This window comes from Lissotriton vulgaris, chromosome 2_1 (assembly GCF_964263255.1).
Source record: "Lissotriton vulgaris chromosome 2_1, aLisVul1.2, whole genome shotgun sequence".
Lineage (NCBI taxonomy): Eukaryota > Metazoa > Chordata > Amphibia > Caudata > Salamandridae > Lissotriton > Lissotriton vulgaris.
Genome location: NC_141687.1, coordinates 475,121,822 through 475,193,910, shown reverse-complemented (window position 1 = coordinate 475,193,910; position 72,089 = coordinate 475,121,822). Strand labels below are relative to the sequence as shown.

At 45.2% G+C, this 72,089-nt stretch overlaps 1 protein-coding gene across 1 annotated transcript; it reads left to right on the top strand.

The window, feature by feature from the left end:
* Positions 1-20,414: 20,414 nt before the first annotated feature.
* LOC147730628 (uncharacterized) lies at positions 20,415-70,396 on the top strand. The gene is made up of 3 exons (XM_086954093.1): positions 20,415-20,721; positions 52,987-55,067; positions 70,393-70,396. The coding sequence occupies exons 2-3, from the start codon at positions 53,953-53,955 to the stop codon at positions 70,394-70,396; spliced, it is 1,119 nt and encodes a 372-aa protein (XP_086810219.1). The 5' UTR covers positions 20,415-20,721; positions 52,987-53,952.
* The last annotated feature ends 1,693 nt before the right edge of the window (positions 70,397-72,089 follow it).

Below are 72,089 nucleotides of genomic sequence, written 5' to 3'. Positions count from 1 at the left end.
ATATATTTTGGTGAAGTTTGTTTTTAAATTGAGTGTTTGAAAATGTCACTTTTAGAAAGTGGTCATTGTATTGCTTAAATATTCTGAGCCTCTGCCTGTCTTTGGAATACACGTTGGTATGGCTGACAGTTGGGCTCTTGTACATTAACTCCGGACAGTCACACAAAGGGAGCTGAGGTGTATCCTGCATATCCTGATAGCCCATCACCAGGGTCTTCCTGAGCTAGAGTGGTGAGAGGAGTTGTCACTGGCACCTGAATAGGGCTGTGCCTGTCCTCACACAAAGCTGCCTCCACCCGCCTGTAGTGTGTCTGGAACCAAGTCATTGATAGGCAGGGTCTTGTGCACTACAAAAACTTTCCTTTGAAGTCTGCCTACTTCAAATGAAGGAAGGGGTTTAAGTATTGGACCTCTGACACCCCAAAATCAGAACACTTCTGAACTGAGGTCATTCTGCCAGGAAGAAGAGCTCTAGAAGCTGTCAGGGTGGACTGCCACTTTGCTGTTTGCTTTGCTGTGTTGGTCTGCTGATTTGCCACTTCTGTCCTGGGAGTGAAAGGACTAGACTGTGATTTCCTTTTCCTGCTGTTAAGGTTCTCCAAGGGCTTGGGTTGAGCTAGCCTCCTGTAAGAAGTCTCAGGACCATCAAATATTATATCTGTCAGTTCCTCTGATCTTCTGCTGAGAGTCCTAACTTGCAAAGTGGGGCCAAATCCAGTTCTTGGGCCTAGAAGGTGTAACCTGCTGATCTAAAGGAGAAAATCAACACATTGACTCCCAGCACCTGTTTTATTGATGCACCACTGTAAAAGCTCAACTCATTGCCACTGTCTGCCCCGAAGCCACTTTCACTGCAGCATGTCTGAAAAATCAAAGCACTGTGAGTTTCGAGTCCCGTTTCCTCGATGTAGGTGGCACCCACCCTGACTCCGAAGCAGCCTCAGCTTTGCAGCTGTGAAATCGAAGCTGTGCCTGCTTCAAGGCTGTTGGTCGATGCAGCGCCTGCTTCACCCTGTCACCTCATGCAGTGCATCTGGAATTTTGATACATCATCCCTGGGCACTGAATCTTCATAAACACAGCAGTAAGGAAACAAGGCTGTGTCCAGAAACCAATGCATCACCTCCCTGCAGGAAAGAACTGATGAATCACCTCCCCTGCCAATAAAGAACCAACGCATCACCAGCTGTAAGGAGTTGACTCCTCACCTCCCCTGCCAGTAAAAAACCAATGCATCACATCCCCTGTGTAGTAAGGAACCAACCAGCTTGTTTGGTATCCGCCTTCACAGTTCAAACTGACCACAGACCTCTCAAATGGCTAATGCAAATGAAAGGTGAAAATCCTAAACTTTTGAAGTCGTCCATCTCCCTACAGGGAATTGACTTTACAGTGGAACATAGACCTGGGACCATCCATACCAATGTAGTTGGACTTTCCAGTTTCTTTAACTAAGACAATGAAGACTGTCTAAGGAAAGGATAGTCTCATCCTCTTTCAATTGAGGGGTCGGGGTTTGTGGAGGAAAGTGCCCCTTTTTGCATGCTTGCCCCCACTTTTTGCCTATTGTTGATGTACTTTGACCAAGTTTTTTCCTGGGTCCCTGCCAACCAGGGGCCTTATTTATGAAGGCCTTGCGCCACCGGTGCGTCACTTTTTCCCATGTTTAAAGTGACGCACTGGTGGCGCAAGGCCTTCATAAATAAGGCCCCAGGTACCTAGAGCTTATGTTCTTTCCGTAAATTGTACTGTTGTAAAACCGAATTGCCAACTCTCTTGCCACATGTGAGTCCATTGTTAAGGATGCTCTAGGTACCAAGGGCACTGTTACCAGAGAAGACATCTAAGGGATGTAGCACTTATTGTGCCATCCTTAGAGGCCCTGTACCTTCACACACACACTGCCATTGCAGGATACGTGTTGTGGTGCAGAACAAAGTGAAGAGTCGGCATGGCACAAAACCCTGTGTGCCAGGCCTACAACCCACTGCCCTGGCATAGGTAAGACTCCCCTCTTGCTGCATGCACTATACCACTGGTGAGGTTTAGGTGCATGAGCCCTGTACCCTAACAGTGTCTAGGTCAATTCTTGGACATTGTAAGTGCAGACAGCCATAAAAAAGTATATAGTATGGGAGGTTGTCATTACGAACTCCACAGCACCATAATGGTCTTACTGAAAACTGTGAAGTTTGGTGACAAACTTCTCAGCACATTAAACCCACACTGATGCCAGTGGGGGATTTAATGCAAAATGCACTTAGAGGTTATCTTAGAGATGCCCGCTGAAAAGAGATGTAACTTTAGTGTCCTGGCTGTGTGGCTGCTCGCCAGCTGCCACCATCAGACATGTTTCTGGACCCCTGGGTTGAAAGTCTGCTGCTCTCAGAGTTCTGAAACATAGCACATCCTGGGATGAGGTGCCAAGCCTCCTCCCCCAGGATGGACAGGGTCCATGAAGGGGAAGCTTCAAAGGCTTGCCGCCTTTGTGAGCTACCCTAGACATTTGCTGCTCCCAGAAACTGGCTCCCACCGGTTCTTACCCACACTTGGGAGGGAGAATTAGCGGGAAAATCAAGTTTTGAGGAGAGGTGTGCCCACCGTTGACCAATCCCACCCCACAAGTGGGAGAGGCGAGGTGAAGCACAACTCTCAGTCCCCGCCATCTTGCAGATGGGGGACCCAGCCAACCGAAGTGAGACATATGCCACCTTCCCATTCGAGAGTGGCTTAGTAAGGGGTGTGCACACCCCAAGAAAGGGTTCCATTGGTCCTGACTTGTACCTACCTGTAACGCCTCCAAATTTAGTATTTATGGGCAACCCTAAACCTTGCCTCCTCAGATCAACGCTGACAAGAAGAAACCAGAGGAAGAAGGACAGAACAGGGGCACAAAGAAAGGAAGATCAGGACACCCATTGACTTGGCCCCGGCCCTATTGGACTGTGCTGACCTCAGACTCTTCCTGGAGAACCTTAGTGTGTTCTGCAGCCCTCAAAAACTGGGAGGACCTGCACTGGCGCCACAACCAAACAAACTCTGTCTCCGGCGAGTAACAGACTTGTTCAAAACAGACCGACTCTGACGCGACCAATTCCATGAGTTTCCAACACTCAGCTCTAGAAGCTGTCAGGGTGGACTGCCACTTTGCTGTTTGCTTTGCTGTGTTGGTCTGCTGATTTGCCACTTCTGTCCTGGGAGTGAAAGGACTAGACTGTGATTTCCTTTTCCTGCTGTTAAGGTTCTCCAAGGGCTTGGGTTGAGCTAGCCTCCTGTAAGAAGTCTCAGGACCATCAAATATTATATCTGTCAGTTCCTCTGATCTTCTGCTGAGAGTCCTAACTTGCAAAGTGGGGCCAAATCCAGTTCTTGGGCCTAGAAGGTGTAACCTGCTGATCTAAAGGAGAAAATCAACACATTGACTCCCAGCACCTGTTTTATTGATGCACCACTGTAAAAGCTCAACTCATTGCCACTGTCTGCCCCGAAGCCACTTTCACTGCAGCATGTCTGAAAAATCAAAGCACTGTGAGTTTCGAGTCCCGTTTCCTCGATGTAGGTGGCACCCACCCTGACTCCGAAGCAGCCTCAGCTTTGCAGCTGTGAAATCGAAGCTGTGCCTGCTTCAAGGCTGTTGGTCGATGCAGCGCCTGCTTCACCCTGTCACCTCATGCAGTGCATCTGGAATTTTGATACATCATCCCTGGGCACTGAATCTTCATAAACACAGCAGTAAGGAAACAAGGCTGTTTCCAGAAACCAATGCATCACCTCCCTGCAGGAAAGAACTGATGAATCACCTCCCCTGCCAATAAAGAACCAACGCATCACCAGCTGTAAGGAGTTGACTCCTCACCTCCCCTGCCAGTAAAAAACCAATGCATCACATCCCCTGTGTAGTAAGGAACCAACCAGCTTGTTTGGTATCCGCCTTCACAGTTCAAACTGACCACAGACCTCTCAAATGGCTAATGCAAATGAAAGGTGAAAATCCTAAACTTTTGAAGTCGTCCATCTCCCTACAGGGAATTGACTTTACAGTGGAACACAGACCTGGGACCATCCATACCAATGTAGTTGGACTTTCCAGTTTCTTTAACTAAGACAATGAAGACTGTCTAAGGAAAGGATAGTCTCATCCTCTTTCAATTGAGGGGTCGGGGTTTGTGGAGGAAAGTGCCCCTTTTTGCATGCTTGCCCCCACTTTTTGCCTATTGTTGATGTACTTTGACCAAGTTTTTTCCTGGGTCCCTGCCAACCAGGTACCTAGAGCTTATGTTCTTTCCCTAAATTGTACTGTTGTAAAACCGAATTGCCAACTCTCTTGCCACATGTGAGTCCATTGTTAAGGATGCTCTAGGTACCAAGGGCACTGTTACCAGAGAAGACATCTAAGGGATGTAGCACTTAATGTGCCATCCTTAGAGGCCCTGTACCTTCACACACACACTGCCATTGCAGGATACGTGTTGTGGTGCAGAACAAAGTGAAGAGTCGGCATGGCACAACACCCTGTGTGCCATGCCTACAACCCACTGCCCTGGCATAGGTAAGACTCCCCTCTTGCTGCATGCACTATACCACTGGTGAGGTTTAGGTGCATGAGCCCTGTACCCTAACAGTGTCTAGGTCAATTCTTGGACATTGTAAGTGCAGACAGCCATAAAAAAGTATATAGTATGGGAGGTTGTCATTACGAACTCCACAGCACCATAATGGTCTTACTGAAAACTGTGAAGTTTGGTGACAAACTTCTCAGCACATTAAACCCACACTGATGCCAGTGGGGGAATTAATGCAAAATGCACTTAGAGGTTATCTTAGAGATGCCCCCTGAAAAGAGACGTAACTTTAGTGTCCTGGCTGTGTGGCTGCTCGCCAGCTGCCACCATCAGACATGTTTCTGGACCCCTGGGTTGAAAGTCTGCTGCTCTCAGAGTTCTGAAACATAGCACATCCTGGGATGAGGTGCCAAGCCTCCTCCCCCAGGATGGACAGGGTCCATGAAGGGGAAGCTTCAAAGGCTTGCCGCCTTTGTGAGCTACCCTAGACATTTGCTGCTCCCAGAAACTGGCTCCCACCGGTTCTTACCCACACTTGGGAGGGAGAATTAGCGGGAAAATCAAGTTTTGAGGAGAGGTGTGCCCACCGTTGACCAATCCCACCCCACAAGTGGGAGAGGCGAGGTGAAGCACAACTCTCAGTCCCCGCCATCTTGCAGATGGGGGACCCAGCCAACCGAAGTGAGACATATGCCACCTTCCCATTCGAGAGTGGCTTAGTAAGGGGTGTGCACACCCCAAGAAAGGGTTCCATTGGTCCTGACTTGTACCTACCTGTAACGCCTCCAAATTTAGTATTTATGGGCAACCCTAAACCTTGCCTCCTCAGATCAACGCTGACAAGAAGAAACCAGAGGAAGAAGGACAGAACAGGGGCACAAAGAAAGGAAGATCAGGACACCCATTGACTTGGCCCCGGCCCTATTGGACTGTGCTGACCTCAGACTCTTCCTGGAGAACCTTAGTGTGTTCTGCAGCCCTCAAAAACTGGGAGGACCTGCACTGGCGCCACAACCAAACAAACTCTGTCTCCGGCGAGTAACAGACTTGTTCAAAACAGACCGACTCTGACGCGGCCAATTCCATGAGTTTCCAACACTCCGCTCCCGGTGCCCGAGCCTGAGTAACCCAATATCCTTAGGAAGTCCCCCTGGTGATCCTAGCCTGGATCCCGGTGTCCCCTGAACATCTACAGGCTCCTACACCAAATCTGCAGCCAACAGCTGAAAAGTCCCCTCAACCACGACCTTCGCGTCACCCTGACCGACTCCGTAACCAAGTGGTACAGAAAAGCTGACGGTGATCATCCAACTGACTCCATATCAGAATATTTGCAGTCACAAGACGATGAATGCCAAAGACTCTGTTCACCTCATCAGCTGCTGACTGACCCTGAGGGTTCCTTGACCGAATCTACAGCTTCAGCCAAGACCACATCCTACACACGGCCGCCTCTGCGCCGTTAGCATTGTAGTTCTTGTATTGGCCATTGGGCCCTACCGTGCTAACCTTGACCCCAGGAGCTCTTGTTTTCTCAAACTGGTGGCCTCCTCACTGCAGGCCCCCAGGCCCACGACTGTGCTTAGCCCGTTGGCTAACCTGTGGTCCCTCGACCCGACCACCCCTGTGCCCCTGGTGGTGCACCTCGAGTGCCCATCTGAACGAATCCTACCCATGGACCTGTAAAACCAGTTCTGTTCTACCAGGACAAAGTGTGTATCATGAGTAATATTGTAAACATGTACTGATATTGAAAAATTCATTATCTCCCTTTTGCCTCTTCGAGGAAATGCACCAGCTTAGTATCTAGAGATACCTGGCTGTGTAAAAAAAATAATCATTCTGTAGCCAATTCATTGCATTCTACTGTAGTCAAACTGTATTTAAACTGTATACTCCTGCAAATTATTTTTATACTTCCCTGTATCAAGCCTTGCTTGGTTCTAGAAAATAAATATAACTAAATAATATTTTTGTACAAAACAAATTGGTCAGAGATCGGTCCTTGAGTGTGTGAAATAATTTCTTGCCTCAGTGTGTAAATAAATGCTTAGCACTACCCTGATAAGGCCTTATTGTTTGCACATACTACCACAAATAGAGAATATGGAACTATGTACTTTAACCTCTGCCTACCTTTGGGGATCCACTGGATTCTGTGCACACTATACCTGACTTTGGTACAGTATATACAGAGCCAGCCTCCTACAGTAGTCTCTGAACCCCGGTGTTTGATTCACTTTTTTTTTTTACGATGAGTCAGGACTCCATATCACAGCCGGGCAACTTCTTCGGATCCATCAGTGTGCGACACATCTTCAACACAGGACATCGTTTCGCAAGCCTTTCATTGACTGCATCCTCTACCACGATGCAGAACCTCATATTGCAGCATCTTAGTTCCTCGGAACTGCAGCTGAGTGATTCACCCTCGACGAGGGATCTCACAAAGCTTCCCAAATAGGATTTAAGGTACTTTTGGTCAGCGAGCCAAACGGCCCTGTGCTCCATCATAGTCTGGCAGAACTTGTGACTTTGTCCCGGTCTGGCGCAACTAGATAACCACAGTTGGTGCTCTCTGCCAATAGGCACTATTTTACCTCCAATTTGAAATCCTTGCATCTACTGATTGCATTTTTATTGTTTTGGTCTCAAATATTGTATTTGATTCAAATCTATTTTTCTAAATGGGTGTGGGATTTTTTTGTTTTGTATTTCACTTTACTACTGTTTGAAGTGCTGCATAATATTCTTTACACATTGCTCCTAAGTTGAGTCTGACTACTTTTGTCTTAAGTTACCAGAGGGTTAAGCACAGTAGTCCGAGTCTTAAGAGTTTCTCTCTAACTCGGTCTTAAAGTGAGAAATGTTGCTGCACTGAAGCGCACTCTTACAAGCAAGTTCTCCCTGGGCCGACTGGCTGAAATCAGTCTTAACTGTACCTGCAGGATCAGCACCACTTGAGTTCCTCAGTGCGCCCCCTCTGTGTGCGCTGAATTGGCAGCAGCTTGTTCAGGTGAACTCATTACATGCTGCCCTGGCGGGCTGCACTTATCGGTCCTTGATTTCCTCACATGCAGTTGTGCTCTACAGTAACCTGAGGTTGGTTGTGGCTCCTCTTAGCTGGATTAGTTCTTTGGTCTGTCCCACTTTGCATGGGGGTGGGTAGCGAAGGTCCTGACACTGATCCTCCAACAGGGCACAGGTCAACAGGCGTCTCCACTGTGACAGTTCTAATCCGGTGAAGATCCCAACCAGGTCACCTTTCTTGCTTGGTCCAGGTGATCTCCTCTGGCATATGTCTCAGCACTGGACATGGCATCGGAACCGATCAGCGCAGCAAATTCCTTCATGGTCCCTCCTGGCATATGGAGTTGCTGGCCCATTATGGTATATCGGCCACAACCCACTCAGCATGGAAATCTTCCACGGCAGAACTTCCTAGCATAAGGGGTCACTGATCCCTCACAGCAGATGGACGATAATCAGTTCAGCACTGCAATGTTAACAACTCACTTCACTGTGGCCTTTCCAGGCATAAAGGGTCGCAAATTTCTCACTGTTCATGGACTGTGACCCATTTGGCACAGCGAATATCATGGCTCTCCTCATGGCAGTCCTCTTCTGACATACATCGGTCTCTGATTTTTACTTTCACACAGGCAATGACCCAATTGGAGCAATAGCCATCTTCTCACACCTCTCTAAAAAAGTCCACTTTAAAAGGCTTCCCCACTGGCCCTCACACCCTCCAAATCTCTCCTCTTTCTCACAGGGCAACCGATCTTGGCAAGCAGTCCGGCGGTGGTGCTCTAAGCTCGTGGGCAGGTGGTCTTAGATTCCCTGGGTGATGTTGCCTCACCCAGTAGGGAGACTAGCGAGCCTTGGCCTCCAGTCCTGGTCACAGTGTTGTATCGGGTTCCCAAGGCCTACATGTTCCGAAGATAACCCACATACATTGGAAGAACTGTTGGCACGGAAACTGTAAAAGTCAAAGAACAAGTTTATTAAGACCCCATGGGGTGGTGGTACACTCATACAGCACCCTTCGGTAATGCAAGAGGTATCACACCAAACACCGATGTGACCCCCTCTTTTATACAATTCTACAGGTAATAAAACGAACACACGGCACAAAGTTACAGAACATTATATACATATAAGGGCATGTTTTGGAATACTGCCAGCTCATTGGAGGGTTTCAAACCCACTGGTCAGTTTGTGGCACATTCCTAAGGAGTGACTGGTCAGTGTAAACTGCGCATGTGTGAGCTTGACCAATACTAAAAATAGCCTGTTGCTGGGCAGACTCGAGTGGTCAGTGGAACGGACAAAGGACCAAAGGGCACGCTGGCCACGAGGCCGCTCATGATCTAAGATGGCCGCCACTACATACAAAATGGCGTTTCTACGTATAGCTAATTTAAGCGGGAAACGTGTAGCAAAGCTAAGCGCTAACCCAGCCATCGTCAAAATACGACAGACGACCCTTTTAGCGTTTAGCTGAAGCTACCTCATAGTGGACATAGTCAGGGTGTTCATCTTCTATATCAATTAGCATTATTTGTGTTACTTCTTTATGAAGCATCATTTTGTCATGAGCAAGAGCTCGTCTCGATGGTACACAAACTGATAAGCACATAGAACATAAAGCTGGGCCACATTGGATACATAAGCATACAAAGAACAGAATCCCCACAATGATACATAGAATCGTTAACAGTTTCCATCCCCAGGTGGTGAGTATTGACCAGAACCATCCTGACAGAGTCCAAGTACCATTATCCGGATGTATTTCAGCGGCTATCTTATGTAGCTTAGTGATAGCATCATATACGGATGGTGAATTGTCAGGTATATAGACACAACAGCTACTTCCGATAATTCTACATGCCCCCCCCACGGTCAGCTAACACTACATCTAGAACCATCCGGTTCTGAAGCGCAACAATTCTAGAAATCTGTACTTCTTCAGTGATATTTCCAAGTGCTATTGCAGTATCATTAGCCACAGCCTCAACAACACGGGTTAGTCGTCGAATCTTTCGACTGTTCAAAGCTGCCCCAACGAAGGAGAACAGACCCAAATTAAAGTCCACATACTGCTGCAAAGTAGTGTCCGTTTGATCTATCTCATCCAAAACAACAGAGCGTTTGTCACGGTTTAAAACAAAGTCATGATATAAAATGTAGTTATTGTGATACATTGGTGGGGCAATGAATACAGGAGGTAATACAAAAGACACGTAGCAAGTGCCTGACCATCCTAACGGAAGCTGATGATAACCCTTCGTTCCACAGATGAAGTAGGTATTGCGGGATGTCACAAACGATATACCATTAGGACTGTCAAATGTGAGTGTGGTGTTGCATTCACTTTTCCCAACAGAAATTACACCTTTATTGCGTATACATAGGTCCGCTTTAGTAGCAATAACATTAATGGCATGTGCAATCGATACATTGATACTTCGCTGATTGCTGTAAATTCGTGAAGCAGACACATTGTCAGGGCGGTATTCCTCCCATTCGAATCGAGTACCCTCAGCTTGTGGATACCCATCCCGGTCATGGTGACACAATTTATTCAAACGGAAAAGCACTCCCCCTTTTGTGGGCCATCTCAAAGTAAAGAGGAGAGTATACAATGCATTGCAGGATCCATTATGCGAAAACGGGAGAGGAATGAGTGGAGTACCCCCTTTCTTCTGGTGCCCAGGCAACATCCCACACACCCAGCAATTTGAGGTATTTGTCATATTGTGTGTATGATGTAGGATCTGAATAAAGCTATTGTTCAGATAAGTCTGTCGGTGCCGTTCTTCATGATAAGGCAGAGTGAAATGAAAATGTTCAGATGGAGCCGGGGTAGTCAGCAGCAAATGTTCACGTGCGGGCACCACAAGTTCAACTACCCAGGCTATTACAGCAATCACCACAATAGTCAAGACAAAGAGAATGGCACCCAAGAGTCGCTTATCTCGTGATGCTGATGATGCCATAGTTCAGAAAAGTTTTTTTTTTCAGAGTCTTAAATAGTTCGAATTGATCACAAAGTCTCACATACACATGCGTGTATACCTAAAAAAAAAAGAAAAATATGGTGCTGAACTCCGAGGTAGCCGTTGTTTTATTCTCCGGGCCAAGACGGGTGTCGCTACACTGGCAGAACTGATCCCCCCCCTTGGAATTCCCGGTTTCCGTTTCACAAACCTGGAGCGGTAACCAACCAGTCATAAAAAACACAAAAAAGAAACTCTTCTTTATCGTGGCCGTAGATTGTAGCGCTCTCGTCCAGAAGCAGTGTGGTCCGGGAAGGCTCCCTCAACTTCGGCCGACGTCACAGCTGGGCTCTTTTCCTTTTCCAAAATCTCTTTATAATCGGTCAACACAACAGGATTTGCCAGATCAGAAGAAACACGACGGCAGTGGGTTGAGTGTATCCACCGCTTCCTGTTGGTCACTCGTACAGCTGTCCGAGTGGCGAGAAGGACTTGCTCGGGGCCACGCCACCTCGGTTCCAAGCTATTCGTCCTCTCAAACGACCGAATCATCACAAAATCCCCAGGACGAAGATCATGGCCCTCTCCAGTAGAGTTGTCAGGGAGCGCTTCTCGAACCTGTTGATGAATAGAAAGCAAATCATTTGTTAATCGTGCCAAATAGTCATTCATCATTACACAAGGCACATCATGTATCAATCGCGGCTTAGGCACCCCCTGATATTCATCGGCCTTCCGAACACCACTTCATATGGTGTGAGGCCCGTTCGAGAATGGGGTATTGATCTGAGGGAGAGCAATGCTAGCGGTAAGGCATCCGGCCATTTTAATGACGTGGACGCCACGATCTTGGCCAGTTTTAATTTCAACGTGGCATTGTACCGCTCGACAAGACCTGCAGATTGAGGGTGGAACACAGCATGAAACTTCTGCTGAATCCCTAACCCCTTCAACACATATTCCACAATTTTCCCGACAAAATGAGGCCCATTGTCGCTCCACAGATATTTGCAAATTCCAAATCGAGGGAAGTACTCTTTGAGCAAAACCTTAGCTGTTGTCAAGGCAGTATTGTCTTTCGTGGGGAAAGCCTCAACCCATTTGCTAAAAGCACATACCACCACTAAGACATACTTCAGGTTATTGCAGCGCTCAAGCTGGATATAATCCATTTGGAGTACCTCGAATGGTGCAGAAGGTGGAACGAACCCTCCTTTCGGAGTATGGGTCCCCTTTCCAGGGTTGTGCTGCAAGCATATCAGACAGGTCTGCACTACTCTCTTAGCAGTATTGGCAATCTCGGGATGCTCCCAAACTCGTGTCAACAGTCGATGATTGCAAGGGCCCCCACGTGTGCCAACCCATGTGCCATTTGGACCATCACCTGCAAGTAAGCTGCAGGCAATTTCCATTTCTCCATGTCTTTACTTCTCCAACACCCTTCATCATCTAGCACCCCATCTACTGCCCATGCCGCAAGTTCAGCTTCAGTAGCTGATTTTTGAATATCTAATATCTCAGCTCTAGCATCATTCCATCGTTCAGTTTGAGACTTTGTCACGTACATGGGGGAGTCAGTTCGAAACATAGCCGTTTGTCTTGCTATACTATCCGCAAAGGCATTTCCCTGACCCACTTTATCAGTGATCTTCTTGTGGGCGCTACATTTTATGATCGCTACCTTCTTTGGACAAAGCAACGCATTTAGGAGATCACGCACCAGTTCTCCGTGCATAATGTGTTCTCCATGAGAAGTCAGAAACCCACGTTCTCTCCAGAGTAGCCCAAAGTCATGCGCTACTCCGAAGGCATACCGGCTGTCTGTGTATATGTTCACACATAAACCAGCGCTCAATTCGCAAGCTCTTGTTAAGGCTATCAGCTCTGCTGCCTGAGCCGATTTCTGTGGTATTCTAGCTGTTTCCACCACTGTCTTAAGTGTCGTGATCGCATAAGCTGCGGAAGTCGTGCCATCTGGCAGCCTTAAACACGATCCATTGACCCACAGTTCCCCATCCACATCTGGAAGTGGCATATCCTGTAAGTCGATACGACCCTTTGTCTGTTCCTCGGTCAGGAAAACACAGTCGTGATGTTTTTCTTCCTGACCCTCCTCGGCCGGATAGGGCAATAAAGTGGCAGGGTTCAAAGTAGCACATCTTTTCAGTGTAATATGTGGCGCCAACAGTGTAAGCTCATATCCTGTTAAACGTGCACTCGTGAGATATTGGGTTTTCGTTTGGTTTAGCAGGGCATCTACTGCGTGAGGAACTAACACCAACAGTTTATGTGATAACACTATTCCCTCACTCTGCCGTATGGCTACTGCTGTAGCTGCTACCGCTCGGAAACACCCAGGCAACCCTCGCGCGACAGGATCAAGAATGACAGAGAAATACGCACATGGTCTCTGCTTGTCCCCGTGTACTTGCACTAACACTGACAACGCGCACCCATTATTCTCGTGCACGTACAGTGTAAAAAGTTTCGTATAGTCTGGTGTGCCTAACACGGGTGCAGAACAAAGGGCCTGTCTCAGCTGTTCAAAAGCGTTCTGACATTCATCTGTCCATTCAAGGGGCATTGGTGTAGCTTTGGACAGTAACGCTAGCAAGGGCTTTATAATGTGTGAAAAGCCCATGATCCATTGTCTACAAAAGGACGTCAACCCTATGAAGGCACGTACATCTCTCTGTGTGCGGTGGACTGGTGTGTCTAAAATTGCTTGAATTCGATCTGATGTCAGTGCACGCCCCTCCTTAGACAAAAGATGACCGAGGTAGGTCACCTTGGGTCTCCAATATTGAAGCTTTTTCTTGGAAACTTTATGATTATTCTGTGCCAGAAAAGAAAGCAGCGCAATCGTACTTTCCTCACATTGTGCATAAGAGTCAGCGGCAAGCAGGAGGTCATCCACATATTGGATAAGGACAACCCCCGACTGCACCACAAAAGAATCAAGCTGTCGTTTCAAAGCCTGGCTGTAGATACTCGGGCTCTCAGTGTACCCTTGAGGAACATGACAAAATCTATACGATTTATTATTTAACGTAAAGCCAAATAGGTATCTACTATCGGGATGAACAGGAATAGAAAAGAAAGCATTCTTCAAATCAATTACGCTAAAGGTCGTAGCCGTTGGTGGTACCATCGTAAGCAAGGTTGTAATATCAGACACCACCGGGTATTGGGGAACGACAATTTTGTTGATCTCTCTCAAGTCAATAATAAACCGATAAATTTTGTCGTCAGTATCTCTCTTCAGAATTGGCAAAATAGGACTTTTACAAACATTGTAAGAAACCTCTTCTACCACCCCAGCCGCAATCAGATCTTGGACAATGTGTGTCAGGGCAATTTCTCCTTCCTTCGAAATCTTGTACTGTGGCACACGTGGCAGAGAAGCCCCTTCCTTAACAGTAATGTGAATAGGTGGAATACGCATCTCTCCCACATCCGTGTCTGAGGTCGCCCATAACGTGTGCGGGAGAGAGGCCAAAGCTGAGATGTCCTGTATAGTATAAAACCTATTTGGGTCAGGATAGTTGTCATTGAGAATGACACGCACTCCCTCCGGAGCGCACCGTATCGTTGCTCGAAAATATTTAAGCAAATCAATGCCCAGGATAATATCTGGGGTGTAGGGCGATAACAAAAATTGGCCAAAACTAAAAAATTTGTCAAGACAAAGCGCTAGGGGTTTTGACAATGGGCTAGGGGAGGGTGTGCCATCAAACCCTACACATGTAATCATTTCGCCAGACAGGGGAGCCCTTGGAACCAACCTTTTAGACAAAGCGCTACGGGTAGCTCCGGTGTCAACTAGGAATTGATCAGTAGAACCCAAAATACCCGCTGTTACATATGGACCCTCCTGATCTACAGGCACTTCAATTGGTTCCGCACCCCATCCTACGCAGTCCTATGCATGTACATAATCCTTGTGTTCCACATTCTCGCTTTCCGATATCTGATATTGGTTTCGTCTATCGAAAGTATTCCGTTCATCCTGGCCACGGCCCCTGCCCTCAACCCTTCCACGATCACTTCCGCCACCTCTTGCTCCCGTATAACCTCCTCTCGACCTACCACCTCCTCGACCACGCTGACTACGCTGATCACGAAGTACCGGACAATCATCAGCCCAATGCCCAAACTCCTTACAGTAGGCACACTGATCCTCCGCTATGTCCGTACGACCATACGACGTAGTACCTCCACCCCGTCTTCCTCTATCACTCCCTCTATACTGAGTCCCACGGACCTGTGCCAACATCACCTTCGTCTTCAATTCTTTCGCTTTCTTATCAACACTTTCTTTAGCCTCTATCTCCTGCCGCTCATAATACTGAGCCATCGTTAACAAAGAAGCAGGGGTCACCGTGGCCCAGGAACTTTCACTCGATTTCAATCATTTTGCAATCTCCGGTAGGAGATTAGCCACATACTTATCTACGAACAAATGCCGGCCCGTATCATCTGTTAAAGATTGACCACTGTAATCATGGAATGCCTCCTCAAAGCGTGTAAAGAAATCTGAAACCGTTTCATCGGGCTTTTGTTTGCACGAAGCTAACATGGTCCAATCGATCTTTTTAGAAGGAACAAGCGTTTTTAATTTAACCAAGATAGCCGCCGGGAGGTCTAGAATCAACTGACAAGGCTTACATGCCGGTTCCCTATCTAAATCGGCAGCATTTATTTCTTTCCATGTTCCCCCCAATATTGTTTCATCATTATTTTTACGAATTTGCCTCCACATATCAGGTGGAAGAATTAACCCAAAAAACAAATCTATATCAACAAGAGTCATCACACAAGACGAGATAGCCCCTTCCACCCCTTCATAGAATGCCGCTGGATTTTTCCGAAGATCAGGCAGAGAATTTTTCAATGCCATAACATCTGCTCTATTCCAGGGCGTGTACACCCAATTGTATACAAAATACCCCTTCGCATCCTTAGACAATTTATCCTCATCTGTACCTTGCCCTTTAGGAGGGACATACAAAGGTGCGGCTTCACGCATAGGCATAACATGCAATGCAGAACTCTTATCTGAACCCCGGAGAGAACACTCCTTAATCTGCTCGCTATTCTTCGACTCGGACTCCTTTTGCCTCCTTTTTCGCTCCTCCCGCAATTTGGTTGTTTCATCCCGCAGCTGGATCAGTTGCTTGAAAAGGTCGTCAACATCTGAAAGAGCAAATAAACCTTTATCCAAATTCTCACGATGTACTGACACAGATTTAGGTTCTAACGTGTCTGAAAGGTCACGATACGCGGCGACAACTTCATCCGCCAAAGTAGACAAGAAATACATTAATTCAAGATCCGACCACTTACTCCTCTCCGCAATCACCTCATCCTGAGAAACACATTTCCTATTCACTTTACGAGCCCAACTACGTAAATGTGCGGACCTCTCCGTAGTAAACCTGAGAGCAGATATACCCTTCTTTTCCGACTTATCCTGCCCATCATCACCCGAATCTTCAGCTGGAGCCGTCGGCGAAACATACGGAGGCGGTGACCGATCTAGCAATGAAAAATCATCAATTTCATCATTAAGGACAGGATAAAGCGGTCGGCGAATAGGGAATTGACCCGTCGTTTGCAATTTACATTCCCGTTCCTCCCTCTCTCTTTTCTCCTGAGCCTCTTTTTCCTCAAGCTGTAAAGCCTTATCCCGAGCAGCCTTGTGCTGCTCTTTGTCCGCCAAGGCAACTTCACGTTTCATTCGCTCACGCACCGCTTTCTCCCACATTCGCACACAATCAAACATGTTTTGTCTAGACCTGCGTTGAAACAGACATTGCTCCACAAACTGTACTTTTTGCAAATCGAACGACCCATGTAGTGGCCATTGCAATTCAGGATCCGACTTGGTATACTTGTGCCAGAGTTTACTGTACATTATAGGGGGAAGGCCATGTTTAATGTACATTTCGCGATTTGGTGTTCCCTCTGGGGGAGCCGGCTGTGATTCCGCTAACCTAATTGTGGTACCATTTCCAAGACAGCACATCCCTCGAAGCGTGCTAAAAACAGGCATGTTCAAAGAGTATCACGAAAGCGTGACACCGTATAAAAAGGCACTTACAGTACTTCACACAAATGTGCCGCTCAGAGGAAAAAAAACAAAGTTAGAGAAACATCTCTACATGCCTGCCTATGTGAAGTGCACTACACATATAAATTCAAAGGTCACAAATTCACAAATTCACAAATTCACAAATGTTAGCTAACTCAAATCAAAGTCATAGGTCACAAATTTTCGGCAAGCGTCCGAGGACTACCTCACCGATCACAAATCATAGAACTCCAGTAAGCGTCCGCAGACTACCTTACCGATCACATATCTTACCCAAAATCTCAAAGGTCCAGATTCCAACTGCCAAGGTCTTTTAATCGAATCAGCCAAACGGCACTTTATCCAGCAACACAGACGATCGAAACTCAGTCGGAGACCGGCGCCACCTGGAAGGTCAGATCGGAAGGAAAGGAAAAAACACCGTGGGAGCCAAGACTCGGGTCACTTAGTGGCAGCGCGCGTCCATGGCGAGTGTCCAAACCTTCGTCACGACCTCTCCTTCGGGCATCCGAGTCGCCGATGAGTCCCTTCGTGGTCGCCAATTTGTTGTATCGGGTTCCCAAGGCCTACATGTTCCGAAGATAACCCACATACATTGGAAGAACTGTTGGCACGGAAACTGTAAAAGTCAAAGAACAAGTTTATTAAGACCCCATGGGGTGGTGGTACACTCATACAGCACCCTTCGGTAATGCAAGAGGTATCACACCAAACACCGATGTGACCCCCTCTTTTATACAATTCTACAGGTAATAAAACGAACACACGGCACAAAGTTACAGAACATTATATACATATAAGGGCATGTTTTGGAATACTGCCAGCTCATTGGAGGGTTTCAAACCCACTGGTCAGTTTGTGGCACATTCCTAAGGAGTGACTGGTCAGTGTAAACTGCGCATGTGTGAGCTTGACCAATACTAAAAATAGCCTGTTGCTGGGCAGACTCGAGTGGTCAGTGGAACGGACAAAGGACCAAAGGGCACGCTGGCCACGAGGCCGCTCATGATCTAAGATGGCCGCCACTACATACAAAATGGCGTTTCTACGTATAGCTAATTTAAGCGGGAAACGTGTAGCAAAGCTAAGCGCTAACCCAGCCATCGTCAAACTACGACAACAGGTAAAGGTCTTACAGAGTTTCTACTACTTGCACAGCCCAACTGACTGCTTGATAGTGATCAATTTGTGGGGTCTCAAGCTCTCTATCTTCATGGACATTGATTCATCAAAATGCCTGGGGTAGTAGAAGTGAAATCCTGTACCCTTTGACCTTAAGGATGTCACAGGAAGTGACATCATATGACCTTTGACCCTGCATCATCCCAACAAGTGTTCACATAACCTTAATCCTGATGACAACACAATAATTAACATTGCTGAAGTTACATAATTGCATAATTAATAGTATATATTTTTCTTGGGGAGAACAAACAGTTGGGGTTCTCTTCCCTGAGAAAATATACTCGGGCATTTTAATATATCATTTTCACATATATTTGCAAAAAAGTCATAGACTCTAAAATAACACTCACTAAATAGTCAAGTCCATTCATGGTGTGCTACGATTCTGAAATCTGACAGTCCCCGTGGGTTCACCCTATTATACTTTTAAAATGTCCTGTGGGTGCCCCCTTATATCAAAGATTACCTCCCTTGCTAGGACAAATATTTTGCCATGGTGGTCCCTTTTGTCCAAACATTACATACAAAATGCCAGTGCCAGAAATGTTCTTATTCTGCTTCACCTTCACGATGGAGGTCCCTTAAGACAAAGGTTCTGTCTAATATGTCAAGGACCACATTTTGCCATGGATGGCCCCATGACCTTGCCACAGTTGTCTTTCCATATGCTAAGAATTTCCCCCAATGTGCCATCAAAAGCAATATGCCAAGAATTTCCTCCAGGATGACAGCGTTGGCATTTTTTCAAGGGTGCTTCATGCCAAAACTTACCTGCAGTAGCATTTTGCTGATGGTACCCCATATGCAAGTATTGCTTTCAGTATTACATTGCCAACATTTTGCAAAGGCTGATTCTATAAGCCAAGAAGCATGCCAGGTCCAACAGCGGATCTGCAAGTATAACAACACATGCTCACTGACATTCACTTATTCACACTCATTTTATCATTAGCATGGACTTGCACTCATTCATTTTCACCCACTCTCGGTCACTCACTCTCAAACTGAATCACTCATTCGTACTCTGTCACTCACTCTTACTCTCACTCACTTATACTTAATCACTCATTTTAACTCACACACACTCATCCACGATCACAAATACATGTTCACACATATACATGCTCTCTCACCCAAACTCACTCTCACCCACATGCATGCACACAACATGCATTAAGTGAAGGTCCAGATCTTACTGCTCCACTTTTTGTTACACTAATAATGAATAATAAACAATTACTCACAATTAGTGTAATAAAGAGGATCAAGAAAAGAGGTTTAGAGCCTGACTCTGATAATGCAAGACACCCCTTTGTTCTTGGAACTGATTTTGCGGCCTCTGATGCCCGGGGTTGTCATGGCAGTACCCTAGGTACCAAAGGGCAAGCTATAGGGTCCAACTGCAACCCATGACAAGCCCTAAATGACGTCCATGTCCTTCTTATAATCCATCACAAGACACCAAATATGATTTAGAGCCTGAGTCTTTGAAGTTCATGTTTGGGATAGGCTTCCTTTTGAAGTACCTACTCCTTTGCCCTCTCACCCTACAGAAAGCAGTCTGTCACAGCAGGAGTGATGTTGAAGCTGATAGCCCCACAATACAGGCAATGGGAGTGACTAGAGTTCAGACCTGGATGTCTGCCACAGTGATATGTGCATCACAAGATTTGCCCAGGGCCTTAAACAGCGACTATAAGATCTTTGCGGCGGTGCTGGCAAACAGACTGGGTCGTGAGGTTGGGTCAATTATTCATACTGACCAAAAAGGCTTTATAAAGGGTAGACAACTTTCGGACTTAACATACGATTTGATCGGGGCAGTGGACATTGCCTCCACCTTTTTCCTTCCTTTGGCGATTATGACCCTTGACGCAACTAAAGCGTTTGACCGGGTAAATTGGACATACTTAGCAGAAACTATGAAGAAATTTGCATTCGGTCCAAATTTTCGAAGAGCAATTGGACTCTTATATCAAAACCCCAGGGCAAGTATCATGGTGAATGGGGTGTGTACTCAGCCCTTTCAGATCACTAGGGGGACAAGACAGGGCTGCCCCCTGTCCCCTTTACTATTTAATATATACATTGAGCCACTTGCACAATCCTTCAGGGATGACTCAAGAATTCCCCCATTTAAATTCGGTGGATGGGAAAGAAAAGTTGGGCTATATGCCGATGACATCGTAATATACACCAGTGACCCTGCAAATTCTTTCGCCGTAGTGGTCGAAAAAGCCAAAGAATTTGGAGGTATCTCAGGCTACGATATTAACGCCGAAAAGACCGAGTTGATGACATGGAATATTGCCAGTCCGGGTGTGGGGGTGATGCCCTCAACACACGCAATACGTTATCTTGGAGTTAAAATCACACAAGACATAGACGATTTAGCAAAATCAAACCTAGACTTGGTTGCCAAAGACGTAGGGCCCTTTTAAGATCTTGGGTAGGTCTTAGACTATCAATATATGGGAGGGTTAATATTGTAAAGATGTCCATCCTCCCGAAATTGACCTTTATTTTTAATACAATTCCCATTGCATTTGATTCTAAACAACTTCTTAAGTGTCAACAAGAAACAAATTCTTTCATATGGGGGTACAAAGCGAAAAGGTTGGCTTGGAAAAAATTAAGGAGGAGGAGGGAAAAAGGTGGTCTGGCCCTCCCAGATATTCAGTATTATTCGTGGGCGTTCCAGCTTTCCCACTCAAGAATGCTTCTGAAGACACCAGATGTCTCCTCAAATGGGAAACTATTTAAAGCAATGTTGGTAGGGGCAAACCTCCCATTGGATGGGTTTCTTTTCAAGTTCGGAGAACAAAAGTTTTTCAAGAAGGTGAGGTTAAAGATTTTATTAACGCAATTAAAGACATGGGTACAAATTAAGCGCAGAGTGGGGTTGGCGTACTACTCTAATTATGCACCAATTTGGGACTCTCCCGGGCTTCCACCATGCTTACAGGACTCTCTGGCCACCCCGCTAATATCAGCTGGGCTTGCTAGATGGGGGGACTTACTTGATGGTGGCAACCTGATAGCGTGGGAAGCCCTTAGGGAAAGAGTAGGGGTGACATTGTCTAGATTTAAATACATACAAATTAGCAGTTGGGCCAGAGAACTGATCAGGAAAGTCCCTAATATCGGGAGAACTAGTCCTTTAGAACAACAGCTAGTTGGAAAACAGATAGGAGGTAAAGAGGTGGCCTGTTGGTATTGGTCTATACATGAGGAGATAGATGGGGAGTTTCACCTGCCAAAACAGTTATGGGGGAGAGAAATTGCGGGAATAGAGGAGGACAGTTGGATAGAATCGTTCACCCTTTTATATAAATTGGTAAAACCCGCTTGGCTCAGACGAAACCATCTGTTCACTTTACATCGGGCTTATCTCACTCCTCTACGTCTGTCTAAATTTCAAGAGGGGAAATGTTGTAACAAATGCAAACTCCCCTCAGCATCTGACTCTCATATGTTTTGGGAATGCCCCCACCTGGCTACTTTCTGGACAGAGACTAAAGCTACCCTGGACTCAATTATACAAACCGATATCCCATTATCTTTATCACTTGTCATCCTTGGTGTACACCAGAACATAACTGGGGCAGCACGATCCTTTTTGTTTTACGCCATACTGCTGGCAAGACGGCAGATATGTATGCAATGGGTGGAAACCACCCCTCCCACTCACTCAGGATGGTTAAACTCATTATATGAAACCTCAAAGGTAGATTTGAGAAGATCATGTAGAGCTCAGAATCTCTCATTTTGGAAGCTTTTGACGGAGTGGAAGTGAGGTTCTATTGGGTTTTTTTTGTGGGTTTTTCCCCCCAATATCCAATGATTAAGCCCATCCACTCAACAGTTCAGTATTGTGGTCTGCCCAGATTCCGACATATATATACTGAATACTTTGGCAAGAAGTTGCTTTGAGACATTGTCACAAGATGCACGGTTGTACCTATCAATTCATAAAACTCTTTGCCAAGTAGTGAAGCGGCTCAATCTCCAGGGTCTTGCTCCTAGAGGCAGTGAGATGATTGATTGGTTGGTTTCTCCCGTATCTAAGGGACGTGTGTCGGGCAGATGAGGATAATAAAAAAAAAAAAAGATTTGCCCAGGGCCTCAGACCCATTCTTTATAATTCCCTTTTTTAGCCCAGTTTCCTTCCTGAGACATGCTCAGGCCCTCCTTGTAGGTTTTCTCTACATCAAAGAGCGCCCATTGAGGTGCACCAGAGGAGCCCGCTTATCCAACTCTTTTGTGTGCTCCTCCCAGCTTACAGGAATGAAGCAATAGACACATCTGTCTGTGGTGGTTTCCTTTTCCTCTTCATGTTTTACCATGCAACCATGGGTCTTCCAAAATCGACCGCAGAGTCAGCCATCAAATTGTACTTTTCACAGGCATGCGTACAACTAGCACATGCATACAGCATAAACTCACTGCACTACATCCTTTATGTATTGTACCAGGCACATATACACCCAGTACATGCATATACTAAGCACACACTGTACAGCACTACAGCCTTCATTAATTGTACCAATCACAGGCACACATATCCTCAGCATAGGAATATAACATGCATACACTGCACAGTAGTGCATCATGAATGAAATGAATGAAATATTATTTATAATGCGCAACTATGCCCAATGGGCGTCAAGGCGCCTATATTGTACCTATCACATGCAAACATACACCCACCAAACTGATGTAGGCCAAGGGTGAGGTAAGCACAGACCAGCAGAGCATTAAATAAGAGAGCCTGTAGGCTTCACTCCAGTGACACAGGTAAAATGGACCTGTTCACTTCTACTGTTCACTACATGGTATGCTGCCACCACTACGCTTGTGCTGCTTAACACCAGGTAAATATACAGTACAAGAAACAAGTGGTCCCAAAACAAAAGGAATTAGATTAAGTATTCACACTTAAAAAGAGACATAAATCCTATACACAGTATCAGCATTGTTTTTAATCACAATGTCTAAGTACATTACGTCACATGTTCTGAGTAATAAGAAAAACTTAACGTATTTTGTGCCCTGGTAGGGAAGGGATGGGAAAGGTGGTAGTTTAGGGAAAAGTGTAGGGTAATCAACAAAATGACATAGCAATGGTCAGGCGACCTTAGTATAAAATGCAATGGTTAAATCAACACAATATAGACGAATAGTTTAGATACTATTACATGCACATCATGCTTCCAAAGGAGAATACAAACAATGAATTATATGGGAGGAAGCTGAATGTAATGAGGCTGTCAACGTTTCGACCCAGAAATAATCGCAGGCAATCGATGATGCCTTGCTAAGGGGTCTTCATCAGGACGTGGGTGGGGGCGTATTATCTAAACAGAGGGTAAGTGATTACATTGACAATGGTCAGATAACGTTCAAAAAGATCCATTAATATCTAAAAACAGTAATAATGGCTGAAAGGAGGAGTTGCCATGAGATGTGTGGTACTTGAATCATGGTAAAAGGTATCTCATAAATGGGCGAGGAACATCGTGGCGTCCTAAAATGGAGCATGAAAAAATTAAAACGCATCCAGAGTGAATGCAAGGAAAGATAAGTAAGCATGGGCGAATTTTGCAAATCTGGCGTTCGTGAATTTGCGTATTTGCGAACTCGCAATCCGCAAAATCCGCGAATTCTCGCGAATTTGCAGATTTTTTTTTGTGTTCGCAAGGGTTTCTGCCAGTTCACAAGGGTTTGGTACCAGTTCGCAATTGCGAACTTACTTGTCGGCTCGCAACGGTCGCGACTATGTTGTTTTTACGTCTGGTTCATCATCACAGGTTCCCAGCACCCTCTGTTTCACCACTGCCACCCTCTGTTTCACCCATGCCACCCTCTGTTACATCAATGCCACCCTCTGGTTCATCATCACTGTAGATTATGGGGGGGAAAAGCAAGCACACCTGCCCTGCTTCAACTGACATGAATTATTTTGGGGTTAGTTTATTAATGTGTCACTGTTTTAAAATTCCAGGTCTGGCACCTGCTTCCTTATCAGTAATTTGCTTTCTGTTGCAGTGCAATTTTTTTTTCCAGGACCTTTGTGGCCTACTGTAGCTATTCTATGAGCCTGCTGTGAGGGTCATAGCAGGGTCATACAATTGTTGCAACTAGCAACTGAACTCTGGAGGGGCCCCAGTCAGGAAGCACTACAGGGAATGGTTACTAATGATGAGTTTGAACTCTTGCACCTGCTGAGTGCTTTCAGTTTTGCAAAACTCGTTTTTCTGCAATTTCGCGGGATTCGCGGGGCGCGAACTTACGCGAGATCGGATTCGGAAGCCGCAAATTCGTGCAAATATGCGATTTGTTTTTTTGCGGCGTGTCAGTTCGCAAGGTTTTGTGCGTTTTAGCGAGTCGCTTGTAGCGCAAGGCGCAAAGTTACCCTCACGGTCGTTCAAGGGCGCGGCCATCTTGTTTGCATGACGTATTTCCGTTTCCGGCGCGAAGTGTAATCTCGCAAAGTGTGCGGCTCGCTAGTACAATTTCGCGGGTGTTCGCGAGGAAAATCTCGCGCGAACTTACCTGCGCGGTCGTGAACGGGCGCTGCCATCTCGTTTTTCATTCATTGCTATGGTTCTGGGCATGCTTTTGGTATCCTCTCTGTATCTCTGCCATCCTTTGCTTGTTTGAAGTTTTTTTTTTATCTATTTCACTTATTATCTATCTCTCTATTTTTCTTGCTCTATTTTTTGTGTTTTCTGCTACTTTTGGTTAATTTTAAACTACTTTTTTCAACTCTTTACTTTTCTTCTCTTCCCTATTCTATTTTCTTTATTATTTAGCTTCCTTTCTGCCCAGACCATGGTGAAGGGAGCCGGGAAGCATCCCGAGAAGGGGAAGGGTCCCGCACCCCGTGCCCGGCTCCCGTGCGGGCGTTTGAGGGGGGAGCAGGTCGTACCCCAGGAGATCTTCAGCCCGGAGGAGGTGGGAGCACTAATTTTTTATGTTCAGCGCCGCCTCCCCAGGACCATCATGACAGGCGGCAGGATCGGATAGCGGGTACGGGATCCGGGAGCGCCGGAAGCGGTGGGAGAGGGTGTGCCGGGCCATGTTCCACCACTCTCAGGTCCGGCGCACCTACAACCAGGCCACCCACCGCTAGACGGATGTCCTGGACCGTGAACGCGATCTGCTCGAACTGCTTGGCCTTGAGATCCCCGGGCTTGGTGAGTAGTAGTAGCTATTTCTTTACTACTCTGTTTTCTCCTGCTCTGTGTGTTATTATATTGCAAATTTTTGTTTTTTACCAAGAGCAATAATGCTGCTCATTACATTGTAGGTAAATTATATTTCAAAATCTTCTGTGCATTTCAGGTGCACTGCTCTCCTTCTCAGTAGTGTTGCTACTATGCTTATTTGTTTTCGATTTTGTGTTCATTTCATTGGCCTGTGAAATTATGTATGAGTTTAGTTTAAAGAACTGCGTAATGCTAGACACTAAGGTTCAGATTTTTAATTACGGGCGCATCCCTGCAAAGTAATTGTGTGCCACGCCACCATCACCCATGGTGCGCCGTATTTACAATGCGGTGCACCATGGGCCCAAAACGTCACCAAAGCGTTACGCATCTTTGCCGTAAAGGCATCGCATTGCTGGAGTTGTGTCGCAACGATGGTGCAGCTCCATCAATGCTCTGGGGTGCCCTATCTCCCCAATGCTGCGTCAAGCCGTACGTCTGCTTCAAGCAGGCGCAGGGTTTGAGTCACGCATCATTGTCGTTAAAGTGAGTGATTGAAATCTTGTAGATTTCCCTCAGCCACTTTTAGGATGCGTTCCTGCGCAGGAACGCCCTCCCTTGCACCGGAACGCCCCCTGATGGCGCAGGGCTTTACAACGTGATGCATCTCCCATATGCGTCACGTTGTTAATATACGCCGCACCATTGCGCCTCTTTTGTTCTGCCGCTGCGTCACAAAAGTCACGCAACAATGGAGCAAAAGAGCCGCAAGAGGCTTCTAAATCAGCCCCTTCAGACTCAAGTCCAGTCCTTCCTTTGTACACATGGCGATAAGAAGAAATAGTGGTGGTGGATTGATAGTTTGAGTATTTTAATGACTGGTTAATGTAGTAGGAAACTTTAGTGTTGTCGCTGATCTGCAATCACGATGGACTTTGTCTGTCACTTCGCGTGCTGCGAACTGCTGCCTGCCAATCCTAGCAAACCTTTTTAGTACTTTGTTTAGTGAGTTACATAAGAAGTTTCCAATTCGACGGTCCACAAATCAAGCAATACTAATAACGTAGTAGACCACATGAGATCGGTCAATAATATATCCCGTGGAATAGTTGTCTATTTGCTATTTTGCCAAAATATTTTGTTATTGTTCTTTTGAAATGTTTGATTTGGTTGACAAATATCATCCATGTTTTCTGGTCTTTCTTTCTTTCATGTTGTACATCAGCTCCCCCCAGGGGCAAGAGGACACAGGAGGAGGAAGAGGAGGGTGCTGTTCAGGATGCAGGCCAGGATCGGGCAGGCGAGGGCTCCTTTGCTGGCCCCAGTAAGTTTTAATTTTAATATAGAGTACTTATTTTTTCCTAGCGTTCCTCATTCGATTTTTTCTAAATCGTCTTTGATCTTCTTGTAGACTGAATCTAAATTCTTATCCTGCCTCGACTATGACTCCCTGTGGTATTACTAGATTATTCTTATTAGTCTGTCTGTGTAGCTAACTAAGATTGCACATTTGGCAATTCCATTGGACTCCCATTCTAGTCAGCAATAGCTCTATGCACTGAGTGCTGTCCTCTGGGATTGTCCATAATGTCTTTTCAAGTCTTCTAAATGTTTATGCTTTGACAATTGCCAACAATAAAAAGGTGAATGACCACCAAGAAAGAATAAGTTACTACTTTACTTTTGGTTTGGATAGTAGGACAATCCATTCTACTACTGTTGCAGGGACAAATCTGCACAAACAGAACTATGGACACTAAATAATGCATTGCTTAGCTTATCAATTATAATAGGTGCTGTTAGACTTTCTACATACCTCAGTGATAACAGACTTTGTAGTTGAACCCCCAATCTCCTTACTGACTAGATAGTGTGGCAGAGTCATTTAGCTCCCAAAGTCACCGATGATTGATCCCCAATGATGTCAGAGGCACGGACTCATGCTTGCAAAAATTCCAAAACCTTTAGCTCATCCACTCTAGTCTGGAGGACCAAAAACCACAGAGTCTATTTAAGTTTAAAAGCTTTATTAAAAGTAAACACATTTATTAAAATCAAGTTTGCCATAAAAGTAAACGTTTAACTGAAAATGGAAAAGTGCTTAGTGCTGACGATTAATTGGACACATTTCTTGTGGTCGAACCGAGCTCTCACCTGGTTTGAACTTGATCCTGCTCGTGTTCTTAGAAGTCAAGCTTCTGTCTGTTAGGAGAAAAAGTGGGTTGTGTTAAAAATAAAAAGCAAGCATTTATCAGTTGTGCCAAAAAGTGCAGCAAGACAACAGCCTTCCCTGGAAAAAGGGACATTTTTACTTTAGAGTACACAGTCACAAATTATTACATTGTATTCTGTTTTTTTCACATTTCTTTCTTCCTCCTAGACCAAATATTATATAGTAGTGAGTGGTGTATTCTAACATTATTAAATGTACTTTGTAGGTGGAACATCTGGAGGCGGGCCAGCGCGGAGGTGGTGGCATTGGACGAGGGGAACAACTCTGGGGAGGAGGCGGTGCAAGTGCCGGACATGCCTGTGAGGGATAACACGGTGGTGGCGGGCAGAGGTAAGCTATATATTCCTTACTTATTGAGATTGAAGACTGCAGAGTGTGCTTTCTGCACAGGTGTATTATAAATCAACCAGATAGTAGCCTCCTCTAAATGTACTTCTACTTAGCTGTGAAGTTTTTGGCGAGAAGAATCCCAATCAGATCTGAGATGAACTTGATGGATAGGATGAACGAAAAGCGAAAGAAGGGTGTAAGTAAGTGTGGAAGGACGAGAAATGTAATGATGACTGGCAAAGAAGAATGATATGTGCTTGCTTGGTCCCCGAGGTGGCTGGGAAGGAAAGAATATGGTATGGTGCATGGCTGGGTGAATGATGAAGCAAGGATGGGTGGAAGGAGAACAGCCTCGGTGGGTGAAACAGAAACTGTATGTGTGCATATACTTTGAATGGATGGATGCCTGGATCATGGTACTATCTGACTCTTAGATAGCATATGTGTATCTATAGAGTGTAAATGGTCACTGGATGAACTAAGTGTTACTTTGAAGAGCATGTAACACCGCACCCGCACGTCCGTTCCAGTGTAGGAAAGGCAAGGAAAAGAAGTTGTAATTTTGTCCAAATACTACCATGAATAGTAGCAGTAGTTTGTATTGCAACTGCAAGCACAGCATATATCCGGTTATTACGGTGGACACTCCCTACCTCTCTTAATAACTTTAGTTTAGTAGTAGTACGTCATTCATGTGTGGGTGTATCACTGTTCACTCAATAATAAGCAAAGCACCGAAAGTCATCCCATATGTCATCAAATACATCCCATGTGAAGTGATAGATAATCAGATTATTTAGCTTCTTCATTTTCCTTTTCTAATACTCATTTGCACTATAGGGTGAAAGCTAAATTAATTAAGCAGTAGCCCTTTTAACAGAGTATTCTCAGTGCCACCCGTAATAGAAAAGTAAGAGCTTCACCACCTGCATGTACTGGACCGGTGCAGTAACGCAAGTCTGTCTCACTCATCATGGTGTGCGTCTGTTTTTCTCGGGTGCAAGTTCACTGCACTGGCATTATGCCGGCTTGCATAAGATAACGTACCAATTTTCCGAAACAAGAGAGAAGAAGAAGAATAAGACTGGTGTACTGTCATAGTCGACTGTAATGGAAGTCCATAGTGCTCGTAGAATTTGTTCCTTAAACTCCCACTAAAGTTAGAGCAAGGATGAAGAAGTCGGAGGTTACATAGATACTGTCCTCAATAGTTATGTACTGTGCTTTCAATTTGCTACTTGTACTGTGACACAACTTTCTGCTCAATCATTTTGTGTTAATCTTAAGGAGCATTGGTTACAGACTATGTCTTTCTTTCTTCATATAGTTGCTCCTTCCAAATCAAACAGACCATCAAGGAGGAGGGAGCTGGCTCGAATGGCCCGGCAACGGAGGCTGGATGTCACTGTCGCCGAATATCAGCGGCTGGTGGCCCTGGAGGAGGAGGAGACGCAGTCTTCGGGTACAACAACAACATCCACTGGGACAGCTGCATCCTCCTCCGTGCCCCCACGGGCTGCCAGCCAGTGCAGTGCTCCAGCGGTACATAGCCGGGCTACCAAAGCCAACGTCCACCGCCGAGCAGCAAAGACAGCAGCTGCCCCCACAGGATTTGCAAGGCACGCCAGCGCCGCTATGCCTCAGAGTGTCCTACCTGGAGCAGGAGGTCCTAACCTATAAGAACGTGGTGGAGGGCCTCCGCTTCGACCATGCCACCCTCCGCAAGGAGCATGATGCCCTGGCCACTAAAGTCAACAGCACCCTTCCGTAGTGTCCCTTGCCCCTTTTTTAGAGACTTTTGGGGGGTGGGAATTGGGAGTTGGGTTTTTTTGGGACTTTTTAAGGACAATCGTTGGCGTTAGGGAGGGTCTTGCGGGAGATTATTTTGTTAGGGCTATAAAAATATACTTTTTGAAACTTTATCTGACCATACCTGTTTTTTACTGCTTTTGAGTCTGGTGGGTGGTAAGTTTGTTTTCCTGAATAGTCCTAGGACTTTAGTAGTACTACTACTACTGTCAATCTCTCGTCTCTCCTAATACTCCATTATACTACCTCCAACCAAACGCTTATCTTACCTGTAATTTGTGTTTGAAAGTAGGGCTAGGCCCAGGGCTGGCTCCACGGGAAATGGCGATTAAGGTTGGCAATCCTGGGCGGATGAAATGTCCTCCTCATTGCGGTGGTACTAGTGGTGTGACACAGTGGCAGTTGCATGCCTATGGAAAAAAAGAAAATGAAACCTGGTTTGTCCTTACTGTAGCATTACAACGATACAATAGAGAATATAGCAGATGACAGTACACTAGAACAGGGCCACAATGTAGCCTAACAAATGGTAAAGTATAACTTGTACTTGTGTTAGATTTCTTTGACATTGGCTACTACAACAAGAAATAGTACTGAAGCTGAGTAAGTCTAGAATATATCCTCGGATTCCTTCACCAGCCTATTGCTATGACCTTATCCTCCCCAGCAAGTGTGTGACATTTTTATGTCATTTAGTCACACATCAAGCAAAACCACACAGCCCGGGGGAAGAGGGTTAGGGTTTGGAAAATGGATGGGAATGGGGGTTTATTTTTGGGTACGTTTTGTTGAGAGAAGAAAAAAAAAGCCCAGCATGGACAAACAATAATTGAAGATAAATAAATCTTTGGGTACAAAGCTAACCATAAATCTTTTAAGTGATAAAGGAAGTGCATGCACTACTGCATGCATTGTTACTGAAAAGTAAGTAGTACTAGAATGCAACAGTACAGGGCTGCAGCGTTTTCACTTGCCTATCTCTGCACTCAGAGAAACACATCTTACAATAAATTAGGTTTAGAAAATAGCCGAAGTAAAACCTATAGAATGGCTGTAGGGATCAATTTAGAAGCAGAGAGAGATCCAAGAAATGCAGTCACACTCATAGAAGAAAACAATGGATACTGTATCTGTATGTTGTTGTAGTTGTCCTGTTGAATTTGGTAAGTAAGTTGCATGCAGCAAAAAATTCCTCTTATTAGCGGCACTCCTCCATTCCAGCTGACGCTTCGCCCATCAATGTTGGTGACCAGAAGACACCCTGTCCACTGCCTGCCTGGCGGATGCTGAATTGCGGCTCGCTAATGTGAAGCCTGACTCCATCCTTTTTTCCCCATTGCACAGACTGAAACCCGGCCTGTAATTATTGAACGACAAACAGGAAGTGATATATTACAACACCACTGATAAATAAATATAAGGTATGTACGCTGTGTAGTGCTAAGATTCACACTTTGATTTTCCTAATAGACAGTACAATATTTTTGAAAGTGCGTACTCTGTCTGAGTCACCTTTTGAAGGATAAATAAGTATGCGCAAATTAATTTAGCAGATCTTTCCCCTCAAGCTAGGTGTACTGTAAACTGTGTTTTAGAACAAAATTAGACCTTCCCAGCAGTGCTCCCACCCAGACCCTTACTAAAGCCAGTCGGAAAATGTAGAAGACCCCCAATCAGATCTCAAAAAACGAGGCCTAGCAGAAAACTGGTGACAAAACGTACTTTGAAAGTAAAAGCAGACCCAAATACCCCCTTACCCACTGTGGATTGTATTCAAACCACTTGCAAGCAAGCAAAAGTATCCACATCGCTCCAAGAATCGAACCCCCCCCACCCAAACACATGCAATAGAAATACTGCTAACCCTAACGAGCCCTAAGTTAAGAATAGTGTCAAAGGCTTTCTTTAACTATGCCAAATCCCCCCTTTCCCACCATGGATTTTCTTCAAATTACTTGCAACCAAAATTGCACATTCTCACGAGTGCTCTTAGACCCCAGAACTCAGTTGCAAAAATCTAGAACACCCCGAAACACATGCAATCCTACTGCTAGGGCTAACCCTAACGAAGCCTAAGTTACAAAAAGTGCCAAAAGGCTTTTCCTTATGGATTTTGTCCAAACCACTTCTATCCGGTATTAGACCTTCCCAGGAATGCCCCAAGACCCGCCAACCCACCTGCCAAAAAGCACAACACCCCCAAACAGCCAAAAAGGAAAATCTCATACTTACAATATTTCTCGGCCTTCGGTCCAAACGCGCTGTGCAGCTAGGTCATAACACCCGTTTTCCACCACGGATTTGATGAAAAGCAAATGCAATCAAGATTAGACTGTCCCAGCAGTGCTCCCAGACCCCAAAACTCACCCACAAACACCCGGAACCCCCAAAGAGCACCTGAAAGGCAAGCAAGTCAGCAAATACGCAAAAAAAGTCCGCCTCCAATTTGGTCCAAACCACTTTTATCCGGTATTAGAGCTTCCCAGCAATGGCCCCAGAGCCGTCAACCCAGGAGAAAAGTAGTAGAAGACCCCCAAACAGCCAAAAAGCAAAAGTACAAAAAAGTGGACTTAGTCATTTTCTTGCCAATTTCCAAAATCACTCTGCGCGCACTCTGCAGCTAGGCCCTAACTCCCCTCTGCCACCATGGATTTGCTTCAAACCTCTTGCAAACTAATGTATTCATAGCCAGCAGTGCTCCCAGACCCCGAAACCCACCCACAAACACCAGGAAGCCCCCCAAACAGGCCCCCAAAAACGCTACATAGAGCAAAATGTCAGAAATAGCAAAAAAAATTCTGCATGGATTTTGTCCAAACCACTTCTATCAGGTATTAGACCTTCCCAGGAATGCCCCAAGACCCACCAACTCACCCGCCAAAAAGCACAACACCCCCAAACAGCCAAAAAGGAAATCTCATACTTACAATATTTCTCGGCCTTCGGTCCAAACGCGCTGTGCAGCTAGGTCATAACTCCCGGTTTCCACCACGGATTTTCTAAAAAGCAAATGCAATCAAGATTAGACTGTCCCAGCAGTGCTCCCAGACCCCAAAACTCACCCACAAACACCCGGAACCCCGCCAAAGAGCACCTGAAAGGCAAGCAAGTCAGCAAATACGCAAAACAATTTCCGCCTCCGATTTGGTCCAAACCACTTTTATCCGGTACTGGAGCTTCCCAGCAATGGCCCCAGAGCCGTCAACTCACCTGCAAAGAAGTAGAACACCCCCACAAGTACTGAGTCTTTCTTCATTGGGTGTAATCCAGCCCTCTGCTTTGAGGGAAATAGGAGTCTGGAGGGGGAGGATAGAGGAGCATGTTCTTCTGAACTTGTGAACCTGAGGAATGCAGACTGCGGCACCTTCAAATCAATAAGCAAACAAGTGAAGACAGTTCTGCTGATGGGCTTGTTTTTGGGATTAGGTGATTAAAGTTTGAATTATATTAACTGTGCACAACAAAGAAAGACAGACACACAGGAATAAAAGTGAATAAGAACGAAAAAGAAAGTTATTGATTCATTGTCTCATTTTCAGGGCTCGGTGTCACGGAATAAGAATAAGGCTTCGTCATCATACTCTGCGAATTCAGGCAGGGTGAGCTCAGTGTCACCTAACAGAGAAGAAATTCCCTCATCTACTTTGCTGTCCACCTCATCTTCATCTGGCGTGCTTTCTCGTACTTTGTAATCTGGTGGTATGAGGTGCTGATTCATCTTGATCATTGTTAACCTCTCCACATTTTTGGGCGAGAGGCGGCTCCGTTTGGGAGTTACAATGCCACCAGCAGCACTGAAAACACGTTCAGAAGACACGCTTGCGAGTGGGCAAGACAAGTAGTTTAAAGCCAGGTTGGAGAGCTGTGGCCACAATTCTTTTTTTTCCATGCCAATAAGGCAATGGGTCAGCATGAACATAGACCTCTGTTGAGTCATTCAGATAGTCCTGCGCCATCGACTTAAGGTCCTCCAAGGTTCCTCCACTTTGCTTAGTTGTTGCTGTGACCTTTTGAGATCCAAACCCAAGCAGAGTTAGCCAATCCTCTTCAGCATCCAATGTTACTGTTGTGTCTGGTGCAGATGATCCGGTTGCCGGTGTCTTTAACGGCTGAGAGGTCACTTGTGCCACAGCCACAGGTGCAGAAGTGGATTGTTTTGACTGGGGATGGCCTGCTGATGCTGATGCTGATGTACTGCCTTTTCCTTCAATGAGCTGCCGTTCTCTTTCAAACCTCTTGGCTAACACGGCTAGCCAACGTTTGTACTTTGTAACATCTTCATCAGCAAAAGGAAAGAATACTCGGCCTGCCAGCGCCTTTTTGTAGCGTGGATCCAGAATAGTAGCACAAATGTAATGCTGTTCTGAGTGGATCATTTTAAGACGTTCATCACCTTGTAGGCGCTCTAATAATTTCTCCGCCAAAACAAAAGGGTCTGTTTTTTTTCATCTTTTTGAAACACAGAAGACACCGCCTTCAGTTGGCGCTCCAGCATGTACAACAATGGGATAGCTTTTCCCAAATTACAGTCCTCCTTGCTGACTGCATGCGTGAAGACCTCAAAAGGAGGAAGCATGTCTGTCAGGCTTTTAACTATTTCCCATTGCGCCGCATCCATCCTCAGGTCCTTCTGAGCTGTACCCTGTTTTAAGAAATAGTGATCGAGTACCGTATACTGCTCATACAGACGCTCAAGCATGTAGAAGGTTGAGTTCCAACGTGTTCCCACCTCCTGGATGAGTGCTTTCACTGGCATTCGACGTTCATGTAGCAGGCTCCTCAGATGCTTCCGGGCCTTAAAAGAATGGCTGAAATGGTTGCACATTTTTCGGCAGGTGTCCACTACCTCGCACGCTGGACTGTCTTTATCACTCAAGAATCTTTTAACAACCAGGTTTATACAGTGCGCCGAACACGGCACTCTGAAATAGTCACCCAGCTCCATGGTCTTAACTACATTGGCGCCATTATCCGTGGAAACATAACCAATCTGGCGTTTTTTTGGGGACAGCCAGTGAAGGACCTTTGTGTTAAACTCATCCAAAATGTTTTGTGCTGTGTGACGTTTCTCCAAGCCAAACATGGCTAGTGTTGCATGTTTCCGAGCAGCTTTAAAAACTTGGTCCGGGTCAACACCTGCATTTAGCTTTGCTTTAACCCCTGAAAAAGAGACCCAGTGTGCAGTGATGCACATGTAATCAGCGCCTGCGCCACTGGTCCACATGTCTGTTGTCAGATGTATAGTGTGAACAGCACTCTTCTGAAAAGCTGCCCCAATCACCTCCAGCACATCTTCATGTAGTGCTGGAACTGCAACTCTGGCAAAATAGAACCGGCTAGGAACCTTCCATTTAGGGCAGAGCGCTGCCACTAATTCTAGAAAACCAACCCCTTCTACAAAAGAAAAAGGGAGAAGGTCCAGAGCTAGCATTTTAGCCAGCTTAGTGTTATACAGACGCGTCAGTGGGTGGTTGCGTTCATATGGCGCTTCTGTAAACAACATGTTTCTAATGTTGCCCTGGACCAAGCATTTACGGGATGATGATGATTTCTTCGACCCAGTTACGCTCGCTGATTAACTTTTTCGCATTGGTGTCTCACTCTCTCCCACACTCTTAGTGTGGCTCACATGGGGTGTGCTGCTGACAGGGGTACTGGGTGTAAGTGAAGTGTTTGACACGTCTTCCTCCTCCTCTTCATCATCAGATGAAACATCAACGTTTTCTTGACGTGCAATTCGGGCTTCCTTGATCGCCTGTAGGTGCGCAAACCATTGGACAGCGTGCTGTCTCATAAGATGACCTCTCTGGCCTCCGGTACCATAGTTGGTACCAAACTTACCACGACTAACTGCAACCTTACAAATGCTACAAATGGCGAAGTTTTCCCTTTTTGGGCAAGCACTAAGGAAGTCCCAAGCTGGGGACTTGAATTGTCTGTGGGGGCCGGAGGAGGCGGTGATACTGGTGGTGGTGGCACTGGTCATGCTGCTAATGCCAGATGAAGTGGAGGATGTGGATTGCCGAACTTTAGTACGTTGTGCACTTTCACCACCACTAATTGAGGTCGAGGTGGATGGAGGTCCCTTTTGGCGAGGAAGAAATATGGAAGCGGTACGTGTTGGTGTACTAGTTAACTCCAATGATTGTTGTGTTTCCATTGCCTCCTCGTCGACATCATCATCACGCTCAGCAGCTTCTTGGGCTAGGGTCAAAATGTCTGTTTGCTGCATGCCCGCTGGGGCTGCAGTGACCTTTATGATGACTGGGTCGTCGTCGTGAGAGCCTTCATCAGCAGCAGCATCCGCCACTTCTTGTTGAGCCTCATCACACTCCATAACTATGAGTTTTTCGACGACCTTCCTTTTACGCTTAACTACCTTTGTCAGATCATGGTGTGCCTCACTCTCAGACGGCCGTGGTGGTTCCCAATTTTTATCCATATCATCAGAAGGAGGTGGGCTTGAAGAAGATGTAGACACCCCCCTTGATCTTTTCCTTGCTAGGGATGTGGAAGACACTGAATGATCATCAGGAGGAGTGGCTTCCTCAAATGATACCTTGGCTTGATTGTCGATTTCCTGATGTGCCCCTACTTCGGGAGGAACAACTATTGTGGGCACTTGTGACCCTCCATGCACCTCTGCTTGCGCATCTCCTTGCGCTGCCTCTCCTTCCACATGTACTTGGGCTTGTACTTGCACATGTGGTTGTTGTTGCGGCTGTGGTTGTTCAACACTCGTCAGATGAGTTACAACAACCTGTGTTGATTGAGGGACATTGCTGCTACTTTCTTGCGATCAGTCAACATCACTGGTCGATGGTGATTGAACAACTAGACTAAGTGCCTCTGCAGCACTCATGGAAAGGGGCGACCAATCGGTCCCCCCGAACGTATGGCGGAGTACCACGAGCCCCCCGGGAAGCCATTTTGGGCGGGAGGCGAGCCTCGGCTGGTATGCCCGAAGCGGCGTAGCCGGGGCACGCTTTTTCCCGCCCTAGAGTGGGCTGGCCTAGACACTGACGCGGCCAGCCACGCCCTAGGGGCAGGCAGGGGCGGGTTTACGCCCGCCCTGAAGACGGATAAAAGGAGCAACAAGCCAAGAACGCATCCTCTTGTTCCTGTGCTCGGAAGCTGCACCTCTCGCTACACGTGAGCTCGAGACGGAACGAAGAGCCAAATTTTGAGTGTGGTAATCTTTCTTGTTTGTCTTACAGATACTCTGTTGGAGAATGCCTAAGAAAGTTGGAAAGCGAATGACTACCGACCAGATGCTGCGTGTCCTTATGAAAGAGGTGACCGACCTAAAAAAGCGAATGGCGGATAAAGACGGGGAAGATGGACCGAAACGTCCTTTGGCTGGAGCAGCTCCGGGAGGAAAAGGCAAGAGGCCCAGAAGGGGAGCAGCTGGGGGAGACGTCCTGGTTCCCTGTACCCCACTCGAAGGGCCGACTCCGGTGCCGGCAGAGGGGAATCCGATTCCCGTGGTGGTCAGCCCCGTGTCCGGGGAGGATATGCCGCCCGAGCTGGCAGCACAATTAGCAGCATGGTTGGGTAAAGATAGCGAGGGCGCCACGGCTGACGACGCACGGGTGTTGATGAAGCAACTGCGCGAAACGAGGGAGGCGGCGAAGGCAGCATCGCCTGTTATCGCGCCGGCTGCGGCAGTGGAAAAACCACCTGGGACGGGCGCAGCGGTAGATACAGCTTCCGGTTCAGGTAAGCGGCCATTGCCGATTGCGAGGGATGAGTCTGCACCTTCACGAAGGGAAAAGTTGGGTCAACATGTCCCTCTGGCTATTAAAGAGAAGATATGGGCAGAGGAGTATGTAAACATCTTCTCGTTGCTTACCGATCATTATGAGATGGAGCATGTTAAGACCCAAAAGGAACTCATGCATCCGAGTGTTTGGCGCGCTAAGATGGCCGCCTTTAAGGTAAATGAAAACATTGGCAACTGGGGCAAGGCGTGGGGGATTTTTACGTCCATCCTGGGCGAACGTAGGCCCGAGTTGCTGTCCGAATTGCCGATTTATCAGTCACGGATCATGGGGTATTCTGTGTCACATGGGGGCAATCAGTGGTTCTGTTACGATAATATTTTTAGAAAAGCGAAAGAACATGATAAAAACTTAACTTGGGATTGTTACGATTCTGTGTCATGGTCAAAAATGGAGGATACTGGTATGTTGAATTTGCCATTGGTAGGGAGTAGTGTGGGGGAATCCTCCCGCCAATATGCTGGGACGCCCTTTCGATCAGGTACGAGTAACGACCACCACTCGAGGCCGAACGCCACCACAGGTAAAAGGGGGATTTGTTGGAACTTTAACAGGGGTAAGTGTACGAGACCCCAGGGGTCCTGCAAATTTAGGCACGAATGTGGTGGGTGTGGGCAAACTTCCCATCCTGAGTCCATGTGCAGAGCCAAAACGGGTGAAAACGGGGGTAGAGGAGGCGCCAAACAGGTCTGAAATGGTCCGAGGGGCGCCTTTACCTACTCCAATTGATACCATGGCAATGATTCCTTGGCTCAGCGAATACCCGGATCACGCTTCCGCTGGGGTGTTGCGGAACGGTTTTTTGTATGGTTTCCGCATCCCAGTGGGGGATTTTCAGGGTGTAGCGAAATGTAAAAACCAGATATCAGTCTTGCAACATACGACCGTGGTACAGGGGAAGATTGGGAAAGAGGTGGCTCGTGGTCGAGTCGCCGGTCCCTTTGACGCGCCACCGGTTGCTAACTTCGTTTGTTCCCCTTTAGGGGTGGTCCCCAAGAAGGACCCGGGTGAGTTTCGGCTGATACATAATTTGTCAGCCCCACGTGGTCTTTCCGTAAATGATGCAATAGACCCGGAAGTGTGTTCGGTGCGGTACGCATCCTTCGATGAGGCCGTAGCCATTTTGAATCGCCTAGGGCCCGGAGCGCTGATGGCGAAGTCTGATATAGAGTCAGCGTTCCGGTTGCTCCCGGTACATCCAGACGATCAGCGTCTTCTTGGTTTCATTTTCCAGGGTCACTATTACATGGATAGATGTATGCCAATGGGGTGCTCTATATCTTGTGCCTACTTTGAGCAGTTCAGTTGTTTCCTGCAATGGGCCTTCACGAGGAAGACGGGGTTTCAACACGTTATGCATTATCTCGATGACTTTTTGTTTCTAGGGGCAGCCGGGGATCCGGAATGTGGTCAGGCTTTGAATGACTTTTGTGTTTTGATGAATCATTTTGGTGTGCCATTGGCACCAGGTAAGACCGTGGGTCCTTCGACTTGCCTCGAGTTTCTGGGGATTGAGCTCGACTCGGAGGAAGGTTGTTTTCGTTTACCAGGAGACAAAGTGCTAAGGTTCAGGGCATCCCTGAAAACGTGTGTTAGTCAGTCTAAAGTTAGGTTACATCAGTTACAACAATTGGTGGGACAGTTGAATTTTGCACTAAGAGTAATACCGATGGCCCGCCCCTTTTCCCGCTCGATCGCTCAGGCCATGGTCGGCCTGAAGGAGGGTCATCACCGCACGAGGCTCTCGGCAGAGGTTCGCCAGGACATGCGCATTTGGTTGGCATTTCTGGCGGATTTCAATGGTCGAATTGTCTGGAACAAACCGGCGGTGTCCTCCGAAGAGCTGGGACTGTGGACAGATTCGGCAGGGAGTATTGGTTTTGGTGCCATATTCGGCACACAATGGTCGGCTCAAAAATGGCCGTCATGGTGGCACGAGGGCGGGCTGACAAGTAACATTGCTTTTCTTGAACTTTTTCCCATTCTGGTGGCTCTGAAAACTTGGCCCGAGGGGTTTAGAGATCACTCTGTTGTGTTCTGGTCTGATAACATGACCGTGGTTGAGTGTATCAATAGCCAGTCAGCACGATGCAAATGGATTTTGAGACTGCTCAAAGAAATTGTGTTATTATGTATGCAATTGAATGTGCTATTTAGGGCAAGACATGTGCCGGGGTGATGAACCAAGCGGCTGATGCCCTTTCTCGTTTTCGTATGCAGGCCTTCTGGGGTTTTCTGCCCACAGCGGACCCGTGGCGGCACCCTTTCCCGAAGCTCTCTGGTCTCTCGGTGCCCCGAACTACGAAACCTCGTGGGAGAGAGTTTAGCACCCAGGACGAGGAAGGCATATGAAGGGGCGTTCCATTCCTATTGGGCCTTTTTGGGGGCTGCTAGGTGGGAGCTTTGGGGCCAGGAGGAGTTGGTAGTAAAATTTCTGCTGTCCTTACGTCAGGCAGGCAAGTCAGTGGCCACGGCCCAGAGGCATCGGGCCGCCATTTCCTTTGTGGCAAGGGCTCATGGGATCCAGGACCCAACAGCGTCTTTCGTTGTTCAAAAAGCGTTACGTGGGTGGCAACGCCTTGAGGGTCGCAGAGTAGATGAAAGGCGCCCGATAGGTCTGGATAGGTTGGCCCTGTTATTATCGGTACTTCCTGCAACATGTTCATCCCGGTATGAAACTGTGTTATTCCGAGCCGCTTTTGCGCTGGCATTCCATGGGGCTATGCGGGTGAGCGAACTAGTGGCGAAGAACAAACAGGATGCGATGGGGGGACTCTGCCGAGAGCACGTTCAGTTCAGAGGGGAGACAATGACTGTCTCGTTTGTCAGGTCCAAGACCGATCAGGGTGCGATGGGGGACTGCATAATCATACAAAGGGTTCCCGGGTCCTCCATGTGCCCGGTGAGTTGCGTGGAGGAATATTTAGCGCAAAGGGTGGCATCATGGGGGGGGACCTTGTTGAGACACGCTGACGCCACCCCACTGACGAGGTTTCAGTTTCAGCGGGTGCTTGCGATGTCGATTTCCGCTGCGGGCTTGAACCCCGGCGAGTTTGGGACCCATTCCTTTCGGATAGGTGCTGCTACAGAGGCTACAGCCAGGGGTCTGAATGTCGAACAAGTTAAACGTGTGGGGCGTTGGTCCTCGAACTGTTATAAAAGGTATGTGCGGTTGCACATGTTGTGAAGCTGTAATGATATACTCACGCTTCTTGTTTTTTGTTTGGTTTTCAGTTGCGCAAGCCTGCGAGGCGGGGCGGACTGTGCAGTCGACCCAACACCGGGCCAGCGGTCAGACATCACCGGCTGTGAAAAAGGAGGTGTGGGTCGTGGGCCACTCATACGTGAGGCGTGCCGCGGACGTATTCAAAGCAGGTGACATGATTCACGTGGCTGGGGAATACGGGTACAGTGTGTCCTTCTACGGAAAGGGCGGGCTCTGTATTGACCAGTTTCAATCATTTTTTGAGGGTTTGTTAGGGCGGACGAGGTCACCGCCGGCTATAGTCATAGTACATCTTGGGGGCAACGATTTGGTGACCACTGGTAGACGACTTCTTCTTGAGGCGATGCTTTCCACGGTAAGTTGGTTAGCGGGAAGAGTTCCAGGGTGCACAATCGCATGGTCCCATATGATCCCACGAAAAGTGTGGCGGGGGGCTCTTTCAGTTTCTGCTCTGAATCATTCAGTAAGAAAAATTAATAATAAAGTGAGTAGATTGTTCCGTTCAAGTACACTGCATTCTATTTCGCATGGTTGTATTAAAGGGGACAGTATGTATTTGGGTGATGGTGTTCATTTGTCCCGGGTGGGGAACGAGTTACTCATAGGAGACCTGATAGCTTGGCTGAGGACGTTGTGACATGACCTTTAGGTAGGAGTGTGTGGGGGGTCCGGATAGCCGGTCAACTATCCGGCCTGTGGCGGTAAGGTCATGATCGGTGAGCACTAATTGGTAGATCCCTATGAGTGGGCGTCACCCATTACGGATGGGAGCGCACGAGGGAGGTGGCCATCGGCCCCTCAACGGGTAGGCGGTCCCTTCTAAGGATGGGCCGCCGAAAGGAAAGGAAAGGCGGTCAAGGCCCCTTCCTGGGTAGGAGGGGCTACAGCCCCCTCCTGGGGAATTTCCCGGGGCCAGGATATCTGCGACGGCAGATGTGGTAAGTTGTGTGGGGTTTGGGAGGGGGTCTACGCTACCTTCTAGATACCTCACACGAGTCCTCGGACGACCTTTAAGTGGCGTCGAGTTTATTGGGGCCCCCGTCAAGTCAAGGGAAATTGGTAGTTGCACTTGAGGTACACCTCTGTGCGGTCGCCCCTCACAAGTGAGGGGGATATTTCTGGTTAGGGATCTTGACACCGGTTACGACCTTGCCGTTGGCCCTTAAACGTTAGGATGTACAATTTCAAATTTGCAAGTTAATGCTTTGTAGGATGTTAGTTCGGCTAGGAGAACCTTTGTATTAGAGAATATGTTAAGGTTAGCCAAACATCGCAATGTGGTAATGAAATTGTACATAATATGAAACTGTTAATTTAATGTTTTAATTTTTGTTTCATATTTTAATAAATACGGCCGGGAGGGTCACTCCCTCCCGTCTTCCAAAAGTTCAGAACTGTTTCCGGTTTCCCATCCTTGGGGAGTGTGTTGAGAGGGGGTGGCGGGTATCTCAGCCATATGGAAAGGGGCGACCAATCGGTCCCCCCGAACGTATGGCGGAGTACCACGAGCCCCCCGGGAAGCCATTTTGGGCGGGAGGCGAGCCTCGGCTGGTATGCCCGAAGCGGCGTAGCCGGGGCGCGCTTTTTCCCGCCCTAGAGTGGGCTGGCCTAGACACTGACGCGGCCAGCCACGCCCTAGGGGCAGGCAGGGGCGGGTTTACGCCCGCCCTGAAGACGGATAAAAGGAGCAACAAGCCAAGAACGCATCCTCTTGTTCCTGTGCTCGGAAGCTGCACCTCTCGCTACACGTGAGCTCGAGACGGAACGAAGAGCCAAATTTTGACCCGCCCACCAGCCCCTGAGGACAGCAAGTGGTTTGGAATAAAGTTTGTTGTACTAACGCTATTTCTTGCAGGTTGTGATAATTATCGTGGTAATTCTGATTATGCAATAAAGAATGGTCATTTCGTAGTATGTTCTCAAATAAAGTAATCCTGCACTAGTGTTGACCCATGATCTTGCGTGTCGTTAAGCTGTAATTGTGTACTGTTTTTTAGGAATTTAGTCATGTTAGTAATTTAGCATTTTAGTAATTTAGATAATATCGTCGTATTTATTTTGGTCGGGCGGTAAGGTCATGATCGGTGAGCACTAATTGGTAGATCCCTATGGGTGGGCGTCACCCATTACGGATGGGAGCGCACGAGGGAGGTGGCCATCGGCCCCTCAACGGGTAGGCGGTCCCTTCTAAGGATGGGCCGCCGAAAGGAAAGGAAAGGCGGTCAAGGCCCCTTCCTGGGTAGGAGGGGCTACAGCCCCCTCCTGGGGAATTTCCCGGGGCCAGGATATCTGCGACGGCAGATGTGGTAAGTTGTGTGGGGTTTGGGAGGGGGTCTACGCTACCTTCTAGATACCTCACACGAGTCCTCGGACGACCTTTAAGTGGCGTCGAGTTTATTGGGGCCCCCGTCAAGTCAAGGGAAATTGGTAGTTGCACTTGAGGTACACCTCTGTGCGGTCGCCCCTCACAAGTGAGGGGGATATTTCTGGTTAGGGATCTTGACACCGGTTACGACCTTGCCGTTGGCCCTTAAACGTTAGGATGTACAATTTCAAATTTGCAAGTTAATGCTTTGTAGGATGTTAGTTCGGCTAGGAGAACCTTTGTATTAGAGAATATGTTAAGGTTAGCCAAACATCGCGATGTGGTAATGAAATTGTACATAATATGAAACTGTTAATTTAATGTTTTAATTTTTGTTTCATATTTTAATAAATACGGCCGGGAGGGTCACTCCCTCCCGTCTTCCAAAAGTTCAGAACTGTTTCCGGTTTCCCATCCTTGGGGAGTGTGTTGAGAGGGGGTGGCGGGTATCTCAGCCATAAGGGATTGGACTTAAGTTGGCGTGGTGGTGGTGGTGGCACTGAGCCCAATGGAGCGGGGGTGCTGCTCCCAGCTTGGTCCCCAGCAGATCCCGCTGCTGCTGCAGGCGTACTTTTTTTTTTTACTCCCCAAAAATGTGGCGGGCGGCACACCAGTCTCCTTGGTAACTTGATTCTTCTGCTCCTTACTGGCAACTTTCTTGCTAGAGGAGCTACGGGGAACTTTTTTTGGGGCCATCTTCTTCAGAGCAGATCAGAACAGCAGGCCGCAGTTGCACGAGATACAGAGTTGTCTGTGGCCAGACATGAGGTCGCGTGACGTTATGCTGCACACACACACCGCTGCAGGACTTCTTCCTGGCACTGGTGGTTCTCTTGAGTATTGTGCACCTCAAAGCAATGGAAGACAGAGGAACATCAGTTCAGTTATACACCCTAAAAAAATTGAAAAATACTGAAAAATCAGCACAATCCCATGCCATCCATGATGATTACATTCAAGACACCCCACAGAAAGACTAGGAACATGCACTACTCACTACCCCTGGTGAAAAGGCCACAACAACAGCCCAAAAAAACGAAAATCACAGACAAATCAGCACAATCCCAAGCCCTCCATGATGTTTAAATTCAAGACACCCCACAGAAAGACTAGGCACATGCACCACTCACTACCCCTGGTGAAAAGGCCACAACAACAGCCCAAAAAAACGAACATCACAAAAAAATCAGCACAATCCCAAGCCCTCCATTGAGGTTTAAATTCAAGACACCCCAGAGAAAGACTAGGCACATGCACCACTCACTACCCCTGGTGAAAAGGCCACAACAACAGCCCAAAAAAACGAAAATCACAGAAAAATCAGCACAATCCCAAGCCCTCCATGATGTTTAAATTCAAGACACCCCACAGAAAGACTAGGCCTATGCACCACTCACTACCCCTGGGCATAAAGGTTGAAAGCTAGGCAAAATGGTTGCAGACCTAAGAACACTGCCTGCATTCAAAATGGCTCCCTCCCTCCCAGCACATGGCCAGGGACTGTAGCAGCACTCAAAATGGCCCCCACCCACATGGCCGGTACCCATGAACACCCCAAAAAATCGAAAAACACAGAAAAATCAGCACAATCCCATGCCATCCAGGCCCTCCATGATGTTTAAATTCAAGACACCCCACAGAAACTAGGCACATGCACCACTCACTACCCCTGGTGAAAAGGCCACAACAACAGCCCAAAAATAACGAAAATCACAGAAAAATCAACACAATCCCAAGCCCTCCATGATGTTTAAATTCAAGAAACCCTACAGAAAGACTGGGCCTATGCACCACTCACTACCCCTGGGCATAAAGTTTGAAAGCTAGGAAAAATGGTTGCAAACCTAAGAACACTGCCTGCATTCAAAATGGTCCCCTCCCTCCCAGCACATGGCCAGGGCCTGTAGCTGCACTCAACATGGCCCCCACCCACATGGCCTGTCCCCATGAACACCCCAAAAAATCGAAAAACACAGAAAAATCAGCACAATCCCATGCCATCCAGGCCCTCCATGATGTTTAAATTCAAGACACCCCACAGAAAGACTAGGCACATGCACCACTCACTACCCCTGGTGAAAAGGCCACAACAACAGCCCAAAAAAACGAAAATCACAGAAAAATCAGCACAATCCCAAGCCCTCCATGATGTTTAAATTCAAGACACCCCACAGAAAGGCTAGGCCTATGCACCACTCACTACCACTGGGCATAAAGGTTGAAAGCTAGGCAAAATGGTTGCAGATCTAAGAACACTGCCTGCATTCAAAATGTCCCCCTCCCTCCCAGCACATGGCCAGGGCCTGTAGCAGCACTCAAAATGTCCCCCACCCACTGCCTGTCCCCATGAACACCCCAAAAAATTGAAAAACAGAAAAATCAGCACAATCCCATGCCATCCAGGCCCTCCATGATGTTTAAATTCAAGACACCCCACAGAAAGACTAGGCACATGCACCACTCACTACCCCTGGTGAAAAGGCCACAACAACAGCCCAAAAAAACGAAAATCACAGAAAAATCAGCACAATCCCAAGCCCTCCATGATGTTTAAATTCAAGACACCCCACAGAAAGGCTAGGCCTATGCACCACTCACTACCACTGGGCATAAAGGTTGAAAGCTAGGCAAAATGGTTGCAGACCTCAGAACACTGCCTGCATTCAAACTGGCCCCCTCCCTCCCAGCACATGGCCAGGGCCTGTAGCAGCACTCAAAATGGCCCCCACCCACATGACCTGTCCCCATGAACACCCCAAAAAATCGAAAAACACAGAAAAATCAGCACAATCCCATGCCATCCAGGCCCTCCATGATGTTTAAATTCAAGACACCCCACAGAAAGACTAGGCACATGCACCACTCACTACCCCTGGTGAAAAGGCCACAACAACAGCCCCAAAAAACGAAAATCACAGAAAAATCAGCACAATCCCAAGCCCTCCATGATGTTTAAATTCAAGACACCCCACAGAAAGACTAGGCCTATGCACCACTCACTACCCCTGGGAATAAAGGTTGAAAGCTAGGCAAAATGGTTGCAGACCTAAGAACACTGCCTGCATTCAAAATGGCCCCCTCCCTCCCAGCACATGGCCAGGGCCTGTAGCAGCACTCAAAATGGCACCCACCCACATGGCCTGTCCCCATGAACACCCCAAAAAATCGAAAAACACAGAAAAATCAGCTCAATCCCATGCCATCCATGCCCTCCATGATGTATAAATTCAAGACACCCCACAGAAAAACTAGGCTCATGCACCACTAACTACCCCTGGTGAAAAGGCCACAACAACAGCCCAAAAAAACGAAAATCACTTAAAAATCAGCACACTCCCAAGCCATCCAGGCCCTCCTTGATGTTTAAATTCAAGACACCCCACAGAAAGAATCAGTCCACCCACCACTGAGTACCCCTGGGCAAAAGGCCCCAAAACAGCCCAAAAATCGAAAATTCTAAAATTGTAGTTGCAGCAACTGTAATGCCCCAAACAAACTTACTTGTGAAATTTCTAATCCAAAAGTGATCCAAAGAAAGTCAAAAAGGCCTCAAATCCAAATATCCAGCAGCATCCACAAAAAGTAATCCTTCCAGGTGAAGAATCCGAATGAAAGTGACCAGCACATGAAGAAAGCACTGGGAGGAGCCTGCTGGACAGGAACAGGAAGTTGGATACTGTGGGGCACTTCCTTCCTCCTCCCCCCCCCAACATGGACTCCTTGCAAAAAAAACTGCAGGCAAATGTCAACCTGAGAAGTTATTCTGATAAAAATCATCATTTCCAGAAGGTTTATGCTGCTTGCTGGTGGATTTCTTGTGCAGAATTGCAAATTTTGTATTTTCGCGAGTGCGAGATCGTTGCTGCCCGCCGCATCTACAAGTTCGCAATTGCGAACTCCCGCGATACGTGATCACGGCTTACTCGCGTTGACAAACTCTCGCAGTGCAAGGTGGCAAGCCGCGATGACGTAATTGCGCTCGGCAAGCTCCCGCGGGATCCCGCAGCAAGATCTAAAATGGCGCAGCACTCGCAAAATATCAAGAAAAACAACTCGGCAAACGCCGAATGATGGTAAGTGAACGCCGCGCACCGCAAAATTGTATCACCAAGAAGAAAAAATCAGCTGCGTGCGAATTTGCGGATTTTCAGTAAATTCGCGAGCGTTCGCGGATTGCAAATTTACCGAAAATCCGCAAAATTGGCGAGCGGAACGGATTTTCCGCCCATGCTTAAAGATAAGGTTGTTATTATGTTGGATGGCAGACTTACAAAACGACTCAGGATCAAGGATAGACTCGACTAAGATGGATAGTTCTCTATAGGATAAAATGGACAGAACGATGTATAGTTAGTCAACAAGGGACTAGTTATTAAGCAAATTCTAGACCACTACAGAGGATGGGAGGCGTACCCTCACTATTAATGAGTCACGAAAGAGCTTCACAGATCCCGGCAGCGGTTCGGGAATCTAAAAAACAACAACAAGAGGGCCGGAGGCCCGAGGGGCATTACAATCTGATCCCAAAGGGTAGTTGTGAGTATAGAGCCAAGAGTGTTTCGAGCAGACAGAACAGAAAATAGAAAATTAGAGATTAATTAAGTGTAGCTATTTGTACAAATATGCTATCATTCTTATTTAGACCGTGTTGAATAGAGTCCAATAGATACATGCAGGTAATCCGATACGAATGCACTATGGTACATTTATTCAGAATCCCACGGAGAACAGTCCCTCATGCTCTGTTGGCCTCCGGGCCGTTATGTTTTTTCAGTTTCCCGATCGTTAATCCGTCGGGATTCTACTCGATAACACCTACAAGTCACCATTTCAGGTAACTGATCCATAGCTCGAAACACTCTTGGCTCTATACTCACAACTACCCTTTGGGATCAGATTATAATGCCCCTCTGGCCTCCGGCCCTCTTGTTGTTGTTTTTTAGATTCCTGATCGGTTGGCGGGATCTGTGAAGCTCTTTCGGGACTCATTAATGGTGAGGGTACGCCCCCAATCCTCTGTGGTGGTCTTGAATTTGCTTTATAACTAGTCCCTTGTTGATCAACTATACACCGTTCTGTCTATTTTATCCTACAGAGAACTACCCATCTTAGACCTTTATGACGTCGAGTCTATCCTTGACCCTGAGTCATTTTGTAAGTCTGCCTTCCAACATAATAACAACCTTATCTTTCCTTGCATTCACTCTGGATGCGTTTTAATTTTTTCTTGCTCCATTGGTAGGACGCCACGATGTTCCTCGCCCATTTATGAGATACCTTTTACCATGATTCAAGTACCGCACATCTCATGGTAACTCCTCCTTTTAACCATTGTTACTGTTTTTAGATATTAATGGATCTTTTTGACCGTTATCTGACCATTGTCAATGTAATCATTTACCCTCTGTTTAGGTAATGTGCCCCCACCCCCGTCCTGATGAAGAACCCTTAGCAAGGCATCATCCTTTGCCTGCGATTATCTATGGGTCGAAACGTCGACAGCCTCATTACATTCAGCTTCCTCCCATATAATTCATTGTTTGTATTCTCCTTTGGAAGCATGATGTGCATGTAATAATATCTGAACTATTCATCTATATTGTGTTGATTTAACCATTGCATTGCATACTAAAGTCGCCTGACCATTGCTATGTCACTTTGTTGATTACCCTACACTTTTCCCTACACTACCACCTTTCCCATCCCTTCCCTACCAGGGCACAAAATATGTTAAGTTTTTCTTAATAATCCGACCATGTGACGTAATGTACTTAGACATTGTGATTAGAAACAATGCTGATACTGTGTATAGGATTTATGTCTCTTAATAAGTGTGAATACTTAATCTAATTCCTTTTTTTCTGGGACCACTTGTCTCTTGTACTATATATTCACCCAGGTCCCATAGACTATATTTGGGTTTAACCCGTGTCGTTATAACATAACACCTGGTAAAGGCAGTAGCTTTTCACCCCTATGAGAGCAGCATTTTGGCTGCCCCTCCTGGTCCAACAAGACCGCAATCCGTGAGAAAGGTCTATGTCATGGTGCGCATGCGTGATCTGTGTTTGGCTAAGACAACAATAATCAGCATTGGGGATCCATTACTGTTGGGGTGCCAAGGCCAGGGGTGCACATCCATTATCATGTGAGGACCTTTTTGTCCCAACAGTGTAGAAGCTTGTTGTGGTACTTAAGACCTTTCATTGAATAGCACTTCAAATTGTCATTGAGATAGGAAGAGCCTTGGTCCTGGTACAGGACTTCAGTTGTTTTCGGGGGTTTCATAGTTAATCTAGGTGCCTCTGCGATGATGAGCAGGTAAGTAACCTTTATTATTCGCATGTATTATGAAAAATACAGGAAAAAGGTCCAAGGCTTTTCATTAGACTGATCCTATATTTGCTATACCGTGTGCAGTCTAAGCATGTTTCTCATGTTAAAACTGGCGGCTCAGGTATCATGTGACCTTCCTTCCCATGGCTCCCGAGTTTGATGCCTGGTGACAGGCAGGGTTGAGGCCTTATTTCATTGCTGGATACTTTTTGCATTATAATGTGTGTTTTTATGACGTTAATGTTTTCCTGACTCTTAAATCTTGGCAACGTGTAGAAAGCAATCCAAAGCGTGTGTGCATGTCCACACACCAAAGAAAGGGTGGTCTTAGGCAAAGGTTCAATTTGTGAATGCAGAGGTGGTTAGTAAGCACGATGTTGGTGCATTTCGTTTCTGTGCTGTGTTTGTGTGTATGTGCCCAAGTTTGTAATATGGCCTTGGTATATCATTATTACGGGTTTTCTGAGTTCCCGTGATCTTGTTGGTGGGGGCAATTGCCAAATATGGTGTTGTGTGGCTGGGCATTCTGCTCTGTAATTTATTCCCCGATTGATGATTGGCCTGGTCGAGTATTTCGTGACTTTCTCCATTGGATTCCATGAAGGTTTTGTTGAATCGCTCACCAGCAATATATATGCCTGGAAGAAGCAATGTCTATGCGTTTCAATCACATTAAGCTACACTTTGTTAGCCCGAATGTTCCGGAAGTTAATTTCACATGCTATAAAAATCTAAATTCACTGTGTGCATTACTGCTTTATGAAGCCGTGACTTCAAATGTAGTGTTATCACTGAAAAGGCTACAGTGCCTTAATTGTTTTTATAGTTGTGACTTAAGTGGTTTTCCAGAGCAATTAATTTTTCTGCAACATAAAATGATATTATGGCCTGCATTTGCGTTTAACAGAATGTACAGACGAGCTTTTCATTTTGCACTTTGAGTTTTACTTAGCTTCATCCAACAAAAAGAATGTTTCCCAATTTGCATAGCAGCTTGTAGCCTTATTAAGATACCAAAGATAGAGCAGAGGAAATTGGAAATCACTCGGCTTTTATTTAAAACATACCCCTTTATCTTTTTTCAGGGCAGAGATTTCAGTTTGTATAACAATTGGCAACATAATTCATACGAACATGATGGAAATATCCATTATTTACCCATCCCTACCTGGTAAATTAAAATTCCATGCTTAACCCCTAACCTCCTCTCTAAAAAAGCTCCCTGTAGCTCAGTGAGACAATCTCTCCTCACATTTTTGCAATCACTCCTCCGAATTGTACCATCATCATTAACTGCTGAGCCTCTGTTACTGATGGCTCTCACCTTGTGGAACGTCCTGTGTGAACAAGGGGCAGATTTACTATAATATAACTCAACTCAGCACAGCACCCAAAGCGTTGCTTCTAAGGGGAGAATGAACAGCTCCATATCTACTATCACGTCGCACAGTTTCTCTGCCTATGTGCTGGCATTCTTAAAGCATAGATATGGCTTTGCCTGAAAACAATGCATGGTTGCATGGGCACTCCAAGGGTTGAAAAACCAGCAGGATCAGTCCAAAAGCTTGGGAAAGAGCATACAAAGAGAGGCATTTCCTTATAGCAAGTTAGACTCCTGGGGCCCAATTCACAGAAGTAATGTGAGACGAAAGTCTAACTTCACGGCTTTCGGTATTCACAAAGGACCTTTACGAGAAGTGAATTCAGACTTTTGGTCTAAGTTTAGACCAAAAGTCTAACTCAGACCAAAAGTCTAACTTCAGTAGTAGTAAATTTAGACTTTTGTTCTAAGTTAGACTTTTGTTCTAAACGTAGACCAAAAGTCTAACTTTACTACTCGTAAATGCCCTTTTTGAATACCGAACGTCGTAAACTTATACTTTTGTCTCAGATTACTTCTGTGAAACGGGTTGCCGATGTTTAAGTGATGTGTACACTCAAACTTGCATTTTTTAGCTGTCTGCCCCAGACATGGAGCTCTATGTGTTTTTTTCTTTTTAGAGCTTAAATCCTCTGATTGGTTCCAACACGTTGCATACATAGGTTTCTTTTTCTGTCTCAGAAAGCAGCCTCCCATTATTCTCCTAAAAGCCAGCATGAAAAAAAGTGAACATGATTTGATTCCTTTCTTTTTTTCAGATTAGCCCTCTTCTTAACTTCCATCGTCCCTATGCTTTCTATTTCTGAGTCTAGCCTCCTCTCAGCCTCATGCCTGCCTGCCTTAATGTCTCTTATTGTAATTCTGGAAAAGGCTCACACCTTGGTTAATAGATCACAATCTCCCCTGATTTGAAACTCTATCCCTGCAACCTAACATTACCTACTCTCCTCCAGGATAGTAACATCACCATCCCTTCACCTGAAACCATATAACCCCCACAAATTATCACACAAGTGGTATTAATATAATGTATCATAAAGTAATTGGAATAAATGCATGCTATGTTTTTTTCTAGAGAGCACATGTCCAATTGCAATAACCAATATTTAACCACTGAATTAACAACTAACCTTGGATTCCAGAGTAGCGTGCTACTTGCAATAAATCGATTCAACATCTTGTCAGAGGTAGAAAGCGCTATATAAATACAATTACAATTACGCATGCTTCCTCCCTTGACACAAAGCAGTGCATAGTTGTGTGTTGCTTTAGGGTTACTTTTCAACACAAAGCATGTTTTGTGCTGGAAAGTAAATCCTTTTTCAACACTATGCCTGACCACTTTTGTGGTGCACACTCAGGGCAAAGGGTTGCTGAATATTTACCATTTGCCAGTATCCATATCCTTCAAGAATGCCTTCAAGAACCAAATACATAAATCACTTTCTTCTGAAATGCAATCACTGCTTCCCTCCACCGCGCCTCACACTCATTTGTCGGAATACCACTGACAAAAATATTAAATAACATAAACATTGTGTCCTACATATAATTTACTAAACTATTGCCCCACTAAGTGTAAATATTTTACACTTTACACCTTTGGGGGAATATATTTGTTAACAATATTTAGGTCACAATATTTTTGTCAGACTGTATTCAGTCCATGATGTTCTTGTTGCGTGTTTATCTAGGTTCCTGATCGATACTGTGACCTTATGCCCCTATTCGGCTATAAATCCATTTATTCCCTATATTGGCATAACCGTTCAAGTGCGATATTCAGGAAGTCATCTCTGGCCTCACACGAACAGAGCCACATTCCAGCATAGTTTTCTGCCACTTCCTTTGCAACCAATTAGTGCAATGACAGAGCAGAAGTCACTATCTGATATTCCTAGATTAACACTCCAAGTTCTTCAACAAGATAAAAACTCAGCAAACCTGGAAATCCCCGCTTGCTGTGTTTTGATTAGTAATGGAACTCTAATGAGCAACTGATAGCTATCACTTCCTAGTGACATCTTTAATTGACGTCTTATGTCCAGCAAACTTGCGTCAAACCAAGCACCTGTCAGGTATAAATACTACCAACGTTGCCTTAAGCAATTGCTGGTGTCCCATTGCTGTTGTATGCTGTATGCAGTATGCTCATGCTGCTGCTGTCCCTTTGGTGGTGAAGCTGCTGATACCATTATCGCTGCTAAAGCGCGAACGATGGTGTGGTGTAACTAGGAGCTGAACAGCCGTCCCTCTGCGAAGAGCCCAGCAGATGCCAAGCTGCCCGCGGACGCTGTCCCCCCTCCTTCCTCGACGCGCTGAAGAGAGACGCTGCATTTCTTCTGCTGAGAAATCCAGCGCCAGCGTTTCTGGTCTGCCCTCGCGGGTGACTGGGATACCGAGTTCCTCCTGAAGGAGATACCAGACCTCGATCATTCTATTCAGAGGTATGGTGTTGACTAAACCCTTAGATGAGAATTCTTGAAGCAAACCTTGGCAAAACCAACTTAACTTAGAGCTACTTACTTACTCCCCTGCCATGTGTTAGGCTTAGGTCAGGCACACTGGGGTAGGCTTAGTTAGAAGCACCAGTTGAGTATTTTAGCCTAATGTATATATGAATGTATATATGTTTTATTACTTTTAAACCATTGTATGGCTAAGAAACCATATCAATGCTTTTACGGTATTATTTTGCAATCCTTATCTTACTGTACGTACTTTTTATAATAACAAGTCTTGCAATTGTGGCAATACATTTCTCTTGTACGAGAAGAAAGACTGTTCAATAAATGTTAACCCTTTATTGACAAACGCCCGTCTCTCTATTCTCTACATCTCGTGAAAGTAAACTGCACTAACCTGACTGAGTGAAATACATGTCTATTGTTTCACACGACCCTAGAGATTGACTCTTAATCTGAGGAGCAAAGTTGTCATGTTGCACGGTTGTTGGAAAGCTGAATCCCTTCTTGTCTGTGCCAGGGAAGCTGATCACTTCCTATGCAGAGAAGAAAGTTTCCAGTGACCTCTGAGCTAGTTGGTAACACACCCAATTAAGTTTAGCATAGTCAGTGGAGGCCTGGAAGATCCGCACTTCTACGTCGATACTACTGTTTATGTTATTCCAATGCGAAGGGCCTAGTGGGAAACTAGGAACTACACTACATGGCGCCCAAACGTTTGGTAAGGCGATAAACTAACGCAAGACGTTAGAGTAACTCAGTTCTGCATATTTCATAGACCCCTTTCTCCCGTAAATACTCCAATAGACGTCTGGAGTGGGTGAAAGGTTAAAATCCGCCCGACCTTAGTAGGAAGAGATTCCTATGTAAAGCTCTGGTTTATTCAACGTTGAAGGATACAGTGTTCCAAAATATTGTGCACCTAATCTTTGTCTCCTTGGAGACCAACTCTGCAAACCTTGCATTTATACAATGCCAGGAGAGAACGGAACCACTGGGGCCGCAGCAGATGCGACTCAGCAGGGTCCCGAACACACTGAACCGGGTGCAATTGACATCCCGGTCCACTTAAGAAAATCTATAACTTTAAAACTTATAGAGAACGGACTGACACCTCAAGGTGGTACAGTAATTTTCGTGATAGAGGCTCACGAATATCGGCAGACAGAGGTATTTTATTCACGGATAAACTTTCCAGCGGCAAACGCTATAAAAAAAGAGTTTCACTATTACAAAATAGAGGAACCTCCGGAAGAGTACGCTCCTTTCGAGGAGATTGAAATTCCACTTAAATTCCAAGAGCACCTGCTCTGGTTTAATGGCGCCCTAAAACACAAAGATCACATTACCAGGCTCGGTCCACTAGGTAGACCAGGAGCAACGTGGCCGGTTCTAGCCGGCTACACACCACATCCGGACATTGTAAAAATGTCAAAGGAAGAGCTGTTAGTACAGCTAAAAACATTAATTAAAATACATAGGCAATTAGTCCAATATGTAATGTGGACTGCAACAGTCCAGCCAGCTGTTAATGTACCACAGCTGACCCCTCATCAGGGGAACACTAATAAAATCACACCACAGAACATACAGTCATGTCTTGGTAAAACACCCGTAAAAAGGGAACAAATTCCTTTCTGGTTAGCCCAGAAAATCACTCAAATAGAGGCAGTATTTCCTGATACTACCCCTATAGAGAAACACAGAATCTTGACCATCTGCCTTCCTATGGGAATCGCACCACACGTGGAGGACTGTGACACTTGGGGTACAGTCTTTGCTTCCATTTACACAAAAACACACTGTGTTCCGTCTATGGCGGTAATACCAGAAGTGCTAAAACAGATTCAAATTGAATACGGTCCAGAGCCCACTTTAAATCTAGGTATGAAATTACTGAAAGACTTCAAGCAGGTCTCGGCTATATTACTAGCCAACATTAAAGGAGAAGCAGCATCTGTGGCGATTCGCCAGAAGTTGAAGGAAACAGATATAAAAGATCCAATTGAGCTTGCCCGAATCATAGAAAAATGCTATGAAGAATTAGGTAGAGACAGCTTGGGTGGGAAACCAGTAAAGCCCCAACTGCTCGAAAATCCTGAAAAATTATTTATAAAAAATAATTCAAACACTCTAAAAAGAGCTGGGATGGAAATAAACAATCCACTCCCAAGGAAAACGTTTTCCAGTCTAGAGGAAGGTCTCCTCGACGGAGGGAAAGAACTCCGACTCGAGAACACCAGTCTCCCCAGAGGGAGCCCTCTGAGAAAAGATACAACCTTAGAAATAGGGATAATTTGAAAAAACCTGATAGATATCAAAGTATTGATACACGTCCCTCTCGATCTTTTCCACAGAAATCGGAAAGAAGAGGACGGTCAGACCCAGGAGAGCACACCAAGTCAAAAGACAAGGAACCTGCTCAGAGTAAAAAATCTCAATTTCCAAAAAAGAAGGTAGCCAGTATTAGAGTAATCAACCATGCCGAGAATACTGAGGACACAGTTGAAAAACGGGGAGTGGGCATTGACAATGTTGGACAGTGCAGCAGAAATCAGTATAGCGCGCAAGATCTTGATGAGTCATCTGGAGACAGTGGACACAAATGAATACATTCAGGTTGAAACTGCCGACACCAGACTTAGCGAGCCCCATAAAATATACGAAATAACATTGCGTATAGAGGGTGATAAGACTAGGAAAATTAGAGGTCTGTTTTGGGATAAGCTCTCAAATGGCTATGATATTCTGTTAGCTGAAAAAGATTGGCCCCCAGAGTTTGTCAGGGAGTGCCCTCGTGGCGAAGAAGTGATTATGCCTGCCTTCTCGAATCACATTCCGATTCACAAAAAATATACTTATGCAAGGAAATGGGCAGTAGCCCAGGCACCGGCATTGTATAAAAATCATGTAGGATGGGATGAGGACTCTCCGCCTCACAAAATCCAATTAAAAAGTGAACCAACTGCCCAACGGCAGTATCCCATTAAGCAAGAAGCTAAAAAACAGGTCAGGGAGATCTTAGATCAACTTGAGTACCAGGGGGTGATTGAAACATGCACCTCTCAAATGAACAATCCTTTGTTTCCTGTCTCCAAGCCAGACAATTCATATTGTCTAGTTTTGGACTACAGACATCTTAATACATGTTGTAAAACTTTTGCAGTACAAAACTCGCATAGTGCAGCCCTAATGAATAACATAGTTAGGAAAAAATATAAAACGACATTAGACATATCTAATGGTTTCTTTTGTCAAAACATTGCACCAGAAAGCAGATATTTGACCACTTTCTCTGCATTTGGGTCGCAGAAAAATTCTGTCGACTCCCACAGGGTTTCAAGAACAGCCCAGGACTATTCTCAGCTAGGGTAACAGAGTTACTACAAATCTATGATGATGAGGCATTATCTTACGTAGATGATATCTATCTCACAGACGACGACTTGGATACTCACTTGAAAAGAGTGAACACCATTATACTTGGGTTCGCAGCAGAGGGTTACAAATTCAACTTTAAAAAGTCCAGAATTGCCCATCTGACAGTACTATTTTTAGGCTACGAATTATCAAGTGAAGGGAAAAGCCTAGCGGACAACTTCTTAGAGAAGTGTGCTGTACTCCAAGCTCCAAAAACGCTGAAGAATTTACAATCAATACTAGGTTTTCTGAATTTCGGAAGAACTTACATCCTAAATTACGCAGAGAGGGTTAAACCTCTCTACGAACTAATTAAACCTGATTTTAAACAAATAAATTGGACTCAGAAACACACAGAAATTTTGAGATCACTGCAAACAGACATGTTAGCAAAAACAAAATTAGATGCACGTGACAACACACGCGACCTTGTAATCCAAGTCATCTCAGGAAGATGCGGATTCACTTGCCTAACCTCTAATGAGGGAGAAAAGGTACCAATTTCAATTAAATCTCACTTGTACACACAAGCAGAAAAAGCATTCGGTCACACAGAAAGAACTGTGAAAGCAGTGCAAATCGCATTAACAAATGAAAGAGAACTAGCACACGGCAAACGGATTAATATCCTTACAGCGGAATCTGCCTTCGAGGCGCTATTCAGCCCAGTAAACCTGCCTACAGTGTCACTGGATCCGAAATGGATACAGTGTTTAGATTCTCTAGGAGCGGAAGATGTGAAATACTATTTCGCCCCGCAATTCGAAGAACTGAATGATTTAGAATATGAAGAAGAATATCCTCTGCCAATCGAAATTCTGCCTCTCCCACAGTACGCCTGTATAATCTATACAGATGGATTTGTACAGCATTTCAACGTAGAGAGAAAATCCTACGATGCAGCATGTGCGATTATTAAAGGTCGTTGGCTGTGCGGTAAATTCAGACCGAAAGTAACAAAAACTGAATCTGTAAAGTACTGTTCGGTTCAGAGAACTGAAATCAGATGTTTAAAGATGGCGCTCGAAAATGCAGAACGTGAATTCCCGACACTTATCGTGGGCGATTCTCATTTTTGCGTCAACTCTTACAACAATAAATTGCAGAGGTGGATTAAAAACGACTACAAAGATGACACAGGTGCCACAATAAAGCATAAATTGCTCTGGAAACAAGTAGCTCTTTTACACAAAGAACTACAAAAGACTCACGTGGTACACGCACAGAGTCTTCAACGTGATGGCGTTCACGTTGCAGGGAATTCATTGGCTAATACAGCCACAGCGGAAGCAACTAACCCGGCTTCCGTGGCCACAAAAAAGCGTACAGATAAATACATAGACGGGGAAACCATGCTGGCAGTAAAAACGACCGTAAAAGGCGACTGTGCAGCACTACCCGTGAACTATCCACTCAATTATGCATACGTAATCGATGCAAACTCCGTTCCTTTTGCTCAAATCCCTGGAGTGGGGGACAGAGTAATTCCAAACAGGAGCAGGAGGGGCTTCCTCTTACTGGAAGCAAACATGGGGTTGGGTCAGAGACACCAAACAATTAAAGACTCTCTGAAAGAATTACAATCAGAGTACTGGTGGCCAGGAATGAGCATAGATATTCAATGTTTTGCTCAAAATTGTGAAGACTGCAACAGAGATCGCAGTAATGAACAGGCCAGTGTAGTTTCAGGATCCCTGCTAGACAGCATAAGGCGGTCTATCTGCGCAATCAAAGAAGAGAAGCGCGTCCCATTGTACACAGTTAAGGCTAAACACACCTAAAAATGTGGCCTCCAGCACTCGGCTGACGCCTAGAACTGTTATAAAAGATTTGCGAGTCCACATCGGCATATACGCAATTACCACGTTCCATTCTGACCAGGGTCCTGCTTTCAGCTCTCGAGCTTATAAGGAGGCCATGGCCGGCATGGGAATTGGGTTGCGGTATTCTTGTCCATCGCACCCCGAAGGGAATAGTGTGGTTGAAAGAAAAAACCGGGACATAAAGCGATCTATAACAGCGAAGGTATTAGGTTCAGGCGCTGGGTGGGTCAAACATTTAATAAGTGTCCAAACTAGTCTTAATAACTTGCCAAGAAATTCTCTAAAAGGTTTCAGCCCATAGGAACTATTGTTCGGAATTAGAATGAACATTCAGGACCTCGATAGTCAGATGTCAGTGGTACAAGAAAAAACAACAGACTTTGACATCAAAGATCGTTTGGCTGTTTTACAGGAACTGAATGAAACAAGAAAATCCTTAAGCAACATAAAGTTAAAGCAACAGCCAGATACCACTGACGAGGCACCACAAGCAACAGCCCCAGCAAGGCCTGTCTGGATTCCAAAGATTGGGGATCTAGTCAGAGAAAAGATCGCGGTGAAGAAGAAATTTGAGCCTTCTTACAGAAAAGCAGTACCTGTCTTGGCAGTCACCGGAACAAGATCAGTTGTGCTACCGCCCCTTGCTGGTAAAAAGGAGAACAGAGTTGTGTCTATCGACCTGGTAAAACCACAAGCATGTGGCCTAGAATCAACAGTAGGCCCAGTGGACTCCCAAGAAACAACAGAATACCCAAACTTGCAACAATCCAAGAGGTTCAAACTGAAAGACTAATCACATTTGATCAGCCTGCAGTGCACAATGAAGGACTATGCAATAATGCCATGGAACTTGTGCCTCTTGAGACACAGATTGAAACAGTTCGTCAAGAAACAACACCAGTCTACACTAATGTGGCATCAGAAAGTGCTACGGAGAGACAGATTGAAAGAACAATCCCATCAATTGACAGAACTGCCTCTGGTTATTTCATCAACTTCGACAACTTCTCTGAAGATCAAAACGACCCAGAAGTGATGCCAGAAACAAAAAAGTATTCTAAAGAAAATACAACAGGACTCCTTCAACAAATCAAAGAATTATATCTGGATTCACCGTTGATTGAGCATTGGATTATTTCAAGGGTATTCATACTCCTACTATGCCTACTTTTAGTTTTAATTTTAGGAAAGTTTATTACAATTGAATGGACACAGCAAGTCAGAAAATCAACCTAGTCCTGAAACCACACAGATCATCACACGTGAAGAAAAGAGAACTGTCAACAGTAAATGTCACAGCAATTCCAATACCTGGTGGGGTAGTATGGGAGAAAACAGACTATGAGATATATGGTCCGGTCGAAATCCTGAAGTATCCTCATCAACTGAAGGTTTCCTTAAGTGACTTTGTAAAACCTAGTACATTCTCTGATGATTGGGACAGTATTAATGACATGATGTCTGATTTAGTAATGTCAGCTAGATTCACAGAACATGATTATTTACAAGGTTCATCTAGTTATGAGCAGTTATTTTTCTACACACACTATGGTGATCATTACTTGCATAAATCTGCACAGCCTAGAAATGTTTTTATGTATGATCAATGGGAACATTGTGCTACACCACCTAAAAGCAGTTCTAAAGCATTTTTTGAGATATTCAAATACTTCTCAGGGTTTAACACCAGTGATGCAGAAACGTTTTATTACAAACTGTTAGATAAAACAGGAATGAAAACAATGCTGACAAATTCTAAATTGATATATTCAGAAGCATTTTATGACAAAATGATGACATTTGGTTTTGATTATTGGAAAAATAATGTTGAAACGAAAACAATTTGGGGTACAAAAGATTGGCAGGTACAAGGCATTGAAGCACTATTTAGAACCTGCATGATACCAGAACAAATGATGTTTTTAAATGACACAATACACCAAACATCTTGTCTTGGCCTAGCTAAGATCAAAGAGCTTAAAAAACCGTCTATTCCAAAGCCAATACCTGAAAATACAACTACAGATATTGAGTTAGACGTAACACAAATTTTACATTTTAACAGAACACATCCTGATTGGAAAAAGTGGTTAATCTGGCCTACTGACACAAACAGCTGTCAAGATAGATTCCTGAAAAAAACACAGGGGTTAAAAATGACCAGACTAGACCCGAGATACTCCCAGAGACAACATCCAGGGATAATAACAACATACAGTGTAGGGAAACTCTGCCTTGAATGGCTAACATCATCCACACTGGCTGAAATTAAGCAACACTTGTCTTTACTAAAAGATGGTGCTGATTTGCGCGATTTCATTCTTGGACCACGCAAACAGCGTCAAAAGCGTTTCATAGCGACCAGTATCTATGCTGCTTACAACGAGGCTTGGAAAGTCAAACAAATTGAAACAGCAGAAAAAATACGAGAAATTGATCGTATTAATTTGGAAAAATCACTTTCTGTAGTAGACAATGGGTTAATGACTCTGTCTTCCAGAATATATTCCTTGGACAATATTGTATCCTCTGCCTTTGATGTGATAGATAGAGACTTGCTAATGTTACAACATGGCCAGTCGCAATTACGTTCTATTATACAATTAGGCTGGACGCTGCAAAATCTTCGTTCAGGCTATGTGCCTTGGCGTTTAATCAACACAACGTCATTATTTTCCATTTTTAACCTTACTGATAAACCGATCCGTTTGGCACAGAAAGGAGCAGACTATACAATCCTGAGCATCGAAAAACTTGAGAGATTACCATTGACAATGTCAGAGAGTCCTGTCATTGAATGGATAATACACTGAATTATCACAATTCCGATAACAACTTTCCGATTTAAAAAGTGCCTTGAGTACATACCTGCTGGCCAGTATGAACAATTGGGTAAAGGATATGTAAAATCAGAATGGAAATTACCATACACACATTCTTGCTATAGTGACAGCGACAAAAATGTATTTCTTAGTGGTGAAAATTGTAAACATTCACTAAGCGGTATACTTTTGTGTCAGGGTATTAATTTACACGGAGCATGTGATGGAAATTCTAACAACCTTTCATGCCACCAGCTAGTGAAACCTGCAACTCAGATAGTGCCCTTCTTTATGCAACTTGCAAACGGGAGTTACATTCTTAGAACGGATCACAGATGTTGTGGCCTAGTGCCAGGGAAAAGTTATCTAGTAAGTGTAACATCCATGGTCAAATGCTGTATGCAAGCATTGTTCCCGAGTGGGCCTGCAGACACAGTGACTCCCATCTGGCCTCGTCTGAATCTCTATTCTATACGAATTGATACTTTAAGCAAAATGAAGTCTGTGCTTTTGCAGACAACAGTGCCCATAACGTCATCAAAAGAGACGTATGATCTTCTAGTTGCAAGGACAGCTACTGAAGTTCATGAACTTTTATCAACAAATTGCCCCGTGCATTTCGTAGAAATGCTCAGCCAACTCCTTAACATGTCTAGTGCCACGAGCATCCCAGGCATATTTAAGACGATTTTTACGAGACTGCTAACACCTTTTCAAGCAATTTTGGGAATCGTTCCTAATTTTGTGCACTCTGTTTTTGGCGGCATACCACTATTTTTGGGACTCGTTGCAGGGATTTTATTTTTGTCCGTCCTGCTTCGTTATGGCAAGCCGAAACTCAGACATAGCTCCCATGGGAATGGAAGAGACAATCCTAGCAATGCGCTACCGGGACAGGATAACTAACGTCCTCGGATTGGCCAGGCTGAGAGATCTAAACTTGACCTGGTTCCTTTCATTCAGACCTATATGGCAGAACTGTATCTTACCGGTACTTCGATGTATGCTATGTGGAGATGAATGCGTGTTGGACATCTGTCTTTCACTTCCATCAGCAGTACCAATGGACGTCGATACTTTGCTCAGTCCAATAACGGCTCACGCATTGTGTTGTCCCCAGCGGCTACCAATCCTGATGACAGCATTCGTTGAGACTCCTGTACTACGACTAGGTGGTAACAGTGGAGCGAGTGACAAAAGCAGCATCACCCAGGTACGACCTTCTGTGAGCATTGCTGAACCCGACTATGATGACAACAATCATTCTCACACCTGCCAAGTTACAGCACTATCGAATTTGGTTGAACTGTCACCTGATTTTGTAGACCAATTCTTTGAGAGCCTCTCTGATACGATGTTCTCACCCGTACAGAAACAATAACTTTTGAGAAGCTTTCCGACACACAGCGTTCCCATGAACTCTGAATTCGGCCTTCAGTTTTGATCAACAAAAACTGCAAAAAGCGTTGGAACTCTATTTCCCCGTTCAAGCAATAATTCTTTTGAATTGGATTTTTTTTAATATTGACCTTTTTTTGGCACGAACAATTCTTTGCTTAACGTAAAAACTATTCTTAGAGAACAGAAGCTTCAAACTTCTATTTCTAAACACATCTAGAGACATAACAACTTACATCAGCCTCTAGCACACATTTATTGCAATGCATTTATATGTGATGATTTATCTCGCCCTTCTTCTGGTATTTCATGTGTAATTCTTTTTGCATAATCGTTCATTGATTCCATATGCAATAATTTTTGAATGATTTCTATGCTTCAAAAACGTGCAGTACCTAAATTTCACGTATTACAATATACGCCTATTTCGAATGCATTTATGTATTTTGGGGTGGGCAATGTTACACATGCATCTAATTGCTCTAGTTTTAGTAATTTGATGGACATGAAAACGTGGAGTGGGTGTTGCGTGTTTATCTAGGTTCCTGATCGATACTGTGACCTTATGCCCCTATTCGGCTATAAATCCATTTATTCCCTATATTGGCATAACCGTTCAAGTGCGATATTCAGAAAGTCATCTCTGGCCTCACACGAACAGAGCCACATTCTAGCATAGTTTTCTGCCACTTCCTTTGCAACCAATTAGTGCAATGACAGAGCAGAAGTCACTATCTGATATTCCTAGATTAACACTCCGAGTTCTTCAACAAGATAAAAACTCAGCAAACCTGGAAATCCCCGCTTGCTGTGTTTTGATTAGTAATGGAACTCTAATGAGCAACTGATAGCTATCACTTCCTAGTGACATCTTTAATTGACGTCTTATGTCCAGCAAACTTGCGTCAAACCAGGCACCTGTCAGGTATAAATACTACCAACGTTGCCTTAAGCAATTGCTGGTGTCCCATTGCTGTTGTAGGCTGTATGCAGTACGCTGATGCTGCTGCTGTCCCTTTGGTGGTGAAGCTGCTGATACCATTATCGCTGCTAAAGCGCGAACGATGATGTAGTGTAACTAGGAGCTGAACAGCCGTCCCTCTGCGAAAAGCCCAGCAGATGCCAAGCTGCCCGCGGACGCTGTCCCCCCCTCCTTCCTCGACGCGCTGAAGAGAGACGCTGCATTTCTTCTGCTGAGAAATCCAGCGCCAGCGTTTCTGGTCTGCCCTCGCGGGTGACTGGGATACCGAGTTCCTCCTGAAGGAGATACCAGACCTCCATCATTCTATTCAGAGGTATGGTGTTGACTAAACCCTTAGATGAGAATTCTTGAAGCAAACCTTGGCAAAACCAACTTAACTTAGAGCTACTTACTTACTCCCCTTCCACGTGTTAGGCTTAGGTCAGGCACACTGGGGTAGGCTTAGTTAGAAGCACCAGTTGAGTATTTTAGCCTAATGTATATATGAATGTATATATGTTTTATTACTTTTAAACCATTGTATAGCTAAGAAACCATATCAATGCTTTTACGGTATTTTTCGCAATCCTTATCTTACTGTACGTACTTTTTATAATAACAAGTCTTGCAATTGTGGCAATACATTTCTCTTGTACGAGAAGAAAGACTGTTCAATAAATGTTAACCCTTTATTGACAAACGCCCGTCTCTCTATTCTCTACATCTCGTGAAAGTAAACTGCACTAACCTGACTGAGTGAAATACATGTCTATTGTTTCACACGACCCTAGAGATTGACTCTTAATCTGAGGAGCAAAGTTGTCATGTTGCACGGTTGTTGGAAAGCTGAATCCCTTCTTGTCTGTGCCAGGGAAGCTGATCACTTCCTATGTAGAGAAGAAAGTTTCCAGTGACCTCTGAGCTAGTTGGTAACACACCCAATTAAGTTTAGCATAGTCAGTGGAGGCCTGGAAGATCCGCACTTCTACGTCGATACTACTGTTTATGTTATTCCAATGCGCAGGGCCTAGTGGGAAACTAGGAACTACACTACATTCTGGTAGCATACCCTACAAACGTCCCTCTCATAATCTGTTTCCTCCATTTCCTCCATTTCACCCAGAAGATTTGACAGTGTGAAAATAAAAAATATTTTTCTTTACATCGTGCTTTCAACATACTATTATGTGATTTTATGGTTCTCATCCTCTGAGAGTAACGTCATATGTACAATTTCCCTTGGAGGCATTTAATACTGATGTCATATTTATTCCTGTGCTGAGCATCTGTCAGTAGACCGATTGGTGAGAATCTGTAGTAACTATAGTATTAGTGTTTCATGAAAATGTGGATCTTCTCAGATAAGACATGTTGGTAACAACCAATTCCTTACTATTCTTTTGGATTGCAGACAATCCTTAGTTGCTCTTGTCTTTGCATGTTGTGAATTCCATAGTTTGGCGGTGTGAATGGGGATTTTAGTGCCACCATGGGTTTTCTTGCTGTAGGCTGGAATTAATAAATTTGGAGCCGTATCAGTGTGGAATATATGAAGATTTGTTTATTGCAGGAGTTTCACTCCCTTAACATTTATCACCTTAGGGGTAATGCATAGTAGTTTGAAATAAGATCTTTAAAATCGAAGTCAGAGGAGAGCCGTAACTTGATAAAAGGAGAGATGCATGTTAAACAAGCATTTGCAATGCAATCGGTCTCAGCTTTGGGACCTTATATGTATTTAGCTATGCGGCACAATAGCCTGGGTGCTGAAACATTCACTGTTCCTTAACATGGAGGGAAATTAAGCACCAAACTGTATGACACGCCAGGTATGGGAACACATGCAGTGAAATATGGCCTTTCAGCAGGAAATGGTATAGTCCAATGCTCTGTTTTTAAAATAAAATCATGGCCTTCTGTGGTCAAATCACTGAAAATACAAGATTTAAAAAAAATATTATTGTCTACAGGTGCAATTTTCTGTGGACTGGTATCTAGAGAATGCTAAACTGATTCTAGTATTTTACTGACCTCTGCTGGTCGTTTTCTATCAAGAAAGTTAAATAGAGGCAGATGCCAGAAAAATTTAAAAAAGGAAGTCCCTCAGCAGAAAGCAATTCTGGTATTTTACTGACCTCTAGTGGTCGTTTTCTATCAAGACAGTGAAATAAAGGCAGTTAAACAAGTAGAAAGCAATTCTGGAATTTTACTGACACCTACTGGTCGTTTTCTGTCAAGACAGTTAAATAGAGGCAGTTGAAGGGAAAAAAAGTCCATTGGCAGAAGCAGACAAGTCCTAGGGCCGATCTCCAGGGCCCACAAAGTACATACACATATATGTATATGCTAAAGTATATACAAGAAGTCTCAAATGCTCAACCAAAAAATGTGCATTTAGAAGCAGCCTTGCTGCTGAATTCTCTTTAGTCTATGCAAGGTTGAGATAGCTGTGGTATAGTCCATGAGCGTACTCAAATTCTGAAAATATCAGTGATGTAGTTGCCTGGACTTTTTGAGGGAATCCAAGTTATCCGAAAATGTGGTTGCATCTTTTCATTGTGTTCTAAGTCCATCTAGACAGCTTTTCCACTTAGGCATTCAAAGAGAGTCCATTCCATATCTAACATTTCATAACCCTTTTGCTATTTTTTTTCTTGACCCCACTTCATTCAGCCAAAAAGATAGTAGATCATTAATCTTCCATTTGCCACAGGTTAGTATTTCTGCTTTTGAAGCACTTATTTGACAATGGTTACATATCTTTCATGAATCAGGCAATAAGGCAGCTGGTGATTTGTGATTTTCCTAACTCCTTGTGAAAGTTCAGATTGAAAATGATTTATATATTGACCACATAGGTATAGCAAGTAAGCCTGTGACAGTTAATTAGGTATGGTAGTGATGCCATAGAGAGGTTGAAGATTAGCTGTGAGATGATGGATCCTTGTGGAAGTCCAGTTTTCATGTAGTAAGGAGCAAATGAAAAAAGGAGTATATAAATCGAGTAAGAGCTGTTGTGCTGATAAGAAGAAATTGAAGAAAGAATAACGATACCTCCACCCACTTGTTTAAATCTGAGTATTATTCTGAACTGTGTCAAAGATCACTGGCAGATTTAAAGTAATAATGCAGCTACACCATTTTTGTAATCAATATTTTTTAGGTGATCCCAAATTGCAGCTAAGGTTGAATTATTACCTCTTCCTGGGTGAATTCCTCTTTGGTGGTCTGAGAAAAGGTGACATTCTTGGAATTCAGATAGCTGCACAAAAGGTCCTCCTGCCCATGATTTTGTGTGGGAAAGGTCCATCGGAGACTAGACTGTAATTGTTAGGGTCCTGTGTGTCTGGTTAGTTGTTCTTGAGTATTGGGCTTATGTATGCCTTCTTACTTCTACTGGAAAAATTCCTATGGTTAAAAGAACTGCTCTGACTGGTACAATTGCCGTGTTGATGGAGGAATCTTCCTAAACATTAATGGAGGGCAGGGGGCTGATGGTCTCATGGGCTGCCAGACCATGTTCTCAAACACTTGCATTGTAATTTCTTGGAAGGAAGCAATAGATGTCAGTGCTTCTTCTGCCTCAGTGCTCTTTAGTTCTCTAATCAGGGCAGCAGTTTTCTTGATTGAAGACAGGCTTCCAATATATCGACTTAAGTTATGTAATGTTTCACTAAGTTGTTGAGGAAGTCATGAGCATTTGATGTGGAGACTTGATTGCTTTCTGGATTGCGAAATTCTGAGATAATTGTGTGAAGTTCTTTACTTGGGCATTTGACATTGTAGGCCATACTACATTACCAATGGATTTACTGACCTTTTTCTAGTATTCTTTACACATCCTGTTATGTCTGTTAAAGGCAAGCACTCAAAAGTATCATGAAATGTATAAATCTTATATTTCTTAAAACTTCATTCATCCAAGGATCTTTCTGTTTTGATTTTGCCTTGCTATGAAAGTTTATTGTCTAGAGTTGAGGGGATGTAGTTAGCTGAGATTCCAACAAGCATCCTGGGACTGGTTTTGGGGTATCACCCATCATCAGCCAGACTTGCCTGACTCCAGTGGCAAGGAGGGACCAGGACTCACTTCTGTGCATATCCTTCCCACTCTGGGTCACAAATGCAAAAAGAGCAATTGATGGACAGAATGCTGAACAATGTCATGCATTCACCCCTAAATCCATAATTTTTAGGTCTCACAGAGGCAGTGCGCATGCGCTGTCTCTCCGAGACATCTAGTAGTCTATATGGGTGGTGAAACTCCGCCTATTGCTTTGTTATTTCTTGCCACTTGTCATTGGTTAACTTTGTCATTTTATGTGTTAGCGGGCTTATTATTGGCTCTTTAGCCGATAGGTAACTTCCAGTTATTTAGGAAGCAACACCGCCTAACTACAGTATTGTAACACTTACACAGCGCAATTGTCTATTTTTAAAAATAGTGTGCAGTCATTTTGAGCTGCACCGGAAAAGAACCCTTGGTTGCTCCGAAAGCAGCACGCTAGTGCTGCTCTCTTTACTTTCCTCTCCCGCCCCCTCCTGATGTCCATGTTCCTTTTGTTTCCGCTCCCCTCCCCTGTCCGTTGTCTCCCAGCTCATGGGCCATGGACGTGCTTGTTGGCGCTGTGACCGCGCTGCCCTTCCCCTGCAAGCGGTACTGTCCACCAGAGCTGAGCGCTCCTGGGTGCTTTTCATTTTATAATCCCTGCTCGGTGGGGATTGGAGCTCTGTATAACCGCGGTTTTCCTGCTGCAGTCGCCCGTGGTGAGCGTGGGTGCCACCGTTTACATCCCATCTGCTGGGGACAGCCGCTCGTCCTTCTGCTGCCGGGTGCTGCTGCTGGACGTATGTCAGTGTGGATCAGCCCCCGGGACTCGTCCAACAGGCTCAACTGGGCAGAAAGTGAAGTTTTGTTTTCCCAACAGTTGATCAGGTACTGCAGTGTCCCGTCCCAGCCCTCGCCCACCTGCAGGCTCCTCTGCACACACAAATTCACGTGTTTCTCTTTAATCCTTGTTATATACGTTTTTGTTTCCTCTCTCTATTTTCCACTCGCTCACTTCCCTCCTCTTCCGGAGCCCGCTTTGTGCTCCTCTCTTTAGAACGTGCCCTTCCCTTCCGCCACCCAGTCTTTTATGCCTTTCTACGGCATACCCTGCCTTCCCCCATTCTGCATCCCTTCCTCTGCCTTCATTGTTCTCCTTTCTCTGTCCTTTACTTTTCCTATTTGTCTGTTTATCTTTTTCTTTACGCAGCGCGTTTCCTCCTTTCTGTTCCAAATGTTAGCTCTGACGTTTGGTTGTGCATTTTGCTTTGTTCTGCATGGTACACCACAGAGTCCATAGAGCAGGGTGCGCGCTTTGTTAGCGCTGCCATTGATAGCAAGCTGATTGCCCTGAAATGGAGGCTGGCAGAGTCCTACCCGTGTCCGCTGCACATGCTGCCAGCACTGGGTCCTTATAAAAAGGGTAAGACCGCACACTTGTGTTCAAAGCACCATTTCTCATTGAAAACCACTTCATTCTGCAAACAGCGCAATCCCACAGTTGTTGGTAATAACTTTTTAGGTCTCATCTTTGCAGCGTGCATGCGCTACAAAGGCAAATGACCTTTTGCCGTCGCTTTGGCTTTTCAACCAAGCACGTGCACGCGTTCCAATGCATTCAATGGCAACACGTGCACAACAGGAGATTCACTCGCGGGAGCGCGCGCCACCATCTAGCAGCAATTATCTCTCCCGCGAGTGAATCGTGCCCGCCCTCCCTCTCCCCCACCGTGCGAGGCGCTTGTGTTTGTTGCTTGTTTATTTACTTCCCAGCCGCGCGTGCTGCCAATGCTTGTTTCTCTACTGTCCCAGTGATGCCACAGTAGCCCTTTCCACATGCTTTCCCTTGCTGTCACTATAAGTCTCTCTCTGTGAGCCTTCTGCCAATCGGAAACGTATTACGCCAGCTGTATGATAGGCCCCACACTGCTATAATGCTTCGCGGTGCACCCGATTCCCCCCGCTGCGTTGTATTGTACTGTGACCCTTGCTTGGCGCTTTGACTCTTTTGCCCTATTACCCACCATTAGTGCACCATCTGCCTTTGCGATCGCATCAAGTGTACTGTTTTATCCCTCTCATTAGCAACTCAGCGATGGGGAGTAACTTGAGTAATTTTGCTATTCTTCCCCGCCGCTTCTACTCGATGACGTATCGGTGCACCCGTAATCCATATATTCGATGAGCAGGGTACTCTTCCTGCCCCCCTCTTTACGGGTACATGCCAGTCGGGCTCGGTCATGTTATTCCCTGCAGCCTCCTGCCCTGTGTATTACAGCGCTGCACTTTGCATACCCCTAACGGGCCAATCCATTCCCAGGCGAACCCTCCATCAGCATTTTACTGGCTCACGATGTGCACTGTGGGGCCCCCGCACTCTGTGGTTGATGCTTGCTGACCTCTCCCTGGTGTCATCTTTATTAAAGGTTCCGGTGCCCAGAAACCTGCTGCTGCCCTCCCCTAAAAAGCACTCCTCTAAAAGTTGGTGCAAATTCATACGCAAGTTCATCGCTGACAAATGGAAAACTCCAGCTATCCTGACTAAGGAAACGAAAATATGTCTGTAGGGCAGCAATGGTTTCTCTAATGAGAGGGGAGTAGGAGGTATTTGAAGCCTTTCACGAGTACGACTTCTAAAGCAAGTTTGCATGCTAGCATTGACTTTGAATGCGTTCAAAGTTGTTATGAAGTAAGTCTTGCGTAAATCCTGATTATTGGATTACTCGTACTTTGTGTCATATTGGTGTTCCTTTCCCTGACTGTAATTTTCGACCATGGGAGACTTTGTTTGAGTTAGCCGTGCCTTGCGGGAACTGTGAGAATGTATGTGCGCTACGTCTGCACGTGCTGCACTAGTGAAATCACTGCATCACTATAGAAACTGTATGGACAGTGCACTGAGCTTGTATCTCACCTCTTTGTTGTATGATATTCATGCAGGTGACTGCCCTTGCGGACATTTAATAAGAGTGCAAAATGGCAATTTTATTTTTTACATTTAAGTACACTTCTTATATGTGGAAAAATATATTTTGCACACCCAACGTTCTGACTAAAATAGAGCTGAAGAATTTTTACTTAAGTTTCTCAAACACAAAAAAAATATGCACTTTAACCTACAGGGGACAGCACAGTTAGCTTTTAATTGTTGCAACAATCTTGTATTTAGTATCTAATTAATAGTAGGGAGACATCACGTCTTATGGGCATCATTTGTAATGCGCAACAAATACCCAAATAGGGTTTCCCGGCGCCAGGTACGGAGAGGTCGGAAGAGCACAGACGGTCATGGTGGTTATTTATTGAAGAGCCATGTTTTTAGAGCCTTTTCGGAACTGATCCTAGTTGGGTTCGTTTCGAAGAGTTGTGGGTATTGAATTCCATGTTGCGGGTCCCAGGTGGGAAAAGGCTTTTCCACCCATCCTAGCTCGCTTGACTTTAGGTACAATAAGTCTCCTGTGAGTGGCAGAGTGGAGATTGCGAGAGGGTAGGTATGGGCTGACCAGGTATTGAAGATAACGGGGAGCGCAGTTGTTCAGATTTTATGCACAAATCTCAAAGCCTTAAATTTGGATCTATTCTCTATTCTGAGCCAATGTAGTTTACGTCTGTGAATTGAGATAGACGAGGCTCTTGGAACTTTACACAGGAGTCTAATTGCAGCATTTTGTACTAATTGCAGTCTATGGTTAACAGATGTATTTGCTCCTAGGTATAGGATGTTTCCATAGTCGAGTCTGGATGTTATTAGAGCATTGACTACTGTTTTTCTGGTAGATTCTGGTAGCATCCAGCTGAATTGTTTTAACCATTTCAGAATGGTAAAACAGGTATCTGCAACTTTGATGGTTTGTGGTTGCATGCTGAGTGAGTTATCTATTATAAAAGCTAGATATTTTACTTGGGACGATGGAGGGGGGAGGCAGCCCATTTCAGGGGGCCAGTGTATGGGGTTCCATAGTTCTTTTTCTTTTCCTAGAACTAAAACCTCTGTTTTTTCACTGTTTAGTTTAAGGAAATTTTGCTGCATCCAGTGTGCTATGTTGATAAGACCAGTTTTGAGTTTTGAGGGGTGGCTTTTGTTGTGAGAGGACAGGGAAAAGATGATTTGAGAATCGTCAGCATATGAGAAAAGAGAGAGTCCTGACTTTTCTGTGACTTCTGCCAAAGGTGTGATATATAGGTTGAACAGTAGGGGGCTCAGAATACAGGCCTGGGGAACTCCATGGGTGAAAGAGAGTGTTTCTGAACAGACAGAGTGCGAAAAGACTTGAAAGGTGCACTGGTCGAGAAAAGAAATGAGCCAGTGAAGAGCGGAATCCCTAATACCTAGTGAGTGTAGTGTATTTAGAAGCACTTCATGGGATATGGTATCGAAAGCAGCGCTCAGGTCTAGTAAAATGAGCGCTACCGTGTCTCCGTTGTCTAGATGTTTACGTATTTTTTCAGTGACACCTAGTAGGGTGGTCTCGGTCGAGAAGCCTGCTCTGAAGCCCGACTGGGAAGGGTGAAGGAGACCTTGTGTTGTTGTGAAAAGGTTAAGATGTTTATGTATATGTCTTTCTAAAATCTTCAAAAAGATGAAGAGCAAAATAACAAGAAAAAAAACACACGAAAGAAAACGAATAAGCAAAACT

Coding starts and splice junctions, on each gene's coding strand:
- LOC147730628 (XM_086954093.1), top strand. CDS start 53,953: ATGCCAGGAGAGAACGGAACCACTGGGGCCGCAGCAGATGCGACTCAG.